Genomic DNA, 71,069 nt, shown 5'->3' with positions numbered 1-71,069 from the left:
CATAGGGTAAAAAAAAAAAAATGAGCTCTGAAAAACGAAAAAAAAATTAAAAACAGCTTAGAGCTAACTTAAAAGAGTTTTACTTCGAGTTTTGAAAAAGAATTGGTATCGTTGGACAGCTTTATAACACATCAATTCAACTCGATAGTCCTGAGATAAGCCAAAAATACGAAAAAAAAACCTCAATTGAAATCAAACTTTACAAAAAACTTTTGTCTAGTGAAAACAATCATAGGATTCTCATACCTTGCCGGTTCTTTCAGGTTACGGTTGTAGATGTCTAGCACATACATAGCAGTCAATTTTACTCGAATAACTTTGATATTTCACTCATAGAGGGCATTTGAGCTCAGAAAAACGAAGAAAATTCTTAAAAACCATCTTTAGGGCTAACTTAAAAAAAACGTTTGACCAAGTTATATATCGAGTTTTTAAACTTTATTAGTATCGTTGGAAAGCCTGATAACACATCTTTTCAACTCGATAGGCCTGATTAATCCAAACAAACGAAAAACAAATCAGAAAAACGCCAAAATTACGAAAAACCTCAAAAACCACCATTTCTCAGTGTCACTTTGGCAAAAAATTTTGTGTAGTGAAAACAATCATAGGATTAATATACCTTGCCGGTTCTTTCAGGTTACGGTTGTAGATGTCTAGCACATACATAGCAGTCAATTCTACTTGAATAACTTTGATATTTCACTCCTAGAGGGCATGTGAGCTCAGAAAAACGAAGAAAATTCTTAAAAACCATTTTAGGGATAACTTAAAGAAAAAAACGTTTTACCCAGTTATATATCGAGTTTTTAATTTTTATTAGTATCGTTGGAAAGCTTGATAACACATCTTTTTAACCCGATAGGCCTGATTAATCCAAACAAACGAGAACAAATCAGAAAAACGCCAAAATTACGAAAAACCTCAAAAACCACCATTTCTCAGTATCACTTTGGCAAAAAACTTGTGTAGTGAAAACAATCATAGGGTTATTATACCTTGCAGGTTCTTTCAGGTTACGGTTGTAGATGTCTAGCACATACATAGCAATCAATTTTACTTGAATAACTGTGATATTTCACTCATAGAGGGCATGTGAGCTCAGAAAAACTAAGAAAATTCTTAAAAACCATTTTAGGGCTAACTTAAAAAAAACGTTTGACCAAGTTATATATCGAGTTTTCAAACTTTATTGGTATCGTTGGAAAGCCTGATAACACATCTTTCAACGCGATAGGTCTGATTAATCCAAACAAACGAGAACAAATCAGAAAAACGCCAAAATTACGAAAAATCTCAAAAACCACCATTTCTCAGGGTCACATTGGCGCAAGTGACCAAAATGCATCCAAAAATAGGAAACTGCCAAAACAAATTATTTCATCGTTGTCCTTGTGTAAAACTACCCCTCTGTGCCAAATTTCATAATTTTTGCAACATAGGGTAAGATTTTGGTTTTTCGAACCTATGAGTTGTACTCGACCTTCTGGTACAGTTGATGTTTCTAGATTTAGCCATACAAAGTTATCTATATGGCTGGAAACCTCTGACAAAATGTGATCGAATGGTACCAGTTTCGTTATCCTAATCTTACTAGTTCAGGTTTTACAGCTAAATGAAAAAAAAAGTTAGCCCTAATTTTTCAAAAATTTTTCAAATGAGATTTTTGATAACTTTTGATGATCAAAAAAACAAAAATGAGGTACCTACGGACAGGAAAGGAACTGGGCAGAGGATTACAATGGTGTAATTTTTAGGTGAAAAAACTTAATTTAAACGTCAAAACTGAGCTCAGCAAAAACACCACAAAAACCACCATAGTGCTTAGCCCTATTTTTAAAAACTTGTTTTTCATGACTAAAATTCCAAAACAAAGACATAGCTGGACGTTAAATGCTGTTTTAAGTCCATTCCCGATGTCTATTTGCCAAATTTTGGCCATCTAGGTACATGGGCCGGCATTTCAAAAAAAGTTCACTCAGGGTTCGATGTTCACAAAAACCACCAGGGCGCAGGATTATCATACATATCTTTAGTCAGGCTATCGTTTTCAGAATAGTTATGATACTTTGAGATTGAAATGACCTCAAGTTGTTTCCGGAAAACGTTCGCATTTCCGGCAGCCGACAAACTGTCCTGGTTTCCCGGTCACATAATGCGAGGCATGAACAAAATGCAACAAGTGCTGAAATATGTTGACTGTCTGTTCGAAGTTAACGACACCCGAATTCCGTTCACGGGTCGTAACAAAACTTTCAAGCATCGCATTGGAATCAAGCCGAGAATTTTGTTGCTTTGCAAGAGTGATTTGGCAGATTTGAGTAAAACTCAGAAGTCATTGGTAAGAGATAGATTGATAGTCGAAGAGGATTACAAAGATGTCATGTTTGTCAATGCCAAAGTGGACAAGGATCCTGTACTGCGAGGGATCGTGGGTAGTTTTTGTCGAAATTGCACGAATTTTAGAAGTTGTGTTTCTAATTAATATTGGAAGTATTTCTGCAGATAGTAAGCGCGTGAGAGCATATCAAACCACTGATCTGTATTTTTCCCTTATATAAGACATCAAAAAAGTTTTCCCAATATTATTGTCCTTGCGATCAGCAGGGGTGTTGCAACCAGTTATGAGACTTTTCCCCCGTAAATAAGTTTGTTCACATAATAGACAATTTAGCAGAAATAGTTCGTGCTCTAGTACTTGAAAATTTAAATAAATTTTCATCATTTAAGTTAGGTAATAATTGGGTGGAGTTCGTTTCCGGCTCTAATTTTTATACAAAAAAATTTTCTTGAATAATTGTTGGGAAGTTTTTTCGGATTCGTGGTTTCCATACTTCTTTTATTTGCCCCGGTCCTACTCATTGCAAGGCCAACAGCGGGGGAGGGGGTTTAATCCATTTCGCCGTAGCCGGTCCCACCTTGAGGAGGCGGATGACACTGGGACCCCTCCAACCAAGAGCGAAGTACTGGTTTTCGTACTAGTTTCGGTCGGTTATTTTTCCGTTCTTTAAATGCCAATGATATATTATCTATCACGTTTTAATGGCTTATATTCCAGAACATGGCTTTTTGTTTAAAAAATATTAAATGTAATTGAAGTTTCTATAATTTTTTAATTTACCTAGTCAGATTTTGAGTCTGTTTTTCGTCTGTTGAACGGTTTTGGCTCATTTTTTATCGGCTACGCTTATATTCTGTACAGGGTCTTTTGAAAACACGTTTTTTATAATTCTTCTGCTGTTTCATAAATTTTTGGGTTGTTGAAGAAGTGATTTTTCTGCAGTAGGCAGCAAAAATTTGCCAAATTTTGATGATATAGTTCATTCAATGGGATTGTTTTTTTTTCACGCATATTTTGCGGTTGAATGAATTTTCACTGCATTTTATGCTGAACAAGCTAAAATAACCGGCTTAAGAAACTAAGATGTAACAATTAATTACTACAATTGACCGTTTACTTCCTTGATTTTGAACCAATTGAATTGACTCGTTTTAAGCGTTTAATTTTGTTTCAAAATTTTGCAAATTGCATGTCAAAAAACACTGGGAACATTCTAGGCAATTTTTGTCCTCGAAATTGAGAAAAACGATTTTAAATTTCTGTTTCAGTTTATTTTATCTGGTTGTTTACACTAGTGGGAATGCGAGCGTAGTGTTTTAGTACGAACTTCTTTTTTTCCAATCCAACTCGCAAATAACAGTGTTCATTGAAAGTGTTCACTTATTTGGTGGCACTTGATGTAATCACAATCTGTAGCATTAGAAATTTCATAGCATCTGTTTTCTGCTTTATTTGTGGCTAGTATTTTTGATTTAGTTAGTGTGTGAGACTCATTATCTCTATGTCGCAGATCGAATCCGAGACGTAACCGAATTTTTACTACTTCGAGGCTTATATCTACTGTTTCTTATTGCTCTTTATAGAGCTGCTTTTTTGTCGTGTTCGCGCTAGTGTTTGCGAAGCTCAGCTTTGCCTCTGTGTTTAATTCAGCACTAAGTAGCTTGTGTTCAGTGAAAAATGCAGTGAACGTTCATTAAATCGCTAAAACATGCGTAAACAAAAAACAAGCCAACTCAATGAATTATATCTTCAGAGTTTGGCAAATTTTTGCGTCCCACTGCTAAAAATAATCGCGTCAATAACTCAAAATTTTTGTGAAGCGCGAGAGGATTTATAAACACAATCTTTTAACGCTTTCTTGACCTCGCGAGAGGATTTAAAAACACAATCTTGTAACGCTTTATTGTTGTTATACCGCTTGGCCTCTGTGTTTAAAATTTGAACGAGTTTGACGTTCATGTTTTTAGTTGCAAAGAATTAAGTTACAGCATTTAGAAAATGCTTTTTGTATGTCGAGTCTCGAAATTCAAAATTACCATGAGTGGGAGCAATTTAGAGCCTCAAAACCGTTGAGGTGGCTCTCGTTATTTGAAATGTTTATCTTATTTCAGCTCGAGCAGTTGAAATTGTGAACTCGGAAGACAGATACAACAGAGAATACGTGCCCGACTACAGACTGATGGTGTGTGGGATACCCAACGTTGGAAAGAGCTCAGTCATTAACGCCATGCGCAGAATCTACATGGCCAGAAAGAAGCACAAGGCATCAGAAGTTGGAGCTAAGCCTGGTACTGAACCCTCATTTGACCATTTTGCTTACCGCCAGTCTTGGGAACTCAAAATAACCAGATTCAACTTGTTGATAAATCGCAATAGGTTGCAGTTCCTATGAAATCGCTTTATTTGGTATTTTGGTTCAAGTAATCGATGATTTTTCAGGAGTCACGCGAGCTTTGATGGAACGAGTGAAAATAGTGGACTATCCACCAGTATTCCTGTACGACACACCAGGTATCCTTCCTCCCTCCATCACAAATGTAGAGACAGGTCTCAGACTAGCTCTCTACGACTACGTAAAACCATCAGTCGAACCAGAAGTGATTGCAGACTACTTACTGTACGAGTTGAACAAACACCAAGTGTTTAATTATGTTTCCTTTTATGGTCTACTGCAACCAACAGATGAAATAAGCATTGTTTTGAATAAAATAGCGGAAGATGGAAACATGAAGATGACGAGAAGAAACCACGTGACTGGAAACGAGGTACTTAATGATTGGTGCGGAGCTTCACTAAGATTTTTGACTCAGTTCAGGCGCGGGCTTTTGGGCAATATTCCTTTTAATGATATAAAAGGTGAAATGCCTGTTTCTGAAGACAAAGTTTATGAGGCGGAACAGTCTTATGCGCCGGAAAATAATTCACTGCAAAGTCCAACTGAACATTTGGAAAGCGACTCGTCAAACGAGCAGAAAGTAGAAAGAAGGCTAATTGGAAACATTTCACATTTAATTAGCTCATCAGTTTAGTTTTTAGTCTAATGTTTTTTTTTATGAAATGAAAGTAAGTTCGTTTAAATTTCGAGAACAAATCGGGAACTTTTTTTTCCATTAATTGATTTCTGTTATAGCCAAGAAGTCAATTGTTTTGAATCTTTTAGTCATTGAAGTCCGTGTTTCACTTGCCAGAGGAAATTTTCTTGTAATCGGGACTTTATCCATCAACAAACTGCTAGGTACGTTCTCACTTGCTTTAGAGGTAAAGCCTATGCCTTTGGAACATGTGATCTGTTTTTCTTCGATATGCGTGGAAATTGAATTTTTTTTTTGGAAAACCTGAGTTTTTTTTCTTTAAAGCATCATTTTTGTTGTGATTTATGAAGTTTTCACTGTAATTGATAATCGTGCCGTAATTTTAAAGTCCACTACCTCTGATTTCGTTTGATGACCTGTCAATTTTTTTGTTCCGACCATTAAAAATGGGGAGGAACTTTGTATTCGGGTGTGTTTTTTTTGTTTTCGACGCAAAATCAGCTGCAAAAAAAATCATCGGAGAAAGTTGAGTGGTATATCATATTGAAGCCTTTTCAGTCGTGATTCGAAAAAATTTTCATAAAACTCTCCCAGTGTTGAGAAAAATGGTTTAAAATGTTTTGTTTTTTGTTCAATTTCGAGCGAAAAACGCGATCGAGTTGCGTTCATTATATGGAAATTATCTATCTTTTTTTTATAATATTAGGTTCACAAAACTTGATTTTCTATCAAAAAACTAGGTTTGGATGTTTCTTTCAGCGCTTATGGGACAAAAATTAACGATTGTACAAAAATAAACATTTTTTTATAGTTTATTTATTAGTTTAGGAAGCTTTTTTGAAATTTTTGACTTGTGTGGGCATTTTTATCTATTGTAATAATTAATGGCTGCCTCTATTAACTTTTCATAAATCACGATTCTTTTCGATAAAAATCATGTGAAAAATATATGATTGCCAGCTTTACCGCGTAAAAGTTTTCCGATTTTCCTTTTTGTCGCATATGTTTCCTTCGCTTTGTGTAAAATTGTCTAGTGAGCTTAAGTGTTAGGATTAGAGTTAATCGTAAGTGCTCGAAATGGCTACATCTAACTTATCTTGTAGTATATCTTGTAATATTCTCGCATATATTTTTGTATCGCATCTGTGTGTTCAATTTGAGGAAAACATATCGAGATGAATTTTTTGAAAAGCCTGTCTCTTGACTTGGTTGCTTCCGTATCATTTTTTCTGCTAGCTTACATTGTTTTGTTTGTGTATTTTCACAAGTGGTGTGAAGCTCCGCTGGGCTTGTGCCTAAAAGAATCAGTAATTCTTTCCACATGCGAAAAGCAAGTGACTTTCAATTGGGAACTAGAACTTTTTCCCCATATTCTCCTACAAAATATCCGCTCTGAGCTCATGAAAATGTTTGATGCAGTTACTGGAGTTATTTTCGCCTCCACATGCACGCTGAAATTAATAATATCTTAAAAATTCAAATAAAAGATAAATTCTAATAAAAGTACTTCATAGTTTGTTTCAGTTAGTAAATAATTTTAACAATTTTAAATACTGAAAAAAATTTCGGGGGATTTGTGGTTTTTTTCTTAATTTCAGTCGGCAGATTTTTAATTTTTTCCAAATGCAACTTGATTTATCTTGTAGGCTTTTCAGGCATTTTTTCCAAAGCGTGGGTTATTTTATTTTTGATTCAAATAGTCTTAACTATAATTGAAAGTTGGTCTGAACTTTGTAAATTTACCAACTCTGATTTTGAATTTTTTTTTCGGTTAAACGGTGCCACTTATGTTATGTCGTCTTAGTCAACCTATATTGGGTAGTTTTAAGGTTGATTTTTTAAATGACCTCGCGTGTTTCATGAGGGATGGGTCTTGAGTTTTAAGTTTTTAATTTCTAAAGCTTGAAATGTTTTCTTACAGTTTCTTTTTCAATTTTTTGATATTTTTTCAACTTGAGTAGACAAAGTCTGTTTGATTTTTGAAAATCACTTCTGCGACCGTGTTTGAAGAATGTTTCGAATTTTTTGGTACTGTTTCATAAAACTTTGGTGGGGTTTTTGTCTCGGTGCTTCCTGAGTGAGCGGCCTGCTATTCTTATCACAGTCTTTTTGGCAAAGATATTTGAAGTCATGAGTTCATTCGCAATTTCCTTGGTATAATTTTTGGTCCGTTTTTTATTCGATTGGCTTTTATTTTGCTTGAAGTGCTTTTTGACCTAAATGCTTTTGTAGAACGATAACTTCGCTAAATGAAAGACTTGCTTTTAAGAGGCCTTACGCGCTATCAGATCCCAATCTTTCTTAAATTTCTTTTCTCATATTTTGCTCGTGAATTTCAGAATTTTTTTTACTTCAAAATAACAATTTTAATTTATGTTTGCTATTTCTTTCTGGTACATTCAATGTTAACCGCTCGTTCTGCTTAGTGTTTTATATTTCATTTTCAAATATAGGCAGATTTTTCACCAGTCTCATCTCCTGAACTCATCATACTCTTGATCTTTCTGTTGCAACAGAAATATTTTGAGCATGTTAGCCTTTTATGGCCTTAAATATCTGACCTAATTGAAACTTATTTTCTATATTAGTTGTAATTATTCCGACTGAATTTAATTTTTTTTGTCTTTTTTGACTTAATAGGTTTCGGCTCGTTTCATGTCGGCTTATCAGCCTTTTTTTGCGTCGTTTGGTAAGTGAAATAGTTTTGTTTGCCTCTGTGTTATGGGACGTAAAATTTTTAAATTAGATTTGAATTCAAAGTTTCCTTTATTTTTTTCGGTTTCTTGTTCTTTTAGACTTTTCTAATGTTGTGTTGACTTTTTTGTTGAGTTTTTGGCTTGGCTTTCATTTCCATCCGAGTTTGCAGTGCTGTTTTTACATGGTATCGAGAAAGGCGCAAAGATCGGATTTGCCTCTGTGTAAAAGTTGTTCTCGCTTAGATTTGATTTTTCTCAGTTTGATTTTTGATTTTTTTTTCAAGTTCAGATCATTTGTTTGTTACAAGGAAGGCATACTCCACTAAAATGATTTCAAAGGTTGTTCTAGAATATTTTTCGAAACAAAGGTGTGAAATTTTTCAAAAAAAAAAACGTTCCTTATTTTGCTTTGCGATGTTTTGTTGCATCGCATGTGTTGCGAAGCTCAGCTTCGCCTCTGCGTTAATTTTTTTTTCAAAAACTTCGGCCACAACATACATTCTGCAAAATTAAAATTATTTGGCTCATTATTCGCTAAACCAACTTAAGGATTTCAAACAAAAATTTTTGTTATTCTGAACTGCAAAAATTGAATTAGATTTTTGGTGCAGAGATGGTTCACTTGGTATATTTGGGGAGGAAGGAGACCGTTTATCAGTGTCATTTTTGCTCTTTAGTTATTTTTACCTCGTAGCAAAGTCCATCATTCTGGGTCAACTTTGCCTTGTGACAGCAGCTTTGTGCCCTAAATGAAAATAATGATTATCACGTGTAACTTAAGTTAACGTAATTTATTATTGGTGAAAGAGCTACTCAAATGACAGATTCCAAAGAAAATGTTTAATGAAGCTTATTACTTACGATTGTCTGGATTTTTGATTCTTAGGTTTTTTTTTTCAGATATTTTGGTACCTACAAAAGTTTGATTGGTTAATATAATTTTCTGTTTGATCCTTCTGTCATAAAGGATTTCCTCATTGTTGCAGCTTAGTTGTGTTCTTATCCGTGCAACTTGTGACGCTTTCTTTTCAAATGCAAGTGTGTGGAAAATATTGTACAATATGTGCAGACTCTACAAATAGGAGGCAACATGACGTTACTAACACCACTAAAATTGCGTTTCCTTTTTCTAATATGTTAGAATGCGTTTAAGCTCCAATAAAAAATTAAATGGAAAATATCTTCGAGGTTTCAGTTGAAAGAAAAACTGCAATTTGCTTTACAATAAAATTAAGATTGCATAAATGCACCTTCATAAATTATTGCTAAATCAGGAATGTATTTATGCCAAACAATTCTTTCGAGAGCTTCAATTTAATGTAACTTTTTAGAGAGATTTTGCTAATTGATAATTCTGATCGAATGAAAAACCGTAATGGTTCGTTTTATTTGAATCGCATAAATTATTGTATTTCAATGACATCTTATAAAAAAAATCCAAAATAACGTTGCATTATTGTTTTTATTTCAACGTTGAAAACACTTGAAGACATCATTGAGACGTTGAAAACACTTCGCAGGTGTAATTTGAAATTGATTTGCTGAGTTAAGGTTCCTTTGATAGAGAAGGCATTGCTTGGGGTATTTTTATTCAGGAGGTTCATTACGTGAATTCTTCTCCTGTGAAGGTGTTGGAAATTTCTTACTGAAAATCCCATTTTTTGAAGTGAATTTTACCCCAGCAAGTTGTCTCGGCCATTTCCTCTATTTAAGCAAGATTCTTTTTTCTTTCTTCGGCAGCTTTCAGAACCGTTATTATAATTAAAAACTTCCGTTTTTGTTCTGATACTCCTATTTTCATATTTATAGCCGGTCTATAACGTATTCCTATATTGCATCCAGTTGATCCGTTTTTCTAATTTAAAAGGAACTGGTGGTTCAATCATTAAACCAATATTTTCCTGATAATTTAACTTTATTGATTTATGAAAGAACGCCGTCAAATGACTCTTTTAGATGACTTTGAGCGCTCAACCACATCTTGCCTGTGGCTATGTTGTTAATACATATCATAAAGCAGAGTCACTAGAAATCTATGGCTGAAACAGCTGACTTAGAAAACTCTTTCCCAGGCATCGCAAATGAACAAATTCTACCACCGAGTTCGCAGAATGTGACTGAAATTGGTATTACAGTGGACTCAGCGCCTCCAGCCGGAACCCTGTCAACAGGTAGGAAACCATTCTCATAATTTTATAATTATTACTTCTTTTATTCATTCATTCCTCTCAGTTTTTGCTTGATCTGAATTGCTAGGCCTTTCAAAAGTTGTGAGCACAAAATTTAAGTTGCAATTAATTGATGAGACAAAAATTAATTAACTGTAGTGAGTGACTTTCAGTCATCGTTGACGATGACGTCCACGGTCGACTCGTTCCAAGATCTTTGGTTGATTTTCAAGAACAGCTGGATTTCAAGATTCATTGGAAGCAGGCTCTTTCGATGATCGTTGTACGCAACTCCTGCTACGTAGTCACTCCTAATGATCTTATTTCGAGTTCACGGATTTTCAGTAGCTCGGAAGCGAAGTCATTATCTTGGGTTGCTGTATCATATTTCTCCGGTCTAGAAATTATCAGTTTCAAGCCTTCGATAGCAGTTTTCTCATCTGCTGTTAGACTTTCTAGAAGTTTGATAACGGCACTTTCAAAGGATGACATATTGACAACATTGCTGACAATGGCAATACGTTTTGGGTGATTAAGATTCCAATTTCAAATCGTATTTTGTTGTTGCTTTTAATGATTTCTTTTGATTTTTGAGTTTTGAGTCTTTCAATTTACTAATTTGGCGGCATATTCATGTCGAAAATGTGGCAAAATTAGGTTCGGCAAAGAATAAAGTTCAAATGTCGTAGACATAGCCGGGCCCATTTGCAGGTTGCAAATTAGAAAATTGTTCGTTGAAGCTGATGGTACGTCGTTGTTGATTGTAATGGTCATCTAGTTGTTAGCTGTCGTTGATCATGTTGGTCATCTAGTTGTTACTGTGGTCCAATACTCGCGAGAGTTTGACTGCTGGTCGGTGTAGAATCCCCCTGCTAGTTTTAATTTCGCAGGAGCGAACGATTCCGTCTGCACCTGGGAAAGTGCGAAGTACCCGTCCCAGGGGCCAAAGACCTCGAGGCGTTAGGTCTTCCAGTATCCATACAAGGTCTCCTTGATGAAGATTTTCCACTTGCTTTGTCCATTTCGTTCGGGTCGTCAAGGTTGGCAAGTAGTCTTTGAGGTATCTGTTCCAGAACTGTTGACTCAAGGCTTGAGCTTGTTTCCAAGTTTTCTTGTCCGTTGTGTGGCGAGGGAGAAACAATCCGGGAGGCAAATTGTTTGTTGGTCGTCCTAGTAGAAGGTGATTGGGTGTAAGGGGCTCGTCGTCGGTTGGGTCTGATGAGACGTGGGTTAGCGGGCGAGAATTCATCATAGCTTCAACCTCGCACGTGAAGGTTGACAGAGTTTCGTCGTCCAGTGTCCGTGTTCCAATGACTTTGTAGAAGGCAATCTTAAATGTTTTTATGAGGCGTTCCCATGATCCACCAAAGTGAGGAGCTGCAGGTGGGTTGAACTTCCAGGTTATTCCAAGTAATTGGCATTGATTGTTGAAGTCGTTGCTGTGTTGAATCTCAGAAAGGCTTTCCTGTAATTCCTTGTCAGCTGCAACGAAGGCTTTTCCGTTGTCAGAGAAGATGATCCTGGGTTTACCGCGTCTAGCGATGAAACGGCGTATGGCTTGTAGAGTTGAGTTTGTGTCGATTGGCTGGCATATTTCTGAATGAACTGCTCGCGTGACGAGGCAGGTGAAGAAGAGAACGTATCGCTTACTGTACTCGTCGTTGTTCCGCGTGGCAAAGGGTCCAAAGAAGTCAATTCCTGTTGAGTAGAAGGGGTAACTGTTTTCCGATAAAGGGAGTCGTTGTAGGGGTAGATCTGCCATCAGAGGCTTCACTGGTTCCTGTCGAAGGCGTCGGCAAGGTATGCATTGTCGAATAGTTTTCTTCAGATGCTTGCGTGATCTTATGATCCAAAAGTCCTGCTGAAGAAGGCTTCAGGTGTGTTCCATTCCACAATGGGAATTTATTACGTGTGTTTGCTTCATGAAGAGTTGTATTGGGTAGTTTTATGCGTTCAGAATGACTGGATGTCGGCTGCAAAGTAGAAGCGGGGCTTTCTGTAGTCGTCCTTTGGCACGTAAGTATCCGTGATCGTCGATGAAGGTGCAAATAGGTTGTAGAGGGCTGCGGGGTGGAATGTCAGATTTCTTTGTCAGGCATGCTAGTTCCTTGGGGAATGATTGATTCTGTAAGTGTTTAATGATCCATGCGAATCCTAAGGTCAGGTGATGAAGTGAGAGGCTCTGGCGTGTCTTCCTTTTGATGTTTTCGGGGAAGAGAAGAACATATGAAGTAACTCTGAGTGCTCTTGTCCAAGTGCTAAATCGGTTGAAGTCGATTACTGATGTTGGCGGTTGTGGGTCGTTGTCTGTCAGATGAATATCGGCTGTAGGTTGTGTTGGCGGGTGATTAGGCCAATCTGATGATGGTCTTAACAAGAAGTCTGGTCCTTTGATCCATCGTGAATCGGTAGTCATGTCACATGCTTTGTAACCACGTGTTCCGTCGTCTGCAGGTTTGTCTTTGCTGGGCACGTATCTCCAGTCCAGTGAAGATGTTGAGTCCATGATGAAATTCAGGCGGTTGGCGGTGAAGATCCGGTGTCGTTGATTCGGCGAGTTTATCCAATGAAGAACTGTTGTACTATCTGTCCATAGTGTCGTACTGTCGATTCGTATGTCATGTTGTTCTTTGATGAAACGAGACAGTTAAGCTCCGTTAGTGGCGGCTTGAAGCTCGAGATTTGGAATTGTCATTCTGCTGATGGGTGCTACTCGAGCTTTTCCAATGACGAACTTGAGTTCCGTTGTGTCGTCGTCGTATCTGATTCTGAGGTAAGCAACTGATGCTAAGGCAAGTTCGGAGTTGTCGCTGAATACATGGAGTTGGGTTTCCAGTATCTTCGTTTCTGGTTTGAAGTAAATCCGGGGCAGGCAGATGTCGTTGATTTGGCTTCGCTTGTCTATCCAATCGTTGAGGTCTGTTAAATGCTCCATGTTTAGAGGTTTGTCCCATTGAGGTCCATTACTCCAGGCAAGTTGAAGTGATTGTCGTAGTCGAATTGTCAGTGGCATCGTAATTCCAAGCGGGTCAAAGATTGAAGAAGCAAACTTCAATAGTTTGCGCTGCGTTAAGTCCTTCTTGTCAATGGCGTGAAACTTCTTTGCTTCCACAAGAAAGACGTCCGTGTCTGGTTTCCATTTCACTCCAAGAACTCTTTCGAGGGGTCGTTCCTTCTTGGTGAGGCTGTCGCTGTTTTCCAAGTGGTTCTCGTTGACTGTTGCGAGGAATTGTTGAGAGTTTGAGGTCCATTTTGTGAGGTTGAAACCTCCAATGCTGAACATCTTTTGAAGGTCGTTCATTAACTGTGTCGCTTCCGTCGGTGTTGAAACAGCTTTGTATAGGTCGTCCATGTATATGTTGCGTTTTTTTATTTGACCCAAGGCTGGATACTTGTCGGCATTGTCCTTCGCACATTGTCGAGTGGCGTAGCAGGCAACACATGGTGAGTCGGTAGCTCCGAAGATGTGGCGGGTGTATTGAAAGGTTGCGGGTTGGCCCGTGTTGTCCTTCCACAGAAATCGCAAATACGGCTGGTCCTCTGGGCTCTTGAAGACCTGCATGAACATTGCTTCAATGTCGGCAGAAATAGTGATTTGGTCCTCGTGAAATCGCATAACGATTCCAGTAAGGTTTGTGAGGAGGTCTGGTCCAGTTAGTAGGTTGCTGTTGAGTGATACTCCTTTGTAGATGCTCGATGCATTAAGGACTCGGCGTACCTTGCCAGGTTTATTGATGTTTGTCACTGGATGATGAGGAAGGTACCATTTTCCTGTTGAGTCTTCATGGGAATCATCAACTTTGACTATGAAACCTTTCTGCAAGTCGGTGTCGATGGTCTCCTGATATTTCTGTGCCATCTCGGTGTTTCTCTTCAGTCGTTGGAGAAGGCTGTCGAGCTGCTTCCTGGCAAGCCATCTATTGTTTGGCAGTTGTTGTCCACGTTTCCAAAGCATTCCAACTTCGTAGTGTCCATTGGGCAAGCGGGTTGTTGAAGATTCCAAGATGCGGAGAGCTTCCTTGTCTGTTGAGAGGCTGCGTTGGTCAGTTGAAATCCCTTCGGCGTCCAATTCCATCCATTCAGCTACGTGGCGAAACAGTGTATCGTCTGTCGTGAAGTTGATTGTGTTGATGTCGTCGTTGGGTGTCGCTGCATTGTCTCGTCCACAGAGAGACCATCCAAGTGGCGTTTTCCATCCAATAGGCACATTTTGTTTTGAATGGATTACTTCCGAAGGTGTCACGAGTTCGGCGAAATCGCATCCAATGATGATTCCGATTTGTTTCGAGGGCAGTGTGGCTATCCGAATGTGTTGAAGTGGCTCGTTCCTTTGGCAGATGGAGTTGACGAGTTCAGGGTTGAATTGGGAAAGGTTCCAATCCATTATGACGTCGATGTCATTTAGTTGAAATGGCTGCTTTTGCTGGTTGTAGGGTCCAATCGCGATCGTCATCTTTGTAGAAGCTGTATCTGATGATGTCAGTGCTTGGTTTAGCTGGATGGTGTCGTCTAATTGCAGATCTGGTTTGAGTTGGAGGGCGATTGATGATTTAAGCAATGTCAGTTTGCTTCCACAATCAAGCATTGCATAGGCATGAACTCTGTTTGCCATGAGAGATCGTTATTGGCAGGGTCAGAATGTGGCGAGTCGATTTCTTTCTGCTTATGCTGGTGCTGCAGTTGGTGGTGTCGTCATGTTGTCTGGAGTTCCGGTTGGCTGTCTCCCTCTGTGTCGTCGAGTTGTAGGTGCTGCTGTTGTGCAGAAGTGTGTGGTGTTTCTTACTGCATCCGTCCGTCCGGCAGGTTTGCGTTGATTGACAGTCTGCGAACTTGTGGGGGCTGAGGCAGTTGAAACTTAGTTGTAGGTCCCTGGCATGCTGTAATCTGTCCTTTGGGTTCATTGCGATGAAGTGTTGGCATTTTCCAAGGTACTGGCAATTGCGTTTCTCCGGGCAAAAATCTCGTCGTTGATCCTTTTGTCCAGATTTATGTTGCTGCTGGCTGCGTTGCCGTTTCCGGTTGTTCTGATTGGCGCGGTGATCCGATGGTCCATGTTGGTGGGTGTGACCGTTGGATGATGATCCTTCAGTGTTGCTGCTGTTGTAGTTGTTGCTGCTGCTGCTGTTTCTGGTGTTGTTGTTGTTGCTGTTGCTCGGCAAATCGCTGCATGCTTCGGCGTAGATGTTGAACCAATTGGTGAGGTCGATGAGTGATGATTGTCTGATGTTGCATTGCAGATTGTATCTATTCCATTCTAGTCGGCAAGGGGTAGGCAGTTTTGACAAAACTGTTTGGACATTTGTCGTAGAGTGTAGATCGTGCTGGAATCCAAGTGTCGTGAATGTATCGACCATTGTCTGTAGGAAGTTGGCGAGGTCCTTGTAGCTTCTGGTATGTAGATTGGGGCCGCTGATGGCGTCGAGTCGTCGAAGGAAGGATGTAACTATCTTCGTCGGGTTACCAAAGTCGTTTTCCAGTCGCTGAAGGGCTGCGTCATACATTGCTCCATTGCATCCATATCCTCGGATGAGAGATTTGGCATCTCCGGATACAAGTTTCTGCAGATGTGTAATCTTTTCCGAGTTTGTCATGTCGGTGCTGTTGATGGTTGCGTTGAACAGTCCTATCCAATCTAACCATTGTTCAGGTTCTCCGTCGAATATGAATGGTTTGACAATGGGCACAGATTTTCTGAATGTCTTCGAGATCGTTTGATGATGGTTGTGGTCTGTCGGTGCTGTTCCAAGGTTGGTCTGAATCGGAAAATAAGTCGGCTGGTTCTGATGTGCTGCATGTGGATGTGCTGCATGTTGATGTGCTGCATGTTGATAGACTGCATGTTGATGAGGGGGAGGTCGGTTGATATTTGGGTGAGTTGTTCCTGTTGGTCCCCTGCAGCCTGCATGAGTGAAGGCTGTTGTTGATGATGTCGGCATGTTCGTAGGGTTGTATGCTGTCGTGGTTCCCAGAAATCCTTCCTGGTACGATCGCATGGCAGGTTGTTTACATTGGTGAGTCAGGGTCGGCTGGCTGGAGTTCCAATTTGTTGCTGTTCGTTGATCTCCTTGGTTTGTTGGCAGTAGTGCTGGTTGTGCTGGTATCGGTACTCCGTTGATGTTTGTGATACCCTTAGCTGTCGTCTGGTGTCCACTGAACACGTTGGTGGGGGGATGATTGGTTGAATTCTGATTTCCAATCGTCAAGATGGGTCTAAAGGCGCTATTCGGATTATGTGTCCTCTGTTGCTGACTTGGAGGCTGGTTCTGTTGTAGGCTTGAAGGCTGGTATAGTATATGTGGGGGGCTAGCTGTCTGGGGAGCAAGAAATGGGTGTGTGATTTGCTGTCCAATCATTTGACTCTGAGCTGCTTTTGAAGTTGCTGTCGGAAGAAATATTGGCGCTGAAACATTTCTTTGTTGGGTTGCTGGTGCGTTCATCTGCTGATTGAAAACTTGGATTTGAGTTCCAGGGTTGACGTTTCATGAAGTTGAGCTTCTGAGTTCGGTCTTTGTCCCACTGTTGCTGTCAATTGCTGATTGTCGATTTGGAGTTGAGTTCCATTGTTCAATTCTATAGTCGTTCCTTGAAGTTGAGCTTCTGGGTGGTTCGGCTGAAGGTTTGAACTTTGTGACAAGTCGGCGTTCGGCTGCTGCAATGAGAGGTTTGACTGAGGATGGAGGTGAGTTCCATGGGCAGTTTGAGTTCCAAGAGTTTCTGTTTGTTGTTGATGAATGCGATGATCCAAGGTATTGGCGTCGCTGTTAGATCCGGGGCGAAGTAGGAGTCCTGAATTGTCCTGGGCGGAGTTTGATCTGTGGTTTGAAGTAGCGTTTAAGATTGCTGGCAATCCTGAAAATTGTGGCAAATCGTCCGGGGTGTCCTGGTCCATGGTGACGTTTTGTGTAGTGGTACTACGGGTTAAACTTTCCGTTTGGCGTCGAAGGGGAAGATTTTTCAAGGCTTGTCGTATTATTGAAGGCGTCGAGACGTTGCTGGCTACTCGTGATGAGTTTAAAGAAGACGTGGCAGTGTTGTTGAGGGTACGCTCGTATCGTTTTGATCGTAGTTGGATCGTTCGGTACAAAACTTTCAAAGTTTTCAATCGTTCAATGATTGAGTCTTGCTGGTCCGTTCCGGTGCGTATTATCTTGACTGCTTCGTTATTGGCATCGTCAAGCAAGCTCTTCAATTCCGTTAAGAAATCGTTTATGATCTGTACTTCGTCGGAATCGCTTATGGCTTGGTTAATAATTTTTGCTAAAATTTCTACGTCTGTCTCTATGACTTTAAAAACAGCATCATAGATTGAATTCATTTTTAATTGACTTTGTCTCCTAAACTTAATTCACGTTTTGACGTGTCAGACAAAAATGTAAAATGGCCAAAATGTAATTCCTTGGATTACATGGAACCCTCGTAATTGTATTGTAACAAAAAAAATGATTTTGAGTTTTTTTTTTCTTTGGAACTTGCAATCCAAAAAAAAAATAATCAATATGATTGGTTAGTATAAGGATGGGTTCGTTGATTTTTCAAACAAAAAAAACCTTGGTTTCGGTTTCTTTGTTTTAAAAACTATTGTGCGCCAATGACAATGGCAATACGTTTTGGGTGATTAAGATTCCAATTTCAAATCGTAGTTTTGTTGTTGCTTTTAATGATTTCTTTTGATTTTTGAGTCTTTCAATTTACTAATTTGGCGGCATATTCATGTCGAAAATGTGGCAAAATTAGGTTCGGCAAAGAATAAAGTTCAAATGTCGTAGACAATTGCCATCGATTGACAAATACTGCTTCAATTCTTCTTTCATATAAAACTTCAGATTTTCCACAAAAAGAGCTCGCGCATCAGATAAATCTATGCTTTCACGCTAAATAGCTTTAGTTACGGAAACAAGTATCGGTTAAGTGTGGTTAAATTCTTGTAGCTCTCTGTTTTTCTTAGCAGTAGGGATATAATCAGCCAACTTGGAAGAAGTTTTTTCTAAGCTTCTTCATTTACATGATCGTCAAATGTACATGATCGTTTAAGCATATCCTGTTACTTTCTTCTGAGTAAGCTTCTTACCGCATTTGCGTTTCCATTCGTTTTCTGCATAAGTAAAATACTTTCATAATTTTTGTTCATTTGTCCGAGGCATTTCCACCTCAAAAAACCAGGCATTAATCACATATTTTTACATAGGTTTGCTAAGCAGCCAATTGATTGCAATTAACTGTTTTCGCTTACATTATAATTGAATTAATTGGAGGTTTTCCAATTGAGTTTAAAAATCAAATAAATGCAATTAATTGTTCATCAATTATTTTTGAAAGGCCTTGGTTTGTGATACATCTGCTTTTGATTTGCCAATATATCATTCTTAGCTATTCTTTGTATGTTAACACTAGCCAGCTTGAAAGCGTAGTGGATTAATACGAACTTTCTTTTTTCCAACCTAACTCGCAAATAAAAGTGTTCACTTATTGAAGGGCAATTTTGCTATAATCACGATCTGTAGCATTGGATATTTCATAGCATCTCTTCTCTTATCCGCTTTATTTATTGCTGGTGTTCGGGAACAATTAAGCGTCTGTGACTGAGTGGTTCTTGCGTTAGACTGAAAATCTCTAGGTCGCAGATTGAATCCGAGACTTGGCCGATTTTTACTGATTCGAGGCTTATTTTTTCTTTTCTCACTTTATAGAGCTGCTTTTTTTGTCGTGTTCTCGCTTGAGTTTGCGAAGCACAGCTTCGCCTCTGTGTTGATTTAACTGTTTTGAAAGTTACTTGAAACTGAATAAAAAGCTTCAGTAGAAAAGAAGCCTTATTTCGAAGCGCTTCAATTGTTATTATGGCATGCTAATACACCATAATATTTCTCAGGTTTTACATCAGGCGTCTATTCTCTGACCACTACAAGTGGATCCCTATCTCCTAGGTCACAAGGGTCCAGCTATCCGCAGACGCCGCCAAACAGCTATACTGTAGACAGCTCATTCGCCAAGTTCACAGCACTCCCAGCCTCCGCTCTGACCCTCGACACTCAGGAACTCCTATCCAAACTCGACGAAAATTTGACTTCGAGTGGCGATGATAAAGATGGAAGGGCATCCGACAGAATCGCAGATGGTAGTCTGGGAACTGGTGAAGCGGAGGGTCATTGTCGTGAGGTTGCAGAAGTTGAAGAAGATGCAGATCCGGGACGTTTGGGTTTCAATAGAGTAGATCTTCCTGGGACTGAAGAGGCGTTTGAACAATTTAGAAAACAAAACGAAGAGTTCCTGAAACATATGGACTCAATTGCAGACACAGAAGAAGAGCCGAAAACCTCCAATGAACCCCCAAAGGAAAGCGAAAAGGCACCACAGCCAGCGGTGAATGTAGATGATTACCTATTCGATTTGCACAATGAAAATGTTGTCGCTTCAAATATATGCCAAGAAATGATAGCAGACGGCATCGACTCTTCAAGGTACCAGTCATATATCTCAGAGTTGCCGAATTCACGCGAAGAGTATCAGCGTATGGTTTCAAAGTTTGTAAAACATCAGTCATTTCATACTAAAAGGTTAAATCATTTGCGGAATGTCCCTAACGATTCTTCTGTTTACGGAGCCCAAGAGTGCATTACTGATCCTCTCACTTCAGCTATGATATCAGGTAGTTTAGCCAGTAATTCAACTAATTCCACTAAACCTAAAATAGAGTCTTCATCTCGTAGCCAGAAAAGACAAATTGTGGATTTCGAAATAGCGATATTTATGCCAGCTGATATAGATTACCGCGAGCCAATTTTAGCGGTGCAGAGGGAGTGTCAAGAAAGAAATAGATACCTTAAAATGGTGCAAGCAACGCCAAAGGTGAGCCAACCTAAAACTCGGCTCATTCCTTCTGAAAGCGAACAAAATTTTAAATTATTCGACGAATGGCAAGATGATGAGATCTCAGACATGGCCAGAAATACTTCAGTGCTATTCAGTGAATCCGAAGATCTGGATGAAGATGAAATGAAAGAGACGCTGGAAGAGCAGAAGAGGCGATTAGAAGAAGAGTATGGGATAGATTTAGAGGACGCAAATTTGGCATCTGACGGAAGTGTCCAAACTCCTGGCGTCAATAGTACCTATGAGTTTGAATGGGATGACCAGGAATTAGGAGGTGGGTTCGGGGCAAATCAACTGGGAAACAACCCCAATGATCAAACATTGGATAATGATGAGATGTTTGACGAGAAATTGGTCGATGCGTCTATGAATATCCAGGCTACACGAAGGTGGCGTGTAACCTTCATTAACGGTGTCGAGAAGCGAATTGATATGAAAATTCTGGATCCTTTCAAGAAGGTTTTATCGCATGGTGGGTTTACACCAACTGGTCAAACGATTCTGGTTTTCTCAGCTTGTTTTATGCCGGAAAAGAAACGACCAGACTATAAATATATAATGGATAACCTGTTTCTGTACGTTATTAGCTCAATTCAAATTTTGATTACGGGAGAGTATGTATTGGTTTATCTGCACGGTGGGGCTGACGATTCAGTGACGCCCAGTTTGAACTGGCTCAAGAAATGCTTCACTCATATCGACCACCGGGTGCGCAAGCAGCTTCAAGCACTGTACCTCGTCCATCCCGACTTCTGGGTCAAAACCGGCATGAAGCTGGCCAAGGTAGTTTATAACAGCTACTCATTTGGATATTAGTTCCTATAATTTAATGATCAAATCTAATTCTGAGCAAAGTTTCATCAAATAAAAAGACCTTTTATGAAGTGCTTAGTTCTAGTTAGTGGCGCAGGCTGGCTCTGTCAAAAAGGCTCCACGGCTACAATCCGCCAACAAGTTTTGAACCCCCCATAACCATTGAACTCATGGCGCTTGTCTCAGATTTTGGTGTCTGAGCTGAAGATGGTATGAAAAAAAGTCAAAAATGGACAATTCATTAGTCGAAGTTTGTTCGAATGAAAAAAGCTCCCCAATTGGCGGAGTTCAGTGTACAAATGTTATCATCAGAACTGTAAAAAGTTAGTGAACATACAAAATTATCGCGCCTGCAAGTAGCAAGCGTTATCAAATTGAAACATTTTGCTCGAGACAAGAGTTGTCGGCCGATTGCTTGTCTGCTTTTTTTTTCGGCTTATTTGCCACAGCACTGAATTTTATTGTGATTTAAACAATTTTCACCATAATTACCTTTGCGGTAAGCAAGGGTATTGTAATCGGGTACTAGACCTTTTTTTCCTGTAAATAACTGTGTTATACGTATGGTTAGTTAATAGCATGGTTAGTGTGTTGGCCTTGTGTTTACGTTGAGAGTTAACTATTAAAATTTTATCAGATTCGAAAATTTGGTAGATTTTCGGCTCAGGTCTTTCAGCTTTAATTCTGTCGGCTTAATTGCCTAATGTTATTAACCTATAACTAATGTTGTTTTTCTAACAATGGATCTCTAACAAGAAATTTTTCAAAAATCTAAATCACCCTCTTAAGCTTTCCGTTGTACAATTAGAAAATTAAACCTGAAAAAAAATTGTCAATTTTTTAATGAAAAAAGTGAAAATTTTTAGAATCAATTTTTGGCTTTTTAGTTCGTTTATTATAATAATTCAATTTCAAAGAATTATCCAGTGCATCTGGCGTAAAGATAAAATCTGGTTTTTGTGAAAGCTCTCAGTGGAAGTAATTCATTTATAAATTTTTACGAGTCTCATTGCATTTTTTGAAAAACTTTACATATAAAGTTTTTTCCAAAACTTCTCGAAAAAGTTTGCTTTGTCGGGTAATGAGAACGGAATTTATACGCATGCGATTTGTTTTCTTGCAATTAGCATTTTTTGGTTCGATGCCGCTGTGAATTTTTTGTTCCGATGCAAGTTTACCGTTCTGTGGTCTTTTTTGTCATGTTATTTTTGTTAAAAATTGTTTCGATTTCAGACAAATTGATTCAAAGATATGAAAGTAATGTTAGATTAAGCTTTTCTCGACACTATCACGTTTTTTTTTCACCTCAGGAAAGACTTGTAATTTAGCGGCGTTGATCCCATTTTCTGTCTGCTAGTTTGTTATGCTTTATTAGTGTTGTATTCCAAGTTTTCTGCTTTACGGTTGTTGACTTAAAATCTGTCGATTTGGTTCACGAATTGGGTCTTACATTCACTACATATAAAGCACTGGTGAACACTTTATAAGCAGAAAGTTTTGATTGTTTTTCAGCTTTTTGACTGTTGGTTGTAATGTGGTCGGCTTTTCTACCTAATATTTTGTTTCCTACAAATTTTCGGTTTTGTTTTAAATATCGATAAGACTATGGCTCCATATTTTGGAATGTTTAATGTCAACCTCACAAGGTCCTCTTAAAAAACTCAAAGAATTTTAATCATGACAAGTTTTGTTTTTCTTGTTCCTTTTTCAATTGTTTCTTTGCTCGAAGTTTTGTTTGCCACTTCTTGAGCGTCATGCTGTTTTATTCTTATATTTGTTGTATCGCAAGTGGTGCGAAGCGCAGCTTCGCCTTTATCTTAAGCTTGCAATTAAAAAGCACAAATTGCAACAAACATTTTTTCAGATTAACAATTTTTGTTACAGAATACCCTTCGAGTTGTTTGAGTTTATTGTTTGAAACCAATTATTGAGTGGCGTCATAATTGGTTTGCGTCACTTAGTAATTATGTAGATTCGCGTGCGTCACCTAAGAAATTTTGTAGACTCAAAGTTTTACTCATTCAGTTTTTCCCAGTAGCGTTGTCGGTCATATTTTTGCTTGTGTATGCGAAGTGCAACTTCGCCTCTGTGTTAAAAGTTATTGAAGTCTTGCCGTTTCAGGTGTTCACAAGTAATAAATTCGAGAAGAAACTCAAGTTCGTATCCTGTTTGTCCTCTCTTGCACGTTACATTCCACTCGACTACATCTACATTCCAGACTGTGTGAAGCTATTGGACTCTCAACTGGCCACAGAACGCACAGAAAGGACTCTCGAAGGCCTCATGTAGAATGTAGATCGCAGATGTCATGAAAAATCCAGTTGGATAGGCATTTAACGAAAAACTTGATCTACCCTATTGATAAATATATGAATTTAAAAAAAGAAGCGGTTTTCATCGAATGGGAGGGTTAAAATGACATACCTACAAATGTTTCGGTTCAGACATTTTGACCGTGGTCAGACATTGCGAGTCAGCTTTAAGAGCATATGACGTACGAAAAAAATGAATATAACTTCTCGCGTTTTTTAACCGAAACTAATTATTTTAAATTTCTTTTTGCACCTAAAGGTGATGCTTTAAAATTGTGTTGAAGAATACTACTGTAAATTTTGTATAAATTGTTTAGATAATTTTCCTTTTTATGGCAACAGCTTTCAATAGGGAAACTTTTGATAGCAGAGCGAATCTGGGCGTTTAGTCGGGAATCCATGTCCAAGACACTCCTGAAATAAAACGAGCTTTCTTGTTGCAATACAATTATTCTATTCTGATCTTGCTTCATCATTGGCAGAAAGAATATCCACAAAAACCATTTGTGCCGCTTAATTAAAAAGATAAAATGTCATAATAAATACACCATTTAAACCTAATTCTTTTATCTACGCGTTTTTACATCACGGGTCAGAATGTAACTTGAATTATCCCGAAAACTAAAATTTATGCGAGCGAACAATTTTAGTTCTCAGGATAATAAATGAAAACATTATTCAGGGCATCAATTTTTGGTTTTTGCTCCGGAAAAAGAAAGAAAATATTTCTGCAGTATATATTTACAGCAAACAATAACACAAAAATGTTCATTTATTTGACAAATGTATATTGTAAAAGTAACGAAAATTCATGGAGTGGGTGGGCGAAAGGCGTACCTGATGCCCACCTGAAACCTACCCTTGAACATAACTGAAGTCAAAGCCATTTATCGAATCAACATCAAAAGGTCACATGAAAAATATATATGTGCATGTATATGTATATATAAAAGTAGTTAACTCATTTCAAATTTTGATAGTAATAGTGATTGAAGTTTAAGAAAAAGAGGTCAACATTAGAGAACGGATAGAACGGATTTTTGCCATTTATCTGCTTTTTATTCATCTGAAACAAAAAAAGTCAAAATAGAAACAAGCATAGCACAGAACGTTCGGACCATAGTCTTACAAAAAACAAAAAATTTTTTCTAGATCTTAAGCGTATGCACAGTCAAAAAATGCATATCCACTGACATAAAACAGGAAAGTTGGAAAACAGTTTGTAGAAAACTTAATCAAAAAATGATTTTAAAAAAATCAAATCAATAAATTCAAAATTTTAGTTTTCTGCAGACATTTTTTGAAATTTGAAAAAAATTGAAAGCTTTTGATTCCCAAAATGGCGCCAAAAAACTCCTAAATTAACGCAAGCAAAACTAGGTTTTCATGGCTTGAATTCAGCATAAATAAGCAATTTTAAACCTGCTCGCTCAGCTTAATCGCTCGAAATTAGACCAAAAATCAAAATTTTTAAACGGGTTTTTCTCCATTCTGAGAAAATTTTTTGATGTTTTTCAAATCACGATTGAAAGGGCTGTAATTTGATATATCACTCAACGTTTTCCGATAATAATTTGTGGAGCTCGATTTTGCGTTGAAAACAAAAAAAAAGAAAACTAAAACACCAGAATACTACGTGCCTCCACATTTTCAATGGCCGGAAAAAAACGTTTCTCGAAAATTAATCTCTCAAATATTGTGGGTTTAAAGGCGATAATTGGTAATGGGAAGACCTGTGCATTAGTGGCCACTCACAAAGTTATCGTCCTGGGAAAAATCAATCTTTTGATTTTTTGAGCGTGTTTTTTCTAATTTTTATGAATTTTACCGAAAAAACCTACATCTGTTATGTTGTGTTCAATCCAAAGAACGATTTGTGGAAAGCTCCTTTGCATATGCGTCTACACCCAAATTTTGTAGACACAAAAAATTATGGCCCTCGGAAAAGTCAAAATGTCTTACCATTTTTTTGAAACTTGATTTTTTGCGCGAACTACCCTGCCAAACCTGGGTTTTTGGGTTCAATCGAAACTACAAGTTGGGCGAATTTCTTCTGCATAAGCGGCTATGTGCAAATGTTTGAAACAAATATGACGCGCTATGATTCTCAGAAATGTCAACTATCTGATTTGCTTACCGTTTTTTAGACTTTTCCTGATAACTATCCTGCCAAATCTGTAATCATAGGTTTAATCGTCGCAACAGTTTGTTAGAACCTTACCTTTGTAATTTGCTACGCCGAGTTTTTTTTTTTCTGAAAAAAGTTATGGCCTTCAAACAATTGAAGGTTTGAAGCTACGACCGTTTTTGAAATTTTGTGAATTAACTCGAAAATTATTGCGCCAATTCTCAGATTAAGTGTTCTTAAGCGTTCAATCAAGAAACCAGGTCTTGGGAAGCTTCTCTACTTCACCGGTCAGAAGAAAAAGTTACGGATTTCGGAAAGTCAAGTTCTTGAACTTGACCGTTTTAAGGAAAATTTTTGATTTTTCTTCAGAAGTACCCTATCAAATCTGAGATGAAAAGTTCAATGGAGAGAATTTTTTCTGCAGAAGTGGTTTTTTTAATTTATAGTAAAAGAAATGTTGTCTTTGGGAAAATTCCAAAATCTCAAATTTTCACTTTTTTCTACTAATTTAGTAGAAAAAAGTAAGGTTTTGGGCAAAGTCCAATTTTTGAAATTACGCATTTTGTGCCACATCAATATAACAATTTCAAAAAGTATCAAAGACGTGCATCCAGATGTCGCTGGGCCCTAGGTGTCCTTCATCTAGTTATACGAAAATTTTGGTTCTCCTAGTTTTTCAACATTTTTCGTTTTTTTTTGTGTGTGGTACTGCAGGTGGTGTGAAGCTCCACTTGGCCTCAGTGTTTTGAAAAGCCGCCATCTCTGTTGCGAAAACTTCAGATTTTCCCATTGATTATGATCATATGGGGACTTGGGTCAACTAATTAGCGTCAGTTTCATCTCCTTTATTCTGCTCAAGCAATGTTTTGTCGACATTTCTTTAAGATAGACCAAATTGATGCACCAAGCTCTCCAAAAACGCTGTAAAAGCGCCGCTGGCAGGTTTTTAAAAAGCTGGCCAAAAATGCCGTTTTTTTACCAAGATTTTGAACAAAAAATAGAATTTGTTCTACGTGCGCTCCCTCCTCAAAGTTAATTTTACTGAGGCCGAAGGTGAGTTTGGAAAACATTTACGGTCGGTTGGCTGAAAATGGATGTCGTTACCTAAAGTAGTACGAAAGGAGGGGGACCTTTGAGTGACGAGAGGTCAATTCCCTGAGCCTTCTCCCTAAACATTCCTTTGCGCAGCCAACAAATTTTTGGAGTAATTATCCGATTATAAGGTCCATCTAGCCAATACTGAATATTTGTTTGCGTAGCTTTTAAGCGAAGAGTTTTTGTTCTGTTTGAACATCCAAGCATATCAATTGAAACTATCTGATTTTAAGACTACTTGCACTAAACTTTTCAGTGACGTAAAATTTACCAAGTTAATCACATTAAAACAACACGCCTGTTTGGTCTAATTTCATTCTCTCTGTATTTTTCTTTCTCAGATTTTGAATGGCTTGTTATTCATAATCATTTCGATTTCGATAGCAATTAGTGTAGCTTAAATGGATGCAAAAAAATCTGCGAACCACAACTTATGTCTCCTAATCAAAAGAAACAAAGCAGTCCAGATGATTCGCGCAAAGAAATCGGCGAAAAGAAATTGGGGAGACGACCAATTTTGGGAAAGCTTTTGGCCGGTTTAATGTGCCTGGCATTCGTGTCTATCAACATCATATTCAAGGTGAGTTCTCATTGTTTTCATTTAGGGATTTTGTTCAGGCTACTCAAAAAGTGGTACTAAACAATGGCCTTCTCGTAGTTTTTTTCTCGCGATTTCAAGTTCCTCAAAGAACGCTTACGGGACAGCGAATGGGGCATAATATTAATTTCTTTTTCATGTGTGAAGTGGATTGAAAGCTGCAAGTAATTTTTTCCTTAACTCAATTTACAGGGCTGTTTGGAGCTGCTGGTCAATCGTTTCATTTATAAAAAGTTGATTTAATTGTTGTTTTGGGGCTTTGACCCAAAAATTGAGTTTTTTTTCAGAGAACCCCCCCCCCCCCCTCTCACATTTTGCAATTCGCTCTGATAGCTTCTGTAGAAAAATATCAGGCTTCGTCAACTAAAAACGGAAAACGTAAAGTAGAACCAAAGGGCGACCCTTTGGTTGTTGAGAGTGTCGAACTCGTGAGACCGAGGCTTTCGACCCCTCCACTTTCTCAATCCGCCCCCTAATGTTTGATAAGGTTTGCTTCTGTTTCAGAAATCGGCCATTGCTCTTCCCACTTTGTTATCCTTCCGCGGAGTCACCCATATTTTCGCCTTTGCTGCCGTTCAACTTTACCAGGTGCCGAATCCTTCGGAGGTGTACAAGTCAAACTGGAAAGTACTCGGAATTCGCGGAATAATAAGCGTAGTCGCCATTGCCACGGGAATAATATGTGTTCAAAACTTGCCATTGTCAGTATACGCCGTCATATACGAAACAGCGCCTGTATTTGCTCTAACCATGAGTGCAATAATCTTGAAAGAATGTCTTCCTATTTTGGAAATACTCCTGGGATTGGTCGCAATCTTGGGAATAGTCCTGGTTATTCAGCCTCCTATTCCTATTTTTGAAGTTGCTGATGCCACTAGGTCGCTTACTACACGTCAATATTGGTTTGCACTCTTAAGTATGGTCGTTCCGTTTTTCATGAGCACCGCTTTTGTTCTTTTGCGTCAGATGGGAACCAAAAGCAAACCGGTTCCAATTTCAGTGACCTCATTTACAGTGGGAGTCTTGACCTTGGTACTCGGAACTATCACTCATATGTTATTCGTGGGACCATCATGGATATCTTGCCTGACACCTGTGCAATTCGTTTACATTTGTACGTTCTCTCTTTTATCTTTTTTCAACCAGTTTGCAATGTATTTCGCTAATAAGTTCGAAAAAACACCGATCGTTTCTCTAATTATGACATTAAAAGTTCCGATTTTATTCGCTGCGGATCTTTTGCTTTTCCCGGAAGACGTGCAATCGTACACCTACTTACAATATGCTGGAGGAGTGTTGGTTTTTGCAGCTATTTTTATGCTGCTAGTCAGTAATTACTTCAAAGTAGGGAAGAGACTCAACGAAACGTGCAGAGGGGTCGTCACAACAACAGGAATCGAGTCACATTCATTGGAATCACTTAACTGAGCAATCATATTATTCATATTACTTATTAAACTGAAAACTAACTCAAACCTATTAAAAACATGCAATTTAGTTAGCTTGAAGCATTCAGATTTTTTTTAAAAAAATATGTAGCTTGGCTTGTAAATAAAAAAGTCCCGTATCCTTTCTTTTCAAATCGTTCATGAACTATCCTTATTTTAGCGAATATGGATGAAGAAGAGTCGTCACAGTAGGAATGGTCTAACTTTCACTGTGCTTCCGATTTCACTTTTATGTATTATCGCCTTTCAACAAAACAATCAGCCTGAGATGCTGTGAATGTTTCATTACGCGTGCAATTAGCAAGCATTATCAAATCGGAATATAGTTGTTTTTCGGGTTGGGACGGCAAAGGTCCTGGGTTCGAATCTGACCAGGATCTGTTTTTTTTCAAATGGGAAGTATTCTGTTTCAAATAGAATTATCGGCCAATTATTTGTCTGCTTATCTGTTGTCGGCTTATTTGTCAAATCTTGGAATTGCCTTTTTTGCTGCGCGCATTTTTTATTGCTGCGTTTAGTGTTTTGTTTACTCCTACAATTTGTATTTTTACTTGACTTCGTGTTTCCTTTTTTTGTTTTGCTAAAAAAGTTTCTCGGCTTAAATTATTTCGGCCTATTTTTATTCGGCCTGATGACCTAATTTTAGGTAGTTTCAATGAAAACCTAATTTTAACGCTCCCCTCCGCACTTCAAGTGCGTTGTATATTGACCATTCGGTTTGTTGGAATTTCTTTTTTATAGAAAATTATTTTCAAGTTTATTGAAAAAATTTTAGTTTGTCTCTTTTTATTACTAATTTTTTTTTCAAAAAAGGGGTATCAATTGAAAGACCGCCTACTCCCCTGTGAGCCTGCATACTCCCCTAGAGTCTCTCTCTTTTTACTTGACCCCTCTGTCTACAGCTTTCGAAAAAGTCTGTGGGGAAATATTTGACCCATATTTTTGATTTTTATTCGTTTTCTCGAAAACTATCCCTCTCAAACAAATCTGAGGTATTGGTTTCAATGAATAGAAATTTTTCGAAAAGCTCCCTGCATAAGCAAGTACGCCCAAAGTGTTTTTACACATCAAGTAATAGCCCTCGGAATAGTCAAAATATTCAAGCACAGCAAAACTTTTTAACGCTTGTTTTTTCCTCATTTGAGTTTTGTCCAAATTTAGTGCCGTTTCTCGCTTGTCTTTGCAAAGTGCAGTTCGCTTCTGTGCTGTATTTTTGTGAAATTTTGTTTTTTTTTCATTAGAAAGGTGAAATGCCTTCAAAAGCTTTGAAATCTCAGCAAATTAAAGTTTTTTATCCCAAAAACATTCTCATATTAGCCTTAGCTTTAGATTTAAAAATTTTTTCATAGCTTCGCATTTCTTAGCTTCGCAATAATTTTTTGACGTTATATCTTTGCCCTAATTCTAATCGGTCTTCTTAATTCAGCCAGTTTGCGAATTTCGAAACTATTCTGCGGTTAAATTTAGCTGATAGCTTTTTTTGTTTACTAAAAATCTTTCAACTCATTTTACTTTTTCACGTGTACTCTTTTTTGAGAAAAAAAAGCTGATTTTGATTTAACAAATTTGTTGGTTTATTGTGGCGACCATTAAGATTGAAGTAACTAAGTCTTCAGGTGTGATTTTTTTTCCACGCAAAAGCATGTATTACAAATCTTTTTCAGAAATGGTTGAGAGATATATCATGTTCAAGAGAATCATTGGAGATTCGAACGATATCCGAAAAAGTTTTCCCTGCTGTACAGGGGCGCATCTAGGATGTTCTCGAGGGGGGGGGGGGATTTTCAAAAAATTTTCGAACAATTTGACCTTTTTTTTAGGTCGACCAAATTGATTTTCGAGCTCTACCAAAGCACTACAATGACCCTGTTTTGGTCAAAATTTCTGCGCCGCTTGCAAAAAGCGTTTTTTGGAAAATTTTGACAAAAAAAAGAGTTTTTTGGCGCGCGCCCCCCTCAAAGTTAGTATATATTGGTGCCAAAGGCGCCTCTAGAAAAATTTTAGTGTCGGTGGGCCAAAAATGGATTTCTTAAAAAGTACCAAAGGGGGACCCTTTGGTTAGGCAGGGGATCGAATCCCTGAAGGAAGCGTCCGCCCCCCCCCCCCCCCCCTAAATCCGCCCCTGCTGCTGTATATTAGACCCGACTTAATCTTAAATTTTTTAAATGTATGCCACATGTTCATTCGAGTAGAAGTTATGTGTATCTATCATGTTTTGAGGCTTTCGGTGTGGATGTGAGGCAATATGTTCTTTAGCTGGCACATCTTTTGCTTTCTGTTTACTTTTGGCATTCCATATATAAATTCCAAGATTTTCACCAAAAGGAATTTTCCTTGTTTTTGATTGTTGCGTGAACGAAATACAGGAACCAATGAATACATCTTCAAGCTTTGTGAAGCAATTTTTCTTCAGATTTTGGGCGAAGTTCGATTCATTTTGGCCTGTGCAATGATGTGGACAGTCTATTGCTAACTCGTGTACGGAAGTCATTGATATTATGTACAGCGCCCCGAAACAGAAAAAGGGAAATTTTTGGTCCGGATATTCGTTCTTGCTGACACTTTGCAGGCCGTTGTTTCTTAAAACCTGTCGAATTGAGCATTCGGCTCCTGTGAATATTCTACTGCGCTTCTTATTAATTTTACTGGTATTATTACTCGAATTTGTCTGTACGTTTTGTTCTGGGTTCATTTCTTCGTCAATTTCACTATCAGCTAGCAGTTGTTGAGCATTTATTACATAATCGAGTCTCGCTATTCGTAGGTAAGTATCATCGTCTGTTTTGATTACATAATCAGCTTTCGGACAGTAGCATGACGCGATTTTTAAACCCACGAGTAGTTTGTAAGTTATAAGGTAATATCCTTCGCTAACATTAGCAGAAACAACATCTCCGAAAGTTTTCATCTCTGTTTCGATCAGTTCTCTGTCGGATTCATTCGTCGGTTTTCCGACAAGGAAAAAATAAGACCAATTTCCATACAAGGAAGACGCTTTGTAATGGTTAATTGCACCCCACGTTTCGCGTACAGCATTGCGTTGATCGGTTGCTGCAAATCGACTAAAAATGATGATCAGTCGTAGATTAGTTGCAGATGGATCACAAATTGAGATGTTGCGTGATATATTTGACAGCATTTGATCACCTAAAGGAAGTGAGCGATGAGCATTTCAACTGAATTACTTGAATTAAAGTTTTGGCCTTTTTGAAACATTTATTTTTAGACATGCGAAGCGGAGTTTGCCACCACTCTCGATAGAGAGAAACATTCTTCGAAAACAGTCACTACAATCTTCATTTTTCCAACTTCAATGAAAAATACGAAATAATCAAGCTTTAATCAAATAAACAGCGAAGACAAGCAAAAAATGTATAAAGTAATATCGAAAAAACCGAATCATTTCATTTTCGAAATGAAACATCATATCGGAGAACACGGCTAGTGAAGTCATTAGTCGCAATTTTTTTTTAAACGTGAAGATCGTAATATAACAGCGACTAATAGATGCATGACCAAAATGGCAGAAAAAAATGCGGCAAAAAAGGCTGGAAAATCTGTATTTAGAGTTGGATTAATCTGTATTTCGGAAAAACTTGATTGTGTAGATACTCTCAATCAGCGTTTGGACAACGGTTTTTTGCAATTTGGTACTGACAATATTTTGAGGTATCTAGTAGCTTCATGTTTTATATTGCTGAAATTTTGAGCAGTTCAAAGTTTTCATCATTTATGCTAAATCTATTTCGATTCGCGTAAAAGTTCAGCCGGCTCAATTTTTTTGAGGTCAATTTTTCTGAGGCGATTATTATTCAGTTACAATAGAAGTGAATTATTAACAATTATCTAGTATTAAAAAGGAGGCTTAAAACTGTATAATGAGAGGTTGAGGCGCAAGTTTAACAAGCCTGACTTTAAAATTTTGCTTCAACTTGGCTTCATAATCTTCATCGCTACCTGGAGGCATAAAGTTGAAAGGGGCGTCCGGATGAGTGGTATTTCTGTATGGCCGCTCTCTTTTCATACATTCCATGTTGAAGTCTATGGTCTTCGGATTAGAAGTTTCTAGGTAACCTTCAAATAAATAAGGCATATGAAAATCGAGTTTGGAGAACGTTTGTATGTTTGATGCTTTCAAGCTCACGTAAATTGATGTCGAAAGGCAAATTAGGATGCCTGAAAAAAATAACTTAGGGTTAAAACGACTTTTTTTAATTTTAAGAGACATTATTTTTAAGAAGCCCCGCTGTGACGAGATAAATTGAATTCTCAAGCTTCAAGTAAAGTATGCAACAAAGCGACAAAGCATAAATGGCTTTTTGTCCAAAAGTTTCATGTGATAACTATGATGAAAATTCCTTTGTTGGAAAATTGGTTGAATATTTTGTTTAAAAAATAATTCAGAGAATCAGTTTGGCGCCATGCATGCAAGTAAGGAATGAATAGATATTATTGCTAAATTTTTTTAAATTTATAAACTAAAAATATTATTCCATTTACATCAGTGAAATGGATGTGGCGGAAGTTGAAGGTGCGCCGATGGATCTAAATACAGTCCCCCCTCGCCACCCTCATTTCACCATGGTATGTGGCAGAGATTTTCCACGCCTGTAAAGGACTGATTCAAAGGTGTTTTAAAACTCAGCAGTTTGGTCATGCTTTTGATTTCAAATGCAAATTAATAATTTCTCGCAGTGGCGGGTCTGAATTTTTCCGTTTTTCAGACTAAATTTCCCATGTAATCATATCGAAGCTAACCTCGATTTTGTTATTGTTTGCTATTGTTTCCCGTGTTTATAACTTATTAGACTATTCATTTCTCTTTCATTTGCTAAGAGAAAAACGGAAGAAATATCTAAAACAAATTGAAAAAAAAAGCTCCCATTTATAATTTTTATACAAAAACATACGTTGCATTTTGCATTTCTGGTTGAAATTCAAGATTTGAAAAAGCATGCTTCTTATTTAAACACTTGATGATACTTTACGCTCGTTGTTTTTTTTTTTTCAATTAAATTTGAAACCGAACTTCAATGAATATATCATTCATCGAGAATATTGGTTTGAAAATTCTATTTTCAGGATGAAAAATTATGCATTGCAGATCGTAGACTGCTACTCTATAGCCAATCAGTGAAACTTATGCGTTTAAAAAGGCACGGCAGCTCTGTTTTACCTTTGCGATTAGCAAGCATTGTGAAATCGAAATATATTTTGGGTTAAAAACTTATTTAACAAAATCCACTTGAATCATTTGTTCTGCTGGCAAGCTCAGTTCCGTAAAATTCCAATTTAACTACTAGCCACTAAAACTAGTAACTAATAGTATTTTTTGGACTAGAATTCTAACCATTGTGTGTTTAATTGTAGAATTTCAAAGTTTTAATTTTTTGCTGATTGTTTTTTGGCTTCATGCTTGTTGACTTTAGCTGTGTCGGTTTAGTTTCTGAGTTTTGTATACCATTTTTATGCAAAACGCATACAGAAGCCGTAGATACTGTGTGGGTGGTGCATGAATTTCTTTCAAATACGTTTTTTTCCAATTTTTTTTTATTGACTTTCAGCATTTGGGTGTCGGCTTTTTCCGTCTTGTTACATAGTATTTTGATTCTTCAAAATATTCGATAACTTTAAGACCAACTAGATTGAGAAAAAAATGAATACTTGAAATTATTCCCTTAACGGCGGCTGTCTTTAAAAAGCCCATATACATTTAAACATGAAAAGACTGTTTTGATATGAAAAATTACTGTGTTATTCTTGCACTTACCTCAATGATTTTCTACTTCCTACCTCAACCAGTCAAATTGCTTAATTTTTTACAGTTTTTTTGTTATCAATTTTTGTCGTTTTTTCTGAGTAGATTCAAATCCCTTAAGAAAATTTGAAATAAAAAAAAACATCTTTTTACACAAGCAAAGCTTGTTATAGTATGAACTTTTTTTCAACTTAAGTCGCAAATATTGTTGCGACAAAATGTGTTTACTTTGAAAGTGTTCATTTTGATCATTAACCAGCTATTAAGTACAGCTAATACTAAGGATATTAACAGAATCTTTTATTACTAAACGCACTTTAGGTTCAAGGTACCATGGATCTGTTGCGTAGAGGTAGGGAACCAGCAACAGAAAAGAGGTTTCGAATCTGGGAAGCATCGGATGTTTTTCATGAGCTTTTTCGTATACTAGCCAAAATGCGTCCGCTCTATGAATTGAGTCAAGTTAGTTGGTAAATTTTTTTTTCAAATTGACTGGTACTACTAATGCGTCATAATTGGCCTGCGTCACTTTATAATTATTCAGACTCATAGTTGGCGTGCGTCAATTAAGATATTTTGTAGATTCAAAGGTCTACTAATTCAGTTTTTTCCAATAGCGTTATCGGTCATATTTTTGCTTGTGTATGCGAAGTACAACTTCGCCTCAGTGTTAAAAAATAAGTTGAGCGTTGAAAATTTTTTGATTCTTTGGTTGTGCAACTGGATAATTTTGCATACTTTTTTCTGATGCTGGTATATAACTTCGTGAGTTTTTTGCTTATCTTTTCGCCTAAATTCGTGAGTTTTTGCAAGTCTGAACTTCTGTCATATCTAAAATTAAGCCTATCGGAAGTTTTGCTATGTTTATTTGAGTTAATTTCCACTTTTTGTCCTAATGCATCTTTTATTTTTTTGGTTTTTATCATATAGATATTATTGAACAAGTAGCAATATCTTTTACACTCTTTTCTTTCAAGTTTTGGTGATTTTTTTTCACGTCCAGCTATTATTGATTTCGTTCTCGGGTTTTTTATTTTTTTAGAAATACTTAACGGTGTGTCATATTTATAATTTTCATTTCAATAACAGTTTTTGTATAAAATTTGGTTTAATTATTTTTCTGTGGTATTATTGTTTTGTCTGATTGGAATGTTTGTTTGTCTATGGAATTGAAAATTGGTAATTGTTTTGACGTGAATATTTCTCAAAATACTATTATGGTTTTTCTAGTCCAGTTATCTTTTCTCAATCAATTTATGCTTCGTTTTATTTTATTTTTTTGTAAGAGTTTTCGGAAAAATTGAACATATTCAATTAAAGGAACGTTTTTTTGAAGGGCGTTTGATGTTCCAATTTGACTTGGCTCCAGTAAATGGAAGGGAGTTTGTTAGGTCTTTTTACTCTTTGCCTTATTTGAAAAAGAAATCAATTAATTGCGAATTTACTACTGATTTCCTTGCTTGTCTTCTGGTCAATTGATGCGGTCCAGCGATGTGCATCAAGTTTATTTTTCTGCTCAACATTTTTTTCATCACTCAATTTTCTTCGCACCCTGCAAAAAATGGCAGCAAAACTTCTGGTAAATAAATCCTCAGTTGTAGTTGCACTTCAATCCGCTACGTACGTTGTTCCTAACACAGAAAGCGTGGAGGCTTTTTGCATTCGGGTGTTTTTTCTTGCCAGTTATGGCACCGCAACAGAATGTAGCTTAGCTTTGAGTCATATATTATATTGAAGCCCTTTTAACCCAAGTTCCAGCTGCAATATGAGCTTTCAGAACTTTTTTTTTGTCGAGAAGCACTGATCTGAACATTTTTGCTTTCCAACTCCTCATCCCTGTTTCGACCATTTTTCTTCATCGATAGCTTGGCGGTCTTTCTGAATTATTCGCATGTTTTATTTCTGTAAGATAAGGTGCTACAAAAATATGTTGTAGGAAGTAGAGTTAAATATCATTTTAAGGCCATTTCAGTCATGATTCGTTCGATATTGTCGAGAAACATATCAGGGGCAATTTCAGGATTTTCTCGAGGGGGGGGCGGATTTTTAAAAAAAAATCGAAAATTTTCTCGACCTTTTATTTAGGTCGACTAATTTGACTTTCCGAGCTCTACCAAAGTAATAAAAAGACCCTGGTTGGGCCAAATTTTCTGCGCCGCAGGCAGAATTTTTTGAAAAAAAAACAGGCCAAAAAAAAGTTTATAGGCACTTTATGGAAATTTTTGCCCAAAAATCGCCTTTTTTCGGCGCGCGCTCTCCCCTCTTAATTAGTATATAAAGGCGCCAAAGGTGCCTTTAGAAAAATTTTGGGGTCCGTCAGCCAAAAATCGATATCTTAAAATAGTTCAATGGGGGGACCCTTTGGGTCGGCGGGGGGTTGAATCCCTGAGGGAGGGGCGTCAGCCCCCTCCCCCCTAAATCCGCCCCTGAAACATATTTTGTTACAGATAAAAACGCATGTTCTAAGTTTATTTTTGAAACACTAACTAGGTACAATAATTAGTCACCCAACTATATGTATAAATAATTTTAAGGCTGTAAAAACTATCACATATCACTGAAAAGAGTTCAAGTCGTTCGTCAATTGTTTTCGGTTTTTAGTCACTGTCTTCTCTGGAACATTTTCGCTGATTGATCTTTTTCGGCATGAGTTTGTTGCTACAGGCAGGTTCGGGTCGCTTTTTTGTAGTCGAGAGTTAGTAAATCCGATTCGTGATAGAATTTCCGACTCGTCACGACTCAACTCGGATGCGAATTGGACCAATTGCCCCACGAAGTTAAGATTGGGTGATATTTGGGGACGCGTGTTTTGCACGTATTTGTAGGCTGTCATAAAAGGAAGTTTCAGGTACCACATGACGTAGGCGACCACGAGGGTGGCCGAACGAGAGATTCCCGCAGAGCAGTGAACAAGCACAGAACTGTTTGATAGCCGACCTCTTTCTAAAACAGAAAACTTGAAATCTTTGTGATCATCATAAGTTAAGTTTTTCAGGAGCGATCATGCTTTAATACATGAAAAAGTATAGCCCATAAATTTATAAATACTTTAATTTTCAGCAGTTTATTTTTCGGCAGTTTGATGTAGCGACAGGGATCTATAGGATTATCGCGAGAATGGGCATTGAAAAGTTTTTACCAAAAACCATTTCACCCTCAGGTAAGTATGTATTTTGGTTCCGAAGTAACTGCTTTAAATAATTTTTGATTTGGGACGAATAATGAAAGTCAATAGTTCTAAAAGTCATGCTGGCAAGGGTATCGTGTTCCTGAGGGTTGGGTGAATTTAATGCTACTTTCGCGGCAAGTAATAATAATAAAAGGTCGTTTTTTTTGCACCTAGAACTAAGTATGTTTTGAATTAAGTGTCATTTCTTACCTATAAATTTGATGATCTGTACAAAATATTGCATTAAATCTTGCTGTGGCGAGTCTAAGGCTGCTATGTTTAAAACTTGTTGACCATTTGGTGAAGTGTGCTCGTTCTTTGTCCCATTTCGCAACTCAGTCGGTTCCGAAATCTGTCGACTATATATTGCCCCATTTTCATCGCTCTTTTCCGAATATTCTGTTTTTGTCACATATGAGTCATTTTTCTTGAGTTTGTTTTGCGTGATTGTCTGATCCTGAAGTTTGTGATATGACTTCCCTGATTTGTAGTTCAAAGTAGTTGTCGGGATCTTGTCGTTGCATCCGCAGTTAATGATGAATTGCACGTTGTGAGTTTTGAGGTAATGACTGTTTGAGGCATCTTTAGATCCCCCGAGGTAGAGGAAAGGAAGGATTCGGGAAGGCGTGCTCCCCGCTGATATGTGTTCGTCTAGACTGCTGGGTTGTATAGGACTCAACACTCGCTTGGAAGGGGAGAGAAGAGAAGGTATTGATTCACCTGAAAGGAAAATTTTTGCGATACAAAAACCCCAATTTCAATTAAACTCTTGTGACCATGTATGGTCACTACAAGTATGATTAAAACCGGTACAAGTATGATAGTTGGGTCCCAGGAGAAAGCAAATATGAAAGCTGTCCCGAAATTTTTGCGAAAAATTTCAAAAACAGAAGTAAACATAAATTGCAAACCACAATTTTGAAGCTTTTAAGGTCTTTTAAAAATTTTTCTTCGGGACTCATCTATGATAGAGTGGTCCCTCGAAAAAGCAACTATGATAGACAGGTCCCGCATGCATTTCGCATGTTATAATTTCGAAAACTAATTTGTGTATAAATTATTCATTTTAAAAATCTTGCAAAATATATTCAGCCAGAAATTTTTCAGATTGAAATTGCAATCACTATTGTTTATATATTGAAATTTGCTCGCTTTACTTTATTTCACGGTTTAACAACCATATAATTGGGTTGACTTATTTGTCATCAAAACCCACTATTGGAGGTTTTATTTTTAATTTTCAACCTTATAATGCTGAGGGGGGAGGTTTTAAGAGGTAACAAAACATGAAATTTGTTTGAAATATACTGCGACATCTTTTTGAAAGGCGTAATCATAATTATTAAACAATTTGAGAGCTCTAGGTGTCTTATTCTCAAGGGACCTGGTTATTTGCAAGGGACCACTATCATAGTAGTACCAGGGGCCCAACTATCATACTTGTGCCTAAAAGCCAAATGCCCCTTTTACTATAAAAAAGAAGATTCACCTCTAAAACTCCCTGATCTGATGAATTTTGTACTTCAATACCTCCGGAACGATAAGCATAGCATTCGAAAAATGGTGGGAAAGAGTGAAAACCTTCTAGTTTGGATCTGTGTCAAAAATGAACTTACAACTGAAGAATGCGTCTGTGGTGTCAGGGACCTGTTTGGAGCTGACAGGAGGGAGAGACAGTGGCAGGAACATTCTACAACAAATGTTCATTCGCAGTTAACTCAAAAAGTGAAATCGGAATATGCGATGTAATAGATTTGACCCGAATGTGGCAGCAATTTCAGGGGCGTGTAAATTAATGAAAATTAAAGGATAAAATTTTAGTTGAAAGTTCAATGGGCTCAAAAATAGTTCGGATAACTTTTTCTAAAATTTGAGAACAGAAAAAAACGAAGGACTTTGAGGTGAATTTGAAAAAAAACGGATTCTGCTGAAATTGAAGTACAATTTCTGATAACAGAAATCTAAATATTCAAGGCGTGAGATGCGAGTTATAGCAACATAGAACAAAGGAAAAGATTTAAAAAAAAGAACAAGAGAGGCAATTGAAAAAAGTGTATTTGGGGATGATTAATCCGCCGACCGCGATGAGTAAAAGGCAAGCGTCCAGGTCTCTTATGAGTGATTGAATGAGCAATATTGTATATAGTTGTAAATTAAAGTATTTGTTGTGCTAAAAGATGCTAGATGCAGTAAGTTGAAGAACGAGTTAATCACCTTTTTGTTGTGTCAGTACCAGTAACTCACTATGACTAGACTGCTTATCCGAATCCGACCGGCGGATGAGAAATGATGATGATAATTAGAGTTTATAGACTGTAAATAAATTTTTATTGTCTGCATTTATGTTGTTTGAGATATTTTTTCATGTCCAGAACGAGATATAATTGAAAAATTTCAATTTTAATTAGATAACTAATTTTGAATTAAAAAGAAATTGAGATAGGTATTTCAAATCGGTGAATCAATTTTTGTTGCTGTTTTACTGAATGTAGTTTCGGAAGTCCGCAGACAAGTGATTGCTAATAGTTTGTTTCGATGCTTAGTCATCAACAGCTATATCTATAAAACCATTTGCAAGGCTGCTCAAGATTGATAATGGTGTTGCTATAGTTATCATCAGATTTTATGAGTCACGTGTCAATGACCTTATATGGTATGTGCAGTTTGAAAGGTGGTTTGACGTTAGCGTGGTTCACAAACAGATACGGTGCTGCTATTATAGTTAAGCACAGCTCAGTCAAACGCTTTGATACTTTCTTTGATCGGTCTAATTATACTGTTTGGCATCAAATTAAGTTATCGTTCTTAGAAATAAGAAGGTTTTGAGAAAATTGACATGACTTGATATTAGTTGTTCCCATGACAAACGGCTGAAAATAGACTTTGCTAGAAATGACTCAAGTAAGAACAAGAAACTATCTCCGAAATAGTTTCGTTCGCATAGGTGACAAGATAGGGGACCAGTCTATTAGCATGTGTGTCGATTAGCATGTCAATGTAAAAGAATGTAGTTTTGAGTTAGGACCGAGTTGGTTAACTCATAGAGTAATTTCGGATAGGGTACACCGTCTGCTCGTCACGCTATCTTATTTTCGGCCGGATAGATTCGTGCAACTTCTTAGTCTAATACCGATCCTAATCTTACTCTTATACTATCTAGTCTCAGGTTGTTTAACTAGTCTCTGCTAGGCTCAATAGATCTAGGGTATACTGGTTTATTGCGGCTGCTGAAGTGCTCGGGAGAGTCCAACTAATTTCTAAGTTAAATTCAAATCTCTCTGGTGCTGAAATTACAAGTAACTTCAGCACTTACAAATAAGTGGGTTGTTAGTTAGATGGATCATGATTGGTTAATATTAAATACTTTACATTGGTAAAATATCTAAATTATCCAATCATAAAATGTAGTTTAGATCAGGTTCCACCCATCCGGGTTTTACAGAGTTTTTTAGAATAGTTCTTCTGCAATTCGAAGGATGGATGATGGAAGTTGGTGTTTGGCGAACATCTTATTTCTTCTGTTTCCTTTTTGTTAAAGAAGTTCCAGGAAGCTGGAGTTAGAGACATAAGACGTTGTGTCTTCTAGTGACAACGACTAAGTCTTTGCAACAAACTCAAATCTGATTTCAGAATGGTTGGCTATGTCAGGTTTTTCTGTTCTGCGTGGAGAACTTCTTTTGTGTCTGATCTAGTTTGGGAATGGCGTGGAGATTGTGCGTGGAGGGGATGCCTGGTTACTCGGATCTGTACGTATACTTGAACATCGAGGTGGTCATTGGTCTAGTTCAATGAAGTCCTTTTCTGCGAAGTCAAGTCGTACTCTAAATCCTTTGAGTTGTGATTGTGAGTGGCATATCGATTGTGGTTGGTCATTCTCTCTCGAGTGTAGTGGGGTCGTTCTGTCTTTAGATGTTCGTCCTTGGTGTTGTATTCTGATCTATGTATTGCATAATGTAATTTACATTTTATAAAACATTTATTAGTTTAATATTTTTTAGTTATGATTTTAGTTAGTTGTTTTCACAAAAGCTTTTTGTTTTAGTTCGGTTATTTTGAAGAGTTACTCACACTTGAGTAGCTCTTATTAAAAATAGAGGTGTGGTCACAAAGCGTGGGTGTAGCACGGTGGGTTAGGCCGGCTATAGAGCATGCTCAGGACGTCCTTCCTGGTGGGTTAGGCCAGGAGTGGGAGTATGATTTCATGCGGTTTTTGTGAGGGGTCCTGTTATGTGACAACGTTTTATGTTGGGTTTGTTGTGGTTTTTCTTATGTTTTGTTGGTTGTGTCCTTTTTTCAAAAATCAAATTGTTTGTGGTATGGGTTTGTCTTTCGACTTTTTTGTGTTTTATTATTTCTTTCTTAGACTTTATAATAGTCTTCAAAAGAATAAATTATCCAGTTTTAAACTGGGTTAATCCGGTTTGGGTACCGTTGGTTTCCTTTTCTTAGTCATGCTGTTATTTTATGATTTGTGGTATTTAGTAAGCTGCGTTGGTTAGTTTTGTTTAGTATATGATTCCTTTCCAACCGGGTTAAAGGAAAGTTTGAAACATGTTATTATATGTTAGAGTTGTTGAGTGTGAAAACTTGAAACTGAAATTCATTATTTTAAACAATTCTTCGTGGGCGAGCTGTGCGAGTGTGGATAGAATTTCTGTGCGAATGAATGAAAATATCAAAAGGTTAGTACTGCAATTGCATTTCATTAATTTACTGCATAGAATTTGGAAATTTACTGCTAGTTATGGGGGAATTTTAAGTTACAAATTTTCATTATAATTAGATTTACTGCTTGTGGGGAAAATTTTAGAAATGAATTTATTGCATTGGTATTAAATTTATAAATTTATAAGTGTAAGAGATTAATAGAATTTTTGAAATCTGTTTGATGAAATTTGCGATTTTTATTTGTCTTTTGTGGTCTTTGTAGGTGATTGTCGGATGAAGGCTAAAAATCTAAATAAAACATGGATAAAGTATGGTGAGTTTTTTAATATTTCAATTAGTTAGTTATATTCATTTAATTCATACTTACCTGTTTAGTCGTCGGGGAAAAAACCGTGGGGGAAGATGTCGTGAATTAGTTCTGAAGTTGTTAGTAGTTTAGCTAAGATGCGGATGATATTTTTAGTCTGAAGCAGTGGCCAAAGCAATTGGAGTGCCTTGATAGTGGTTAGTTCTTCAGTGCCAACTGCAAACTCATAAGGTGTGTTTTGGATTAGATTATATAATTTGTGATTGAATTTAGTGTTGTGGATGAATTCTAAAATTGGGATTTCTATAGGTTGTACAAACTCGTGCGGGATAAGGAAGGGTCGGGATTCTTCGGCGTTGAAGGTCTTGGTGATGGGACAGAAGATGTACATTTGGGTTATGGGATCATAATTACGAAGAATACCATGAAGGTTAGTATCTTTAATACAATATGTGAAATTTAGGAAAAATGGTGAAGTGTATTTGGAATTAATGAATTGAAATCGATGGTGTGGTTGTCTAGAGGGTGTGTGTAGGTCAAAGTGATTTTGGATGAAGCGATAATAACTATATGTGTTTAGTGCGCAACATAATATCGTGTGAGCAGTGTAAATCTCTTTCGTGTGGTGCAAGGAAATGAAAGGTTAGTGAAAATATTTGGAAGCGTTCTTTAAAACTTTCGTATGCTTGTGTGTCTGTTAGTGCTTCTGAAATAATGTGATCAAACTTTCGGTCGAAGATGTTTAGTGTAAATATATATGGTGTCTTGATGAAAAATTTCTCGGTAATTTGTGGATTAGCGAAGCGATCGTCGTCTAAGAATTGATCTTGGTTAGCTCTGATGATGTTGTGATCATAGTATTCGAGTGTATATTCGTTAGCTCTAGGTGCAGTGTGTGTTTTTAGTGATTTTTTATATCCAACGTAAGTAAATTGTCTAGCGGTTAGTGGTGTAGTGAGTCGATATAGCATGTCCGTATTTCGCTCTATATCGATGTGAGTGTTAGATAAAGGTAAGCAAAGAGGGTTAGTAAAATGATAATATGAGGTCCAAGAGAGAGTGGGCATTAAAACGTATTCATCTACAAAGTTGCGTGTTTCGTTAGTGTCGTGGGGGGTGTTTAAGGTGTATTGTGGGAATGAGGGTAAGGTGATGGCTAAAAATTCTTTTGTGTTAGTATGCTTGGGGTGGTTGATGTATTCACGGGCTGTTCCTGGTTTTGCTGGGAAAGGATGGTTGGGGAACTTTCTTTTAAAAGTGCGGTAAGCTCTATTAGTGTTGAGTGAAGATTCAGTTGATGTGGATGATGGTGCTAATGATTCAGTATAATTTGAAGAGGGTGTAGGGGTAGGGGGGTTGGATGAATTTATTGTGGAGGAGATTTGGTTTATGGTTGGGGTATTAAGGTGGTAGGGTTGTTGTTGAAGGGTAATAAAATTATCTAGCTCTGGGGAGATTCGGGGGGTGTCTGGAGAATGAGATGATTGGTCAGAATGGTATGAGGAGTAGGTTGGGGTAACTTGGGAAGCATAAGAGGGTGTGGGAGTAATGGGGTCAGGGTTATTGGATAATATGGGTTGAAAAGGGGGTTGAGAAAAATTAGAAGAGTTATGGAAATTATTGGATGGGGATGGTTCTGAGTCGGCGAATTCATCGGGGGTTTCAATATTCGGGTTATTGAGTTGTGAGATGGAATATAAAACTGAGATGTGTGAATTAGTGTCGGAATTCATGCCTGATGTTACATTACTAGATGGAAAATCGGGTGGCGGAAAAGCAAAAAGTGGTATTATTGGGATTGGAGAGGTAAGATTGGTTGGGTGGGAATTTGATCGGTGTAGTGATCCAAGTTGGCGGCTCATCGTGGGCTAAAAAAATGATTATTTTGAGACTGAAAAGCGGTGGTATGGGGTTGTTCAATAATTTGTTCATAAGTATTATCATCTTGTGACTGGTGTGTCATTATATGTTGAATGGGACTTTGTGATGTGGTGAGTCGAAAATTTGGATTATGTGTGATGGCTAAATTTCGAAAATTTCGTGGGACTAGGGATAGTGGATGGTTATTTGGTAGGGGTGGTAATTGTGGTGCCGTTGGCGTTATGTCTACATTGTTATGTTCTTCGTCGTATGTATTTTGTCGTGTTGCTATTTTTGTGTTATATTCTTTTATTTGTGCGTCTAAAAGAATTTTGTTTATAGATGTAGAAAAGATTCCAAAAAATCCTGCAAAGAGTATGCGTGCTACGCTTGCTTGTCTGTTTACTTGTGTGTGTATAGCACATGTGTTGTAGATTCCTTTTAAAAGTGAGAAAAGAAATCCAATAAAGTTAAACATTGCGTATAAAATAGTCAATTTTTCTAAGATGTAATAGGGCCATCCTAGAAAATCGAGGATCTCATTTTTGAGTGTAACAAAGCTAAAAATGTTAATTGGTGATATATCTTGGGGACGGTATTTTTCACCGTTTAGATATATATAATCTTTAATGTCTTTAAAATATCCGCTATAGTCTTGCGTGTAGATATCGGCAAATCCTGCGGTTTCTGCAAGTTTGCGTAAATTTTGGTCTATTGATTGTCTTTGTATAGTGTCCATTTGTGTCAATAATTCTTGGAATTGTTGTGTTCTAATGTGATGTTGAATATCTGATTTTGAATAGATTCCTATTGATTGTAAGTCTATATTTGGGTTTCGAGCAATAGCGCGAATGCTTTCTGGTGAAAATTTTTTGAGTGATTGCATTAATGTGGGATATGGAGTGAGAAGATAATATTTATTTTCATCAGGGTTTAGTTGTACTACATTGTGGCTGTTTTCTGATCCACATGGGACTGCGGTATCCCAGAAATAGGTTCTTCGTGAAAGTGTATCCACGAAATGTACTTTATTCTTATAAAAGATAGGGATTCTTTTATAACATCGTTTATCTTCAAAAACGTATAGTGGTGATACTTTTTTAGTACAAGTATAAAACCATAAAATGTTTCCTTCGTAGTCTAAAAAATTTGATCTATTTCCTGATAATAAGTATCCTGCGTAGGGTATTTTTAATACTGCTAGTGCAAGTGATTGTAGTATTTGTGTTCGTTCTAATTCGCATAGTTGGTGTAGTGTTTCTAATTCGGAGAGTGACATTTCTTGAAAAATTCGGCTAATTGTATAATCTAGTTTCATATCTAAATGAATATCATAGTGGATATTACCGAAATATGTAGTATTCATTAGTGATAATTCTTGTAAGCGTGTGCTTCTGGTGTCATGGGGTTTTAGATGTCCACCAGGTTGTCCGTTGCTTTTTTCAAAATTAACTGGTATATAGGATGTTCCTTCGTTTAGAGGATGACCTGTGGCATATGGGTCGATTTTTACTTTTCCAGTGGTCATGTCGAATCCTTTTTCGTATTCAACTAATATTTCAGAATATTGTGTTCTGTGAAGTGGATTCCTGTATTTACATGCAAGTTCTGTTTCTTGATATATTTGGAAACGTGTCAATTTATTTTCTATATTGTCTATGTTTCTAAAATTAGAACTTAGTTTTCGTGATGGATGGACTTGTTCATATGGAATTGATTGTATAAAATATTTTTCGTGAAATTTTATCATACGAGCGTGTATTTTTGCTACTTGAAATGTTGTACATGTATCTTCGGGGAACCAAACAATTGTTGCTTGTGTTCTCGTTGTAGGGTCGCAATAACCTTGATCATTTTTACAAGGTAATCGGATTCCTTGATAGATCATTGTATTATCTGATAAATCTCGTGTTAGTTGTATTTTTTCGAGTTGTATTTTCCAATCAAAAAACATTATTTCTTGGTATCCTTTATTTTTTGTGTCTGCTTTGCAGTTTGATGGGTCATTTATACCAATGTGTGGTATCCAATGTTTATCGTGTAGGTCATAGGTTAATCGTCCGTGTGCGCCGTTATACGGGTATTTTTCGTCTAGTTTTATATGTCCTTGGTGTCTTTCAAGTTGTGATTGATGTACAGAGTCTGGAAAAACTTGAAAATTAACTAACTTTCTTTGGGAGTTTTTATTTTGTGTGATGTTTAGTCTAAGTAATTCATTTTTACAATCGTCGGGATTGAGATGTAAAAGACGTTCTATATTACTTTGATAGAATGATTCATGGTCAAGTCGGTTTTTGTTTCCGTTCGAGACTTGTGAACAATGTACTTTCTTTTCGGAAAATGTTGCTGTGAATTTATAACCTGTAACTGTTGTTGCTCGGGCTTTTGAATAGAGTATTGCTATTACATCTGTGGTTTCTATAGCTTGTGGTTCTGTTTCACATTGTGATACTTGATTTATTGCATATTTATGTAGTGTTTTTTGTTCATTTTCTTCACAATCGTAATGTGTTACTAATAAATCTTGTGGTCCTGTACGAGGAGAAGGGTTTATGTTTTGATTTGAGATTACTAGAAAAAGGAGTTGGAGAAAAATTAATAATTTTAGAATATACATGTGTATGATAATCCTGAGTATGGATTATAAAATGTAATGTAGCCAATTGTGTTTTTGGTATATCTGTCGTATTTGTATATTACTTCAGTAGTTATAAACGGTGGTGGTAGTGATTGAGCTGTTATGTTAGGTGGATTTAATGGGTAGGGATGTTGGGTAATATTATTTAACTTAACTGTGATTTCAAACTTTAATTGTAAACTGTTTTGTTGGAGTATTTGAATATTGTGATCACGGATATCGTTGTGAATATCTTGGCGATATTGTAATCTATTAAGTGCCCAGTTATGAAGGCGGTTACTTTCTTGATGTTGTCCAAATAGTGGTGGAGGTGCTGTAAATGTATTCCAATCTAGTCTTAAAGGAATATTTATTGATGATTGTTCTCGATATCTGGCGTCGAGATTATTTGGAAAATTTAAGTTAAAGGGTGGTGGTGAAAACTGGCTTATTGATGGTGTTGATGGTAGTGATAATGTTTCTGGTAGTGATGAGGATGTTGTTGTATCCGTAGAAATATCTATGGGGTCATTGACTAAATTTGGTTCACCTTGTGTAAATGAATGTGTAGTCCAATATGGAAATCGTGATGTTTGGTTTGTGGGGTTGAAAGGATTTTCACGTATTTGCTCAGATGTTGGTGTTGAACCTAAGTAATCTGATGGTAGGCTTGAGGTGCTACGTTGTGAAAGAAGCGTAGGGGTTTCTGGTAATATACCAATGGGGTTTTCTGGAGTGTTTTGTGATGGGGATTGAGGTATATCAAAATGAACTCGGGGAGTTTGAAAATTTCTGTTTCGTCGAGGATGTATAATTTGTCTATTTATTTCGACTGTATTTTGGTTTTGACTAGAATTTTTTATTCTACTTAGTTCTTGTGGTAGTGTTGGATATAGGTTATATGTTGGTTCGCTTAAAGGTGCTTGTCGTTGAACTGGTTCTAGTGGTTCTGATAAACGAGCATGTCGTTCTTCAAAAGTGTATGGATTGTCTTGAAAAGAAATTCGTGTAGATGTTTGAGGATTTTGAGTAGTTGAAGGTGGTGTTTGGTTATCTTGGGATGATGTCGGTGAAGACTGATTCTGTGACTGTTGGGTAGCAATTTTTGATGGTTTTTTGAATTATTACTTTAGTGAGAAATTTTGTGTTTATTATAATATTCTTCCAAAAAAAGAATTAGAAGGACTGTTGCTAGGGCAAATGTGAGGATTGCTTTCTTTATACATTTACAGATGGTCAAAATGAGGGATGATAAGAATGCTATGAAAATTACAAACAATAAAAAAATATCGGTTCTACTGAAAATTGTTCGTATCATTTAGACAAGTTGTATAAATCGTACCTGTGGATATAATCAAGGGTTTTGGAAAGTTGGAGGAATAGTTCGAGAATAGTGTAGAAAATTAAAAAAATGTTACAAAAAATGATTAGGATTATTAGAAAAGATTCAAGTATATCAAAAAGAAATATTATAAAGGTTTCAAGTATTGTAAAAAAATGTTTAAGATTTATGAGTATTTGAGTAACTGATTGAGAGAAGAGCATTTAAGAAATGATCTCTTGGTCGAATATTTTTTGCTGTTTGAGGCGATTTTCTAGTGTGGTCGGATTATTTATTAGTTTTTTGACAAGTGGGTTGAGTTTTGTAAAAAATTGTTGGGGGCAATTTTCATGGTGACTGGGAGGTCGTCTTTTTCTTTATTTTTGTTTGTCAAATGATCCGGGGTATGGTGAGATTTTTATACTTTAGGCTAATTAAAATGTTCATTTTGTTACTTTAGGCTAAGTTAACAAATTTGCTTTGGGGGTATTCGTGGTCTGAGTTGGGGAAATATTGTTGATCTTTGGGTTATTAGATAAGGGAGGGGTACGGTATTATGGTGATATTTATTTTAGTTGTCAAGTTGGAGTGGTTTGCTTATTTTTGACCTGCAGGTCGTAAAGTTATAGTTATAGATGTGCCTGGAGTTCTATACGATTCGTCTAATTGGTCTTAGTTTGAGTTAGAGAAAGTGACGGATTGGATGAATCCTATTGGTCTATTTTGAACTAGAATTATTACGTACTTGTCAGCATGTTATTTTGAAAAATGTAAATGAAAAATGTTTCGGAGGTTTCAAGATTGTGAAGCAAATGTTAAAATTACTTTTGAAATTCCACTTTCTTTAAAATTTTAGATTGGGGGATGAATATTTTATAGTTTTTACGTGGTTGATTTCGGAGTCTTGTTGTTTTTCTATTTTCTGATTTGTCGATTTGTTCTTGGGGTATTATTTGTTCGGTCATTTTTCTATTTTTTCTTTGTTTTGGAGATTCTTTATGGTTTTGTGTATTGTTTTTGGTGGCGGTTGGTTTTGTATTTTGATTTTCGGTGGGGTTATCATTTTGTTCTGTGTTTTTCAGATGTGGTTCATTTTGAATGATTTTTAATCCTGTGAAAGAATATAATTGAGTTAATTCGCGGAGTGCGTATTCTTTTGGGTAATAAGGTAATAGGTTGTTTCGATGTTGAACGATTTCTTTTTTGTTTGAGTCGGTAATTTTATATGTGACATCAGTGGGTTTTGCAATTATTTGGTATGGTCCTTTTCGAAGGGGTTGTAATTTTTTAGAAATTCCTTTTTGAGTATTAAAATTAGGTATTAAAACAAATGTTCCAATTTTTAAATCGGAGGCTGGTGTAAAACGTGAATTGATTTGTTCATTAATGTTTTGTCTTTGTAATAACTTTTTTGTTATTTTTTGATAAATTTCATTGTGTTTTTTATCTCTATTTAGAATCCATTCGGTGTGTGTACCGGAGGCTAGTTTAAGAATTTGTGGGTGATGAAAATGATCTTCATCGTGTGTATGTAAAGGTAGGTTATAACAAATTGAGTCTTTATTTGGTTGACAATAACCTTGTGCGTTTTTATGAGAATTTGCTGTAAACATTATTGGTTTGCGTGGCTTTTGGTTAAAAACCATTTCGTATGGTGACATTCCTAAAGTTGTCGTAATTTGTGAATTATACGCTAAGGGAAATAATTTTACATCTGCTGACCATTCGGTATATTTTGTATCATTTCCGTTGATGATACATCTAAGATATTCTTGTAATGAACGGTTCATACCTTCGACTAAGCCGTTTGTCCAAGGTGCATGAGATGTACGTGGTTTGTGTTTAATGTTATATAAATGACATAGTGTGATAATTTCATTATTTATGAATTCTGTACCGTTGTCTGTAACTAAAATTTCTGGTAGTCCGAATTTTGCTATCCAGTGTTCATAGAGTGTTGTGTAAGCGTAATAAGCGTTACAATGTGGTACTGGGTTAAGTGCTACATAATGTGTAAATGCGTCAACAATTACCATAATGTAGGAGTTTCCTTCTGATGAGGGTGAAATTGGTCCTTTAGTATCAAATGAGATACGATGATTAAAGTACAAACTTTGTCCTTTAAAATCTTGTTTTTGTGCTATTTGTTTTTGATTTGGGTAAGGTTTATTTAGTTGACATACTATACAGTCATTGCATAGTACTTTTATCCAAATTGGTGCATTTGGGAAATAAAAGTTTTGTATAAAATTTGAATATGTTTTTTCTTTAATATTTTGTGTATGTGAAATATTAAAAGCTATAAGAATCATACTTAAAGGGAGACATGGAACTGTAGATTCATTCAGGTTATACTCTAAAAGGTCTGTATTTTCGTTAATTGTTGTGTTGTTAAATTTGCGAAAGTATCGGAGGAGTGTTTTGTTTCCTAGAATGGTTGAATCTGCTTTGATAGGTTTAGTTTTATATTTGTGCCATGATTTCAGTTGTCGAATTACTGGGTCAAGGTTTTGATATTGTTTCAGTGTTGAAATTGTAATTATTTCTGTTGGGGGGAGAAAAATGTTTTCGATTTCTAATTTAGATAAGGGTATTGTATCAAGTGGGTCGTGAAGGTCAAAAACTTGATTTATTGTGTATTTTGAATCATTTGTTTGTGGTCCTGATAAATTTATTTTATCAGTTAAATCTTCTTTTTCAATTAGTGGAAAATGGTCTTTTTTAGGCGGGTGTTGTTTTGTTCGTTTTTGTTGGGTGTTATTTTTTATCCATTGAGAATATGGGATTGGTTTGAAAGTTGATGTTCCAAGTAGATCAACTTCATAATGATTATTTTGACAATCTAAATAAAGTGGGAAATGTTGTAAACTATTTATTTGAGATTGTTCAATATCAGTTTTTACTGCATATTTGCATTCCAATCGGGGTGATGTTTCGTTTTCTGCAAGGTAGAATTTTATGTTTTTGGGTATTTCAACTGTTGTTTTTCGTGTAAGTAATTCAGGTGGTGTATTTCGACTTAAGGTGTCTGGTAATGCAAGATTTTTTCCTGCAGTCCAAACTATATGTAAGTTTGGAAATTTCATTAGAATTAGTTGAAATCTGTAAACTCGGTGGTTTGGGTTAGATTTTTGTGTAAAGAGAAAGATGATTGGTTTATGGTCTGTGAATAGAACTGTTGGATGTTTTGATCCAAGTATCAGAAATTCATATTCTGTCAGTGTATATATTATGGCTGTACATTCTCTCATTAGAGTTGAGAGTCGTAGCTCTGCTTGAGTGAATAATCGAGAATTTGCTGATATGAGGTTCATTTTATTTGTACCATTATGTGATTGTAATAGTGCTGCACCGATGCCAAAGTTCGAAGCATCGCACATTGCATAAAATGGTTGATTTGAATCTGGAATTGTGTTTGAAATTTGTTCAGTTAAAAGTTTCTTTATTTCTTCAAATCGTGTTTGATGTTCTGTGTTCCATTCAAAATTATTTTGTTGTCTAAGGATGTTATAAAATGGTCGTAGATATAATTGCATTTTATAAACATATTTACTTAAAAAGTTTAACATTCCAAGAAATTCTTGGATTTTCTTTTTATTTGTTGGTGGTTGAAGTTTTTGAATAGCGTCAATGCGTGATTTCAATGGAGTGATTGTTTTTCTTTCTATATTATGTCCTAAGAATTTAACTCTTGTCAAAAAGAAGTGTGATTTATCGGGGGCGGCCTTCAGATTTTCGTTCTGAAGTATTTGGTGATATTTTTCTAAAACATTGAACATCTCGTCTTTTGTTTGTGATTGCATAAAAACATCGTCTAAATAGGTGATTGCGTTTTTCTTGAGTATCAGTGGTCTAAAAATTTTGCTCATAAAAGCTGAAAATGCTGCTGGTCCTATGGATATTCCATAGAATAAGCGGTTGAATTCATATTGTTGGTTTCCGATAACAAATTGTGTTAAACGTCGTGATTGTTCATCTAGTGGCATTTGATTGTATGCACTATTCATATCGGCGGTTGTAAAGTATTTGCCGTTTATTTTTGTTAAAATAACTTGTATTGGTTCAATGGGCCAATTACATTTTGATTCATCTATGAGTGAATTGAGGTATCTAGCGTCGAGAACGATTTTTAATGATTCTCCTTTAGCTAGAATGATAACGGGGTTGATAAATGTGTTGCCTTTTGGTTGTTCTTCTTTATTAACTGGTGATATAATGTTGTATTGTTCTAAAATATCAAGTAATCTGTTCACTTTATCATGTAAGTGAATTGGTACTTTACTTGCTCTCTGTTTTTTGAAAACTGCGTCTGGTTTTAACGGGAGATGTAGTGATGAACTGATTTTTCCAACATCGAATTTTGATGTTGCATAGACTGATGAATATTTAATTAGCTGTTTGGCTAACTTTTCGAATTCGTCTTGTGTTATTTGTGAATGTTGGAAATTAAACATTGTTAAAAATTTCTGTTGATCCTCTGTGTAGTTACTTATGTTGAATGTAGGTTTGAAATATGGAGTTTTTGTGAAATAATCCGTATTTCTGTTTTCGTTACTTATTATATTATTTATAGATAATTCTTCATTAAGAATTGTAGATTGGCAAATATCTAGTAATTGGAGTATATTATTTACGCGATAGGCTTTTTCGTGTATTGGTGATATTGTAGCGTTGGTTTCACAATATCCTAAAAGTCCTAAAGGTAATGTTACTTGGTAAGGTGTGTTGTTATAGACATGTAAGGAAATGATATCTGAATTCGAATTTTTCAAATATTTTATGGATGATATTGTGATTTTGAAAAATTTGTGAATAGGTTTGAATTCAAATTCTGACATATAAAATTTTTGTTTGTTTTGTTCTTTATCATATTGGTGAACTTGTTTGATTGAAAAATTATAGATATTTCCTGATAGTGGTTTTAGGTGTTTTCTTTGTTGGTTAAATATCGGGTAGAATTTTGAAAAGAATGGTGGTTGTTTATTTAATCTTTGAAAAAATGTTAAGGATGTTTCTTTTGTTTTTGTATATTTATCTTTGATTAATATTTTACTATTTAGTATGTTAATTGTTGGTATATACTTCGAAATAAATGGTATTCCAATGATATTATATTTAATGTCAGTGATATGGAATATTTGTTTAAATGGCTTATTTAAAATTTTGCTTTGTTCCATTGTTCTGGTGGGGAGGAGAAATAATTGGATTTTTCCGTAGTTTATCAATGTTGATCCTTGTGCTGTTGCTAACTTACTGGAGGTTTCAAGAGGTGTTAGCTTTGGGTGTAAAGTTTTTATTTCATTCCATGTGGGGATGTTTATTATGTTTGATTCTGCTCCTGAATCAATTAAAAAATCTATTTCAAGGTCTGGTGGTTGAAATTCTTTATTTCTTGGGCTTTCTAAGAGAAATGGTATTGTCCAAATTTTTTCTTTGGGTTGTTCTTTTTGTATATTTTGATAAATGTGGTTTGTATTCAAGCATTTTGTTTTGGTATTTTTATTGGTTTGATCTGTAGTGTTAATCTCGTTTGTTTCTTGCGTCGTTGGTGTGGAATTTATGGGTGTAGTGTAATAATTTTGAAGAAGTTCTGATTGATTTTCATATATGTGTGATGGAAAGGGTTGTTCATATATGACAGATTCATAGTCATTTTCGACTTTTATCATATTGATAGAAAGAGTGTTTTCAGTATCACTTTCTGAATCTGATGATGTACAGTTTATTTGATTGAGTTGTAACGTATCAGTTACTGTGTCATCAATACCTGGAGGGTCTGATGTTGTTTCTGGATTTGACTGTACTTGATTGATTTGTCTTTGATGTTTAGGTGTACTACTTCTGTGGCGATTATTAGAATTATTATAGTTATTATTATTCCGGTGTGGTGATTGGGAATAATTTCTATAACGATTATTATAACTTGAGTGTCGATTTTGTGAATTATTTCGCGATCTGTTTTGGTAATTATTGTTTGGTCTGTTATAGTTCGATCTATTATATGAGTTATTCCTTGATTGATTGTTCGGGTAATTCTGGTTTCTGTTGTTTGAATAACTTCTATTTCGATTATAGGAGTAGTTTCTATTCCTATTGTATGATGAATTTCGTGATTGGTTGTTTGGATAGTAGTTATTTCTTGATTGGGAATTAGATCTAGAAACAAATCGTTGTGTATTTGAATTTGATCTGGAGTAGTTATTTCGACTATTTGGTCTATTGTAGTGATTTTGTGATGAATTGTTCGTGTTTCTTCGTTCTGGTGATCTTCCTCTATAACTTGAGTTATATGGTGATTGATTTCTTGTATAATTTGTATTGTTCGGGAGTGGTTTTCCTGAACTGTTGTTGCTGTAGACTGTTTTGTTCGGTAGATTTTGATCTTTTTTCATGTATTGATAGAATGATTTATTTGGTTCTTTATATTTTTGAGGTTTATTTTGATTGTCTTGCTGTTTTTGTCTACATTCGGAAATACTATGTCCGTATCGTCGGCAATAATTACACCATTTTTTGAAAGATGGTTTGCCTTTAAAGTTTGGGTTCTTTTCATAAATATTGAGTATTTCAGTGATTTTTTCAACGAGGTCTGTCTCTGATTCCTGTATATTATTAATATTAGTGGGAGTCGTTTCAATTCTGTTAACGTATTGTAATTTCAGATTTTCCGTTTCTTCTAGTTTCATCGTGATTTCTGCTTGTTCTAATTTGTCTACTAGTTTTCGAAAATCTAAATCGGGTTCTCGAATTGAAGAAGGATGGGATGCTCTCTTTTTTATTGCTATTTTCCTTAATTGTGGTGTTAAGGTCATCATTAAGATTTCTGTCATCTTTGTGTTTTTATAGTCATGTGTATTTAGTGAATATGCTTTTCGAACTAGTGTTTCGATTCGTACTGCTATTTGCTTGATGGTTTCGTTTGGTAATCTGCGAATTTCATTACATAAAACTCTTTGTTGTTGTTTGTTTCTTTCGGAGTCAAACATTTTTGAAAATTCCTGTGTAAACCTTTTCCAGTTTGATTTTATTTCTAGAGGTAGTACTGAAAACCATTTTTGGGCTGCGCCATCTAAGGTTGTTTGTATTAACGCTGTGCGTCGATGTATCCAATTTTGATGTAGTGGCGTATTAATTGGTTCAGGTCCAATATTTAAAATCAGGTTTGCTGTTACTGCATTTAGATAATCTTCTACAGAGTATTCAGGGTCTGTTCCTGTGAAAACCATTAAAGGTTTGTTTGATGTTATTGATGATCCACCCATAAGGTATGGATTCATTGTCATTTGTAATGATTCTGCTGCATTTGGCATTTGAGAAAAATTTGAAAGTTGGTTTCTTGTTATTTCATGTTGTTGGAGATAATATGGGAGTGGTATTTCATTTTGCATTTGTGATGGTTGATACGAGTGTGCAGTCATTGGATTTTGTTGTTGAATTGGTTGAAAAGATTGTGTATTAATTGGATTTTGTTGTTGAATTGGTTGTTGATGTTGTGCATCTATTGATTGTGGAGAAAAATTTCTATGATTTGTACGTGTTCTCTGTATTCCTTGTCTACGATATTCTTGAGTATTTTGTGCAAATATATCTGGTTGTAAGAAATCATCATCTGAGGATAAATAATCCATTTGATAAGATGTCTGTTTTTTATTTTTATTTTGTTGAAAAAATGGGTAATTTTCACTGTGATCCTGTGGAGGATTTGTTTGGAAATTTATTGAATTAGGTTGGGTCATTGGGTTATCCCAATTTCGAGATCTTGTATATTGGTTAAAATTCCTTTGTGGTTGATTATATGTTTTTGATGGATGTGTATAATTATAATTATGGTCTGTAAAGTTGTTTCTAGTGAATGTTTTGCGTGTTTTTGATGGTATTGTCATGGGTCTGTATGTTTGGTAATCCATATGTGAATATTTAGGGGCAACCGAAGGTTTAACGGTTGATTGTAAGGTTACCTGTGTTTGTGAAGGATTTGTATTTCTTGGTGTTGTTAAATTTGGGCGTATTGGTGAAATACTTTGTTGTGTAGTTGTTGTGTGTACAATTTCTTCATTTATGAAGTGTGATGGTGTCTGGATATCTTGTTGAGTAAGATTCCTAGTTCCATTGAGGTTTTCATTGTGTATAACTGTAGAGTTTAAACTATTATTTTGTGTATCGGGTAAAAATGTATTATAGTTTAATGGTGTCGCATCAATGGTTAATGGTATTACTTTTACATAATCTCTTATGTAAGATATCGTACTTATTGCTTGACTTGAGATTGATTGTGGGAAGCTTATAAATGCGGGATGAGACCATTCGGGGTCCCAAACATAATCTGATTGTTCTGTGATAGCGGTATCATCGTTCGAGTTTTGGGGTCTAAAATTTTTTCTTGCTTGTGCAATTAAATCAATATTGTGTGTGAAATAATCTATTATGAACCATGCCAAAATTTTTTGTAGATCGTGTTTTGTATGTTGTGAAACGTCGTCTTTCGTGAAATTTTCTTTAATGATGTTTAAATAACTAGAGAGTAGTGTGATTTCATGTCGTACTCTTAAATGTTTAGATGTTTCTGTCGGTGAGACATTTGTTATTGGGATTTCGTTTTCTAATATCGAAATATAACTATATATTATTGCGAAAACTTCATTGGTGAATATGGAGTTTGCTCTTTGTGAGTTATGATATTGGATGCTTTTTATATATTCTGAAAAAACTTTTGAAAATTCTAAATCAAGGTCGTCTGTTTGAATTGTATATTTTCTATTATTATGGTTTGGTGAGGTGAATTCTATGGAGTAGATTCCATACTGTTGTGTTATGTTGCATATATCTTTTAAGTAGTGGTCTATGATTTGTCTTTTGATTTTTACATCTGGGAACTCTGTTTTACATGGACTGATTCCGGGTTCAAATAAATTTACGAGTAAATTTTGACAAAATATGTGTTGTCCTCTATCAGTATCTGCATCTACTATAAAAGGAAAGATTTCATCATCATCTGGAGTTTCGTCACCTGGGGTGTGCGTTGAACTCATTTTTTCGTTCGATGACTGTTAATATGTAATTATTAATGTGTCGAATTGGTTGATTCCAATTGTATAAATGTACTGGTTTGTGTTTGTACTGCTTTTTTATTCTTCTTTTTCCTCTTTGTGATGAATTTGAAGTTGTTTCTGAGTCAGAAAAATATAATTGATCGTGAAGTGGGTAATTTTTATCTATTGATTCTTTTAGTTTGTAAAGTTCGTCTAAACTGTTGGTTTCTGATTCTGAAAATGCGTTTCGATTTTTTGAAAATCTTTTTCGTGTTATTTGTCTTTGTTTCGTTAATATTTTTCTTTTTAGTGTTTGTCGTTTTGTTCGAATGTATCCAACTGTTTGTGTATGAGGTGTGATTACAAGGTCGTATTTTTTGTTATCTATTTCACAATTGTGTAAAACGATTGTTTGTTTATTTCCTAGGTTTTTAAATGACATAAGGTTTAGAATGACGGATGCAAAGGGTTGTTAAATGATTTCTATTTTCCTAAACTGTTAGTTCTTACGATTTTTTGGTTAGCTTAACCTGGGTCTATTTGTTCAGGGTTGGAGAGAAAAGTATATCGATTCCGAAGAATGATTTTTTACTTTCTCGTGGCTAGTATAAGTTAAGGTGTTAACTTACTTAATCTTACTTAGGGGTAGTGATTGTGTTCAAGGGTTGGAGAATAGTAAATCGATCCACAAGGTTCAGGTATAATTAGAACGCGAGTAGTTCGTTAGATACTATTTTAAACTTACTAAGTCTAAGATTTATCCTGGGTCTGGTAAGAGGGGGGATCAAGTGAAGGATGAATAACCGAAGTTCTTCACTGTTTATCCTAATTTGAATGATTAGTTTTGTTTAAAAATTTCTATTAGTCTTAGGTCTTTAGAAAGGGTTGGGTAGTGAATCGACGTTTGAGGTCGTTAGACACTAATTAAGTGGGTGGGGGAGAACAAAGTTGTTCTGTTTGATCCAAGGATAAGCCTTGATGATCAAATTTGAAATTTAATTAAGTAGAAAATGATTTAAGATCCAAGGATAAGCCTTGATGATCTGGTTTTAAAATTAAGTGAATTTAAGTTTTAATAAAATTTTAAATGTGTGTAAAGGAAAGATTTAGTGTTTTGATGATATTAGTGGGTTTATGATTGCTGTTATGTTTTAGATTATGGAGCTGGAACAACAGGATGATTTATGATTACTAACCATTTATTGTCATGCTACTAATTTTTATTTTTTATTTTTCAATAAATATTTTTCAAACATGTTTTGTATATTACTGCAGAGTTTTAGGAAAACGATCTTAGATCTTTTTATCAATCGTTATTGTATATTAATAATTTTGTTTAGCGCCTGAAATGATTTTGAAGATTAACTTCAAGGTTTTATGTTTGCAAATGAAAATCTAAATTCATTGCCAGTAATATTCTAAATATAAAAGTTTGTTCTGGTTTTTGCCTAACTATCATATAGCTATATGGCAAGTTTCTACTTTGTCGTATGTCGTCTCTGGTTCGAGGTCTTCTTCCAATTCCGGGTAGTTCTGTTATGGTTCGGAATATTGGCTCTGATCTATTGAGTCGTAGAGACATTTCGATTAAATTATTGTCGTATAACATTTTTTAAATGTTTTTGTCTAATTTCTAATCTATTTTGGTTAATTCTAAGCTATTAAGGTCTTGTTCGAGACTTATGGTCGCACCAGATGAGTTAGGACCGAGTTGGTTAACTCATAGAGTAATTTCGGATAGGGTACACCGTCTGCTCGTCACGCTATCTTATTTTCGGCCGGATAGATTCGTGCAACTTCTTAGTCTAATACCGATCCTAATCTTACTCTTATACTATCTAGTCTCAGGTTGTTTAACTAGTCTCTGCTAGGCTCAATAGATCTAGGGTATACTGGTTTATTGCGGCTGCTGAAGTGCTCGGGAGAGTCCAACTAATTTCTAAGTTAAATTCAAATCTCTCTGGTGCTGAAATTACAAGTAACTTCAGCACTTACAAATAAGTGGGTTGTTAGTTAGATGGATCATGATTGGTTAATATTAAATACTTTACATTGGTAAAATATCTAAATTATCCAATCATAAAATGTAGTTTAGATCAGGTTCCAGTTTGAAGATTCCGCTATTTCAAGTTTTGTTGACTCAAATTTGCCATTTTTATCAGTATGCATTTAGCCGAATGTGTAATTAGAACAAATGATTTTTTATTTCCTTACAAATCAGGCGGTACGCCTGTATTATTTGAAAACTTAGGCTATTTTCTTAAACATCTGAATGCATTCTCAATGAAAGCAGAAAGAACCAATTAGTTGATCGAAAAATTGATTAATATTCTCGTTTTCACAAAAATTTGATGGAGTAACAGCAAAATAAAATATTTATAACGAATTTTCCACTACCTAGTCTGAGCGAACACCCGAGTATTCATTTGTGGTAGCATTTACCGGAAAATTTTCAACTTTGTAAGTTATAGTTTCTGACCTACTCCTCCACCATGTGATCACAGGCCTTGATGAACTCAAATCTGGGGCCTGGTATTAAGTTGCGCATAAACTAGTAAAAGTCATAGACGACTGGATGATATTTAGTAATTGTATTACGCTTTGAACAAAAATAAACAGTAAATAATTAATGGTTTAAAAAGTTTCGGCTCTTAATGCTTAATTTACTAATATACTTTGAGCGCAAAAAACCAGAAAACACAATTCCCGAAGAAAAATTGAACATGTAGATATTGAGGCATAATTTTAATTTAACTCCTTAACATAATGGAATTTTAGGCCTGACTAACTTCAAGCTACTTGTTCGAAAATGTTAATTTCGGTTCTGATTTTCTGCAGACTCACTGATTGACATCATATTTTCGAAGAGAACGAATGCTCTAGAAGAGTTTTTTTCCTAAGAAATTAGAAATTGGTTTTACACTTTGAAGTATATACATATTTCGCATGTCATGAAGCAAATAATTAAAATGTAATTTTTTCAAAATAAAAGCAATTGTTTTTCCTATCTCAAGTTTGTATATTTATTTAACCCTGAAAAAGTGTTAACATTTGCTTAAACTAAAACGATTTTTTACACTTAAGTACCAGTATATCACAACTAATTTTGCGAAAGAATTAGTTATTTGTAGTAGTAGTTATTTTCAAATTTTCTTGAAGTATATTTGGGTTTCAGCAGTTTTTGTTGTCAAATAATGCTTAGTTATCATTTCATAACCTGAAAAAAGAAAAGTGCTTTATACAGATCACAAACTTCACGTTGGCTTCAAAAAATCGGCTTCTTATTTTTTTCAGACCAAATTTCGATTTGCTGAATATATTTAAATAAAAACTCCCGACAAAACTCCGAAATTTATTAGAGTTATTTGAGGATCTACATAAGGAACTCTTGTCATCTATGAAAATTTAAGTTGGAATTTAAACGCTGAACTAATTTTTGACTATACTCAAATATTCCATTCTGAAATGAAATTACCGGGTCTTTTGTTTCCTAATTTCAAAGCCTTAAATACCCAACTTTCTAAATTATATTGACTTTTCATGCCTAAGTTACGACAAAAGATCCGAGTTGATTTTTTGATGTCAGTGCACATCGAAATTTGTTTTGTGGGCAAGACAAGTAAGTCAGTTGTCCGGCAGTTTCTAAAATCGTTCTCAATTTGAGTCGATTCAGTCTTCATTTGTATTTCATTATACAGAGCTCTTTTTGTAGTTTTTTGTTCCGACTTTCGAAGAAAGTAAGGAATATATATGCTCGGTGTTTTATTTATTCAGAACAATTCTCAAAAATATATTCCTCAGAGGATCGACCCATGGATCTTTGCAGTTCCAGAAGGGGCTCGCTGACCACTAAACTTTCCTAACTGGAAGATTGTTGTGGAACGCTCACTTATAAATTAACGTGACTTAAAGTGCGCTGAAAAGTTAACGCGCATTTTTTATTGGTCCCGAATCGTTATTTTTTATTGGTCTCGAATCGTTTTTGGCATATGAAATAGTGACAAACTACAAATTTTAGGCTGATGATACCAAAGTGTTAAAATTTGAGTCGTTTATGGAATTAATAAGACCTATTAGCTTGCCTCAATTCAATTTGGAACGATTATGAGTGCGGATGATTTACCACGCATAAATAATTTGCGTTTTGAAACCATGAAATTATGATTCCAGTATCAAAGCCACACTTTTTTCAAGTGCAAGCATACGTGCTTGGTAATCGCAATATTTCCGGATCGATGCCCATACGCAGTCAATTTTTCTAAAGTAGTCTGAATAAAAAAACCACCCGGGCATATATATTCCTCTCTTTCTTCGAAAGTCGAAAAAATAATAGCACACACCTACAAATATTCCGTCGTTTTCTTCGGAGGCAAAGCAAAATTTCAAAACATTTGTGATTTACACAAACATAGCAATGTCAGCTAGCCGATAACGCAAGAAACTGAGGCCATTAGGTCGAGAACACTAATTGAAAGAAACAGTTTTAAATCTATAGAAGCTTTTTTTTTGTCTCGAAAGTTGCTCATTTGGAAAAAATGTCATAAGCAATCACCAGCATTTAATAAGCACGCGGAATCATCCAGCAAATGGCAAGTAACTTGAGTTTGCGCCAGCTCAGCCAAAAAAAATGTCAACAAAACTTTTGCAACTCGACGTTATTAAGCCTCACTTCTCATGAAACCCACAAAAACAAGTATTTAGATCGACAATATAGCTACGCAATATAAGAGACTAAAACGATATAACATTAGCCAAAACCAATTTAACGAGAAAAAAAACACTAATCAAAATATAAAAATCAGAGTTAGGAGTTTAGGAAACTACAAAACAAATTTGAAAAAAAAGTAAGCAACGCATAAATCAAGAAAATCCACGCTTTGGAACGTAGTACGACAACAAAAGAGCAGAAAAACGTTACTTCGGTTGCTCAAGTGTTCCTAGAGAAAAAGTACATATTCATACTTGAAAAAAAATGTCCAGCCGGGAATCGAACCCAAAGCCTTAGGACTCGAAGGAACGCGCTCAAACACTAGATCAAGTCGAAAAAATCCTGAAAATTATTTAGGTTTCACACCAAAGCGGGGTCAATTTTTTTTTACAGATTTGTAACGAATGGAAAAATTTAGTTCCGAGTTGTTCGTGCACTTATTCTCGCAAGTGAAATTAGTTTTCCTTTAATTCGAGTTGATGCTTGCCCTTTAAATGTATTTAATATCGATATTCGAGTAGATGCTTGCCCTTTAAATGTATTTAATATCGATATTGGTACTCACATCTTTAAATGTAGGCGTGATGAATAACCAAATTTGGTAAGAAGTAACAGAGTAGATGCAATTATGAATAACTTAATCAATACAGACTGTCAAAAATCAAAAAACAAGGACGAGTTGGCTCACTGAAAATCAATTTATCTGTTTTGCGGTTAATAAAAAGCTGATTAAAGTTTTCAAAACTAACAAGCCGACGTTGCTATAAGCCGAAAGAGCCAGAACAAAAAAACGAAGTGAGCACAAAGAGATAAGGTACGATTACAAAACCACTTTTTCTCTGCTTTTCAATACAAAAGACAAACTGTTGTCATTAATTTTTCGTCAATATGTTCTTTCTTCGTACGATAGCTTTGAAGTAAAATTTAAAAATAACCATTGTGTAAACTTTAACATGTTATTAAAGCTGATTGATGACTGAATAATCAAGTGTTATATTACTACAACCTGACACATATTAATGATTCATAATGATTACGCGAGAACTACACCTGGTTATGAGCAATTATTGAAAAGCAAGTAAAGTGAAAATTGAAGCCTGATTTTTTTTGTACAGACGAATTCTACAATGATTTCCGCCTAAGTTAAATTTCCGAAAAAGATAGTTAGCTTTATTTTTGTTTAAAAAAACTCAATTTAAACCATTTGGACCAAAATTTCTAATACACTAAGTCAGAAGAAAACAGTCAAAAACGTCATAGAATCGAATGCAGTAAGAGTTGAGTCTCCTACATAAACTGATGGTTTTATTTTACATCTTTGGCTCAGTTTAACGTAAGCAAAATTTTTGCTTACTATCTTTGGCTGGCTCAATATAACATAAACAATTTTTTCGTTCCGACCATTGAAAATGGGGAGGAATTTTGTATTCAAGTGTGTTTTAGTTTTTTTTCTTTTTCTTCCGATCATTGGAAAAATTTAGAGGAACTCTGTATTGGGGTCTGTTTTAGTTTCATTCCACGCAATATCAATCAGAATGGGTTGGGTGATATATCATATTAAACATTTTTCAGTCGTTGTTCAAACAATATTTAAATTTTTTTAAAAAAATTTCTCAGCGTCGAGAAAAACCGGCATTCGATTTTGGTCTAATTTCGAGATAATAAAGTGCGCCTGCAAGCTGAAAATAGCCAAACTTAGTATTACTTCTATAAAGTTCGGTTTTGGAGTTTTGTAGTGCCATTTTGGGAATCATAAACTTTCGAGATATAATTTCGACTGAATGAAGTAATGATAACTTGACTAATTGTTTATTTAAAATATTAAGCAAAAACAGAAAGATGTCAAAACTTTTTGTGAATATTTTTCTCAATTTTTGTTTGTTATTCTTTTTCTGAAGACATTGTTGTCAATTATGCCTACTTTACTAACTTTTTAAGCGTGTTTATAGTGTTCTCATCACATCGCGTTCAAATAACGAAACTAATTTGAAGAACTTGATAAGTTGAAGAATTTCTTTTACTATTTTTGAATATGGTCGGAACATTCTGAGCTGCTTCCATAGCAACCGGCTATTCTTGTTGCTACTATCTTTTTGTTAGAAGCCTAGAAAACAATTGAGGACGCGAGCCAAACTCTACTTCAATTTCACTTAAAAAAACTCATCACTGGATGTCGTTTCAACAACCTTTCAGCGCTATTGGTTTTCATAGCTGAAAAATAAAATACGCTTGTTTAATCGATTCCTTGCCTACCGATAAAGTAACTACCAGCCTAACTTCAGAACTTTTTAAAGTTCCAAGTTCCCACTTGCGGCCAACAAGTATTTTCCAGAAAAAACGTTTCAAACTTTGAATGGTGGTCGGAACAATACTTTTTCTCTAAATTTTTAAATGCAAAAAATCACACAAGCGAAACAAAATTTTGTTTAAAAAAGTTGGGTCTTTGTGCAAGTCTCACATAATGGTAACTTTTGGACAAAAACCAAGCATAATTTAAAAAAAAACAGAAAAAATCAGTTTTCGGATTTTCTATAAGCAATATTTTTCGTTAGCTTCAAAGACAAAGGCAGAATGTTACATGCCCAAAGAGAAAAATTCAAATCTGTAAAACAATTTTAATGATTGTTCGGACTTTCGTAACAAAAATAACGGAACATTTGTGCTCGGGTTGGCAATTTTTTCTTCAGACAAATTTCGACTTTATAACTAGCCGTTTTTAACGGATTTTTTTTATATCTTTCAAAATGTATTGGTGTTGTGAGCTTAATTTTAAAAGTATTTCTTATGTGTGATCATTTTTTCGTAAAATAATGGGGGTTTAAAGATTGCCATTTTGGCCACTTTGGGACAATTAACGCAATATTTTTCGCGCTCTTAACGCATAAGTGGAGAATTGATCCGTATCAGAATATGTTCGAATTTGGTTGAAGAAAACTTATTTGCCATAATTGATATGTTACTAGGAGCGATATCCATCACTCTGTACTTTATATGGCGTGTTTGGGGATGTTTTTCACAAAAAAAAATCTCAAATTAAAAAATTATTTTATTACATTCAATTTTTCATGTAATTACTGCTCCATAGAGCTTAAAAGGCAGTCGGAACATTCAAGGCTTCGCCCTGATAGGAGCAGTTTTTTCAGTTTAGTCTAAATAGCCACAGTTTCAAACCACTTTTTATAATAGCTGACTGAAAGGGCTTTAATTTGATCTAACGCTTTTGAAAACCTTGGGGTACCTGATTAAGCAAAGAAAAACATGCTGGACTCGAAAGCACCTTCTTGGACTCGAATAAATCACCTTCTTATCTGTTTTACGATAAGAAGGTGATTTAAGAAGGTGAAAACTTTTTTGAATAAAAATATATTTTCTTAAAAGTTTTTAAAAGTTCTCTATTTTTATTCAATTTAAGAGACGCGTGGAAGTCATTATAGTGCAGTGTGAACATTTAGGAGTTCACATAGCTGTCTTTTTGTTCTGAAGTTTCCAAAAAAAGTCGTAAAGTTGTTGAAAAAAAAGGGAAAAAATAGGACAAAATTGATTGCATTACTAGAGTTTGACCTTAAAAATGTGCATTATATTTTTTAGTTCGGATAAATTTAGCCTAAATGGGAAAAGACGTACTTACCTTGCTCTGTGTCACAAATCTCTTGGCTTATTTTGTATCATTTGTTCAGTTGGTACAATGGTAATTAATCGAGCGGCTTTTTCAATCTCCTCTCCCCACATTGATTAGTCAGACAGTGATCTTACAGCCACTGAAGAACTGAGGCGAGGAGAATTAAGGGAAAAGACAGAGAGAGAGAGAGAAGAGTTAAAATTATGATTCATTCTTTTCCTTCATGTTTTCCTTCACATTTTCTTCAGTCGGTCATTGCAGTTGCAGTGTATGAACACATAAATGCAACAAACAGCTCACGGCCACCAAAATATACCATAACACCATACATTCACCAACCACCAATAAGTGGATTCGTTATTCTATTATGCGTCATTCTATATATACGTAATTGTGCCACCAATGCGTAAAATAAGTAAGAAATGGTTGTCATACACGTATAGTTTATGTATAGTAAAATGGTGTTTTGTAATTACAGCGGAGGGGAAAATAGCGGGACCATTAAATTTGCAGTTATTCCGCAAATGAAGAGCAATTTTGAACTCACACCACCACAAAACATTTCGTAAGAAGGGCAATTAATAGTCATAAGTAATTTTTACCTTCTCAAGAAATAAAATTAAGTACACAATTCTTGACGCCATTAAATTTTAAAACGTTTCACAGCTTATAGATAAAAGCCTATTAATTATAAACAAGAGGCATCATTTGAGATGCTTTTAAGTTCAGCATGACTCATTATTAGGTTGCATGACTCATTATTAGGTTGAAAAAAACCACAGAAGGTTTTTAGTCTGTGTCATGACAATGGAAATGTAGCTCATAAAATATCAGCATTGAAACATTTTGCGAGCAATTCAGTTTTCACAGACAATTTTATATTCTGAAGAAAAATCGAATCTTTGATGGAATACGAATTTTAAAAAACGTCTAATGATTGACTTTTGCTAAGTCAGATGTTTCGTTCAAACCTATTTTTTATCGGTTTATACAGTAAGACTATCCAAAAAAACATTGGTACCGCCCATTCTTAGTGTTTTACTGGTAAGTAGATAAATTTCTCACCCTAGAACTTCGAGAAAAAGCACTAAGGATTGTACAGCACTAAGTTCATTGTGGACAAACATGTTGTCAATTGTTCAAAACAATCAAAATATTACAAATCATAAGATTACTGCTATCAAAGCTAACTCATAATCAAAATACAATTTTCTAAAATTCAAAAGAGGCTAATTAAACATTAACGATTTCAGACTATCACTTTTACAGTCTCTTTTTAATGACAATGTCCTTAAGCATTAATATAGTTCAACCTCCTACTTTGACTGCTTTTGATTTTCCTCAGTTTTTGACGTAAATCATTTTATTTCTTAGCACACAAACAAGCAATGCAAATTTTGATCAGTAATTTTCAAACACATGTTCATTAATTGATCCAGGGGCGACTCCCTGCCGACCCAAAGGGTCCCCCTTTTGGTCTTTTTTAAGAAATCCATTTTTGGCCGACCGACCAAAAAATTTTTCTTAAGGCGCTTTTCTAAAATTTTTCTTTCGGCGCCAATATATACTAATTTTGAGGGGGGAGCGCGCGCCGAAAAAATGTGATTTTTTGGTCAAAATTTTCCAAAAGTGCCTAAAAACGCAGTTTTTGGACTGTTTTTTCAAAATTTTGCCTGCGGCGCAGAAAATTTGGCCAAAACAGGGCTTAAAAACGTGCTTAAAAAAATGTCGATAAAAAATTTTCGAAATTTTTTTGAAAATCCGCCCCCCTCCTTGAGAAAATCCTAGACCCGCCCCTGAATTGATCTATTGCTGAAAAGTTTTTATTTAGTTTTTACCTATTTGTTCCTTTCCTTATATACCAAAGTCGAGGTGCTCGAATTTTTTTTTTTACTTTAAAAGTCGAGCAAGTTCAGTTTTGCGACTGAAATTCCGCGGTCGAGAAGCAATTTTAAGTGGAGTACAAAGTCGAAACAAACCCAATTTCGGTCGAGTGAGTGGAAAAATAAATCGAGCACAGACTAAACATACCAAATGTTGGTCGAGAAAGTGGAAACATAGATCAATCGAGCAAAATCAAAATATACGCAATTTTGGTCGAAAAGTCAACACATAGATTGAGCGCACATATAGCAGATGCATTGCCGATTTGATGGTTAAAAGATTGACATATTTATTGAGTTGCTTAGACTAAACATTTGGTATCAATTGAGGTGCTCCGATATGAAGTTTTCCTCGACAATCAGAAAACTTTTGTCCCGATCAATTGAAAACTGGTGAGAAACTCGTTTCGAATGTGTTTTTTTTCTACCCAAAACTAAGTATCCCAAATAACCAATCGACTGGGTTGATTGATATATATCATATTCAAGCCCTTCTATTTTGTGATTAAAATGTCATTCAAACTTTATCAAGTTTTAGGCTCACAAAACTTGATTTTACTATTTCGTTTTTTGTTTGTTACTTTTTTTTTTTCTAAATATGCTATTTTTTGTAGTTTTTGTTTTCTCGACTAACTTTTAACGCGTTCGTATAGTCCTCGAATTCAAAGTGACACTTTTTTTGAAGAAAAGAAACTAAAATGAAAACATATTTCTTCTGAATATGGTTGGAGCCTTTCATGCTAAAAGCACAACAACCAGCTATACTTATTCTAATTATAACTAAATTGTTCAACATCTGATTAAAAAATATTTATTTGAATTAATTGTACTTGCCTGAAAAAAAAACACTTTAGAGTAAATGATTTCACCTCTTTATTTCCTCAGCCTGATTGAATTAATAAATTGAAGACAATTTAGATTTTTTTGCGTATATCTAAGTTTATGTCTGGTTCATTTGGAAATGCAAGTTGTTTATTTTGAATTACATCTTCATATTTTGATAATCGTCATATTTAAATAATTGTAATACTATTAAGATCTACTTTTCACAAAAAAATTGCAAAAATTTTTTATTCTTATTTTTTTTCTGTCGTGTTAAAAGAATGATGGCATCAAAACTGTCAAAAGCAGAGGAAGATCCGATTGCGTGTCCGGACACTCATGCAAACACATATAATTCTGAACGGCTATCGCCAGTTATCGCGTGATGATTTCGCCGTCGGAACACTCTCAGCTACTTGCACAGCAATCGGCAAACCTTGTGTAACTTTGTACTTGGAACGCTTATTACAAAAAATATCTTGACACGGCATACCATTTGCTATTCAAAATGTAGTTAGAACAGTTTTTGATAGCGATGAAGCTGAAAAAAGTGTAGGTCCCGACTTGTTATTAAAACAACTAAAAGAGGTGCTGGAAAAGCTACCTCCCCAGCACGAATCTACAAGAACATGCAACAGCAGTCAAAGAGTCGTCGCATGGGAAAAAATGAACGAAAAACGAAAGGCCAGAAGACCAAAAGATGGACATATTATTTATATCAACATACTTTAAAGTCCAGGAAAAATGATGTTTAGCGCTATATTTAGCGTTGCAAACCTAAGGAAAAAAGTTCATGCAGAAAATTCTATATGTAGAAACCTGAAATATAAAATTTGAAGAAGTTAACGCAGTAGCAGGAGATGAATCTAAAAAATTTAAAAAGTGACAAACTCATGGTACAGAAATTCTTATAGAAACCAAAATCCAAGTGAAATTTTAGTGGCATTACATGCCAATCTAACTGCGCAAAGAGCAAGATCAGAACTGGGAACATTTGAAGACAAATTTTTCAGAGATTTATTTATTCATTTACAAACTGATAACCATGAAGTTACAAGACACTCTAATGTTTGAAATTTTATTACAAAGAGAGGAATAGCAGCGAGCAAGAAAGTTCAAACAACACCGGTTCAGCTCAGAGAAGGGTTTGGTACAATGCAGCAGGAAAACTCGAGCCAGGAAGACTTACTTGACCTATTCAACTGCTACTGGTGGCCCCACTCACACAAGGACATTTTGAAATTTTTAGAGGAAGGTCGTACTTGCTCGAGATACTTTAAGAATTAAAGTGTTTTGACGCAAACAGTTTAGGTTATACATCCCACTAAAAAGAAGTCAAACAAACAAGTTTTCAAGGAGCCAAATTGATGGTCCAATTATTGATTCAATCCGCGAGAGCGGCTTCGGGACAGTTTTATTGGTTATCAATGGCTGTATAGCAGAGGGAGTAGTTACCGTTAGTCAAAGATAAAAAGTATCATTTGGTTTGCTAACCTCCCGCCATAAAACAACGAAAAAATTGATTGCCTTTTGCCAATTCTACTTGCATAAACATATTTTAAAGTCCAGAAAAACTGACGTGTACGGCTATATTTAGCGTTGCAAACCTAAGGAAAAAGTTCATCCAAAAAAATCCATATGTAGAAACCTCAAAAACAAAACTTAAAGTAGTTAGCGCTAAAGCAGGAGATGCATATGAAAAGGTTAAAAAGGTGACAAGTGACAAACTAACGGTACAGAGTTTTTTTATAGAACCCAAGAGCCAAGTGAAAATTTAGAAGCATTACATGCCACTCTACTCTAACTGCGCTAGCAGTAGGATCAGAGCTGGGAAATTTTGAAGAAGAGCAGCGGTGAGCAAGAAAAATCACACTTTGCAAAGGAGCAAAAATTGTTTTTTAAAAATTAACGCATTTACTGCAGCAGCAACAACATCATCGAGTTCAACATGGAAAGAAAACAAGAACCAATCATTACAATCAGGAACAACATCTAAAACAAGAGATGCTTTTCAAAAATGAAAGTAATAAAGAAAGGTCAAACAAACTCAACAACAAAGCACGTCGGAGAGAAAACGGTGTGACAGATTTGGACAAACAATTTTGGATGGACATCTGAAAAAAGGCATTGGGAAAAAATGGCAGAAAATACAACACACCGAACCAGGTTGCGAGAAAATGCAGACCACATTAAGTTGGAGTACTTAAGGAAAATCAGAGGGATTGGAGTTAAAATGCAGCCGGGTTGAGGATTTTGTATCAGCTTCAGCGTGTCAACTCTGGAATTAATCTATTTCTTAATTTGGTCTACTGCAAAGGTTGTTCTCCTTACAATTGACATAAACTTAACATTTTGACAACTGAAATTATGAGAATCAAATGTGAAACCACCGCCGTAGACTAAAAACAGAAATATATTCATTCCAAAGTTCACAAGATGGAATGACTACAAAATCAACCAAGGATAGCTACATCAGAATGTTCCGACCACAGCCTTAGAAAAATAGAATGAATTTTTTAAAAATTATTGTCGTTTTTTTCTGCATGGTGTCATGAAAAGATCTGAATGAAAAAAAACTTGTTAGTCATAGTAAAAAAAGCCATTCGAAAAGCTGTTTTTGGAAAAAATGAATAAAAAATTAGAAAAACTCCAAAAATGACGTTTATTTTGTTGAAATTAAATTTTCACGGCTTAAAGTAGGCTTAAATAAGCTATTGTAAGCATAAAAGCTCACACCATATAAGTTTACACCATTATAGACCAAAAATCAAAAACTTCAAACCAGTTTTTCTCGACACTCTGTGAAAAAA

The 71,069-nt window shown here is 35.7% G+C and overlaps 4 protein-coding genes across 8 annotated transcripts in view; 3 read left to right on the top strand and 1 right to left on the bottom strand.

Moving 5' to 3' along the window:
• LOC134839160 (mitochondrial ribosome-associated GTPase 1-like) overlaps nucleotides 1-5,821 on the top strand; it is a 14,902-nt gene extending 9,081 nt beyond the window's left edge. Inside the window, exons 1-3 of one of the 2 annotated variants that reach the window (XM_063854618.1) lie at nucleotides 2,059-2,435; nucleotides 4,453-4,629; nucleotides 4,781-5,821. In XM_063854618.1, the coding sequence (XP_063710688.1) occupies nucleotides 2,081-2,435; nucleotides 4,453-4,629; nucleotides 4,781-5,370 (1,122 nt within the window). In that variant the 5' untranslated portion in view covers nucleotides 2,059-2,080 and the 3' untranslated portion in view covers nucleotides 5,371-5,821. Of the gene's footprint in view, nucleotides 1-2,058; nucleotides 2,436-4,452; nucleotides 4,630-4,780 lie in introns of those variants that run through there. The other variant, XM_063854617.1, reaches the window with a different exon arrangement.
• A 3,130-nt stretch (nucleotides 5,822-8,951) lies between these two features.
• Nucleotides 8,952-23,550, top strand: LOC134839266 (protein prune homolog 2-like). The gene is made up of 3 exons (XM_063854764.1): nucleotides 8,952-10,240; nucleotides 19,104-20,887; nucleotides 23,039-23,550. Exons 1-3 carry the CDS (start codon nucleotides 10,105-10,107, stop codon nucleotides 23,204-23,206), a joined length of 2,088 nt encoding a protein of 695 aa, XP_063710834.1. The 5' UTR covers nucleotides 8,952-10,104; the 3' UTR covers nucleotides 23,207-23,550.
• Nucleotides 23,551-26,682: 3,132 nt separating this feature from the next.
• Nucleotides 26,683-28,617, top strand: LOC134839630 (solute carrier family 35 member G1-like). Its single transcript, XM_063855244.1, has 2 exons — nucleotides 26,683-27,032; nucleotides 27,555-28,617. Exons 1-2 carry the CDS (start codon nucleotides 26,886-26,888, stop codon nucleotides 28,476-28,478), a joined length of 1,071 nt encoding a protein of 356 aa, XP_063711314.1. The 5' UTR covers nucleotides 26,683-26,885; the 3' UTR covers nucleotides 28,479-28,617.
• An 8,094-nt stretch (nucleotides 28,618-36,711) lies between these two features.
• Nucleotides 36,712-65,902, bottom strand: LOC134839644 (uncharacterized). 4 transcript variants are annotated; one of them, XM_063855263.1, is made up of 4 exons: nucleotides 65,564-65,902; nucleotides 39,042-39,115; nucleotides 37,636-38,145; nucleotides 36,712-37,199 (listed from the first exon to the last, which is right to left on the bottom strand). In XM_063855263.1, exons 2-4 carry the CDS (start codon nucleotides 39,112-39,114, stop codon nucleotides 36,811-36,813), a joined length of 972 nt encoding a protein of 323 aa, XP_063711333.1. In that variant the 5' UTR covers nucleotide 39,115; nucleotides 65,564-65,902; the 3' UTR covers nucleotides 36,712-36,810. The 4 variants fall into 4 exon arrangements, with proteins under 4 accessions (XP_063711333.1, XP_063711334.1, XP_063711335.1 ...); XM_063855264.1 differs by lacking the exon at nucleotides 65,564-65,902 and adding an exon at nucleotides 62,501-62,809; XM_063855265.1 differs by lacking the exon at nucleotides 65,564-65,902 and adding an exon at nucleotides 39,640-40,382.
• Nucleotides 65,903-71,069: the final 5,167 nt, after the last annotated feature.

Source organism: Symsagittifera roscoffensis, chromosome 2 (assembly GCF_963678635.1).
Source record: "Symsagittifera roscoffensis chromosome 2, txSymRosc1.1, whole genome shotgun sequence".
NCBI classification, from domain to species: domain Eukaryota; kingdom Metazoa; phylum Xenacoelomorpha; order Acoela; family Convolutidae; genus Symsagittifera; species Symsagittifera roscoffensis.
Note: the sequence above shows the minus strand (reverse complement) of the source record. Positions and strands in the feature narration are given on the sequence as shown.

Coding starts and splice junctions, on each gene's coding strand:
- LOC134839266 (XM_063854764.1), top strand. CDS start 10,105: ATGGCTGAAACAGCTGACTTAGAAAACTCTTTCCCAGGCATCGCAAAT. Junction 10,241..19,103: donor AGCCGGAACCCTGTCAACAG/GTAGGAAACCAT, acceptor AATATTTCTCAG/GTTTTACATCAGGCGTCTAT. Junction 20,888..23,038: donor CCGGCATGAAGCTGGCCAAG/GTAGTTTATAAC, acceptor TTGCCGTTTCAG/GTGTTCACAAGTAATAAATT.
- LOC134839630 (XM_063855244.1), top strand. CDS start 26,886: ATGTCTCCTAATCAAAAGAAACAAAGCAGTCCAGATGATTCGCGCAAA. Junction 27,033..27,554: donor CTATCAACATCATATTCAAG/GTGAGTTCTCAT, acceptor CTTCTGTTTCAG/AAATCGGCCATTGCTCTTCC.
- LOC134839644 (XM_063855261.1), bottom strand. CDS start 39,132: ATGAACATTTGTTGTAGAATGTTCCTGCCACTGTCTCTCCCTCCTGTC. Junction 38,146..39,041: donor CACAGACGCATTCTTCAGTT/GTAAGTTCATTT, acceptor TTTTCCTTTCAG/GTGAATCAATACCTTCTCTT. Junction 37,200..37,635: donor ACAGATCATCAAATTTATAG/GTAAGAAATGAC, acceptor TTTCTGTTTTAG/AAAGAGGTCGGCTATCAAAC.